Below are 51,214 nucleotides of genomic sequence, written 5' to 3' on the forward strand. Positions count from 1 at the left end.
GAGGGGAGGGGAAGTTTATCTCTTCTCTTCCCTGCATGGTGTGAATTCCTCCCTCACACCCTGCAGGGCTAAAAAGATAAAATGTCTCACTGGCAGGCTTAGGAGGCTGAATAAGACCCTCTTCACCATGAATCATGTACTGATTCCACCAGTTTCTTTCTCTTGGGCTCAAGCCCAACACAATACAATTAAAGCTGCACTGCCATGGCCAGCACCAGGCTGTTGGGCATCACTGGTGTAAGACGATTGGTACCTGATCCCACCCGGTCCAATATGTTTAAATTCATAAACAGTGTATTTTAGTTTAAATGACTTTGAAAACAGATACATACCTTGCTCATTCAAAGAAACAACATATAATATGGAAGATAATATAGTGAGTCTACTTAGGTGAGCAAATCCTAAAATTTTTTCCATATTGTTCTTATCTGTATAAATAGATGAGAATAAATCCTAAAATAAAAGAGAAGATTGATTTTATTTAATAACTTTGGTAACTTTTTTCTAGGGGCGGTAGGTTAAACTCCTTTTGTATTGATATTTTTTAAATAAGTTCTTTTTTGTTTTAATGCTTCCCTTAAGTTACTTAAATGCGTACAAATCATTGTCTTGTGCCAGGTAATACTCATGATTTGTTGTTGACTTTTCATTTCTACATAGTAACACTGGAACAGAGACAGCTGCCTAAACCTGAGCCAGACCCTTGGTCCATCCTGACATCCTCTTGGCACTGATGGGCTCTCCAGAATTTTGAGCAGGCGTTTTCCAGACCCATCTGGAAGTGTCTGGGATTGAACCAGCAGGACTCTGCTCTGAGCAGCCCCTGTAGACATAGCAAACACCTCAAACAAAACACATTATTTGCTTTGTGCAATAAAGATACCTGCATTCACTACCTCCATTTGTGCATGGTGCAGCTATTTTTGTGAGGACTCAGACAGGCTTTCAGACACAATCCCACAGATGATAGCTTCTTTCCATTGGCTTTTCAGCCAAGCTCATACTTCAAATGTCATGAGTCAGCCACACTTAGAACAGGGGTCAGCAACACAGTGCCCATGGACATCAATGCATCCCTTGACACCTTTAGGAATGCAATCAGAAGCTCATTTACCTGGGTGAATGTCCCACTGAACTCAGTGGAATATGCTCCTGTGTACAAACATACAAGATTGTAGCATGAGAACATAGAACAAAGAACACTGTGGAAGAGAAAAACTTCTGGAAACTCTCCTGCATTAATTGTGTACAAGCATTGCAGCTGATGAATTCAATTGTAAACTGCCCAGAGAGCTTTGGATACAGGGGTATAGAAATGGAAATAAATAAATATCAGATATTTTGATCAATAACATTACTACAGAGAATTTGATATTTCTTTGGTGTTATCTTATTCATGAACATGACTTATGAACATGACTTATTAAAGAGACTTCTAAACAACCACATAACACATATATATTCCCGACTTTCAACTTTAAAAAAATGTGACTATGGTGTTTGTTTATTTTTACAATAAAGTAGGAATAATGCTGCTACACTATCTTCTGAATCTGGAGCCATGCACAAATACAAAAATATGCAAAAAATATGCAAAACAATGTAATGATTCACATTCTTAAATGCTTTACAATCTTTGCCTCTACATTGAGGACCAAGGCAGACATTGTTAAAGCTGGCTGATAAGCAGAATAAACTGAGAACTGTACTTGTCTGAGCAACGTAGTATTAGGAAAGCTACTCAGGGAAGAACATATCAACTTTTATTTTCTTCTTTTATTTTCTTTTAGATTCAAGGCAAATCCACACATTACTTTTCCATCAATGAGCTGCTGAAATTGATAGGAATGTGGTATTTAAGCAGCTTTGCACCCAAGAGGGAAGGAAGGGGCACAGGGGATGGGTTGTTGGATATTGGCTGACAGAACTGGCAGAACGGCATGTTCTGGTCTATTAGAGGAATTTGGAAGGTAAGCAGGAAATGGCTGGGAATGGCAAGCTATTTCTTAGAGCTGTTGATAGTTACCATTCTACAAGATATGGAAGGGTGGCAGATTGCACTGGATGGTGGGGATAAGGTATGGGGGAATGAGGCCTCAGTAACCACCAGTCCTGCTGTTTTCCCTTCTCTCTCAAAATGGGTTATCTTGAGGAAACAGTCTGTGTGGTCCCTGGTCATCAGTTTGGTGGGGAGTTATTCTTACCTTATTCTCTTACAAGGCTGAAGGAGAGTAGAAATTTGAGCAGGGCTGTAGCAGTGTGGATGGTGAACTGGTTTTCCCCTGAGAAATCAATTTATGTGTGTGTTTCTCATAAGGCGTGTTACTAACGTCTTTCAGGGCTTGCTTCCTTCCTTCTGAGAACTTTCACTTCTAATTCCAGCTCATATGGAGAAATAAAGAAATGATGGTCTTCCTGATTCTTGATTTCATAATGCAGGAGGAATAATTCTTCATCACAAATGAGCCCACTGAAGAAATATATCGCATATTGATGTATTAGTCAGAAATATCGATGTATATGAAATATCCTGGTATATATGAAAACCTATTCAAAGAGAACAATATAGAGGAAGTTACAACAGTGGCCACAGTGCTTCTGTTTTTGTGATCTGCTTTCTCATGAACTACAGCTGTTGTCATAAGAACTGATGTTGTCCCTACAAATGTCTTGCTCAGGATCACTGAGATACAGAGAAGCCTAGTCTATGAATTCAAGGACAATCTCTTCCTTTCCCTTGCCTTGCCTTGCCTTGCCTTGCCTTGCCTTGCCTTGCCTTGCCTTGCCTTCCCTTCCCTTCCCTTCCCTTCCCTTCCCTTCCCTTCCCTTCCCTTCCCAGTGTACTCCAATGTGTTGCCATATATAGCTGGCTACATCTGAATTTGTGAAGTAACTTAGAAGCTCCCTCAGTTTTCTTTTCATTCTTTGTTTTCCTTATTTTGACCAAACCAAGGTCCAGACTTTGATTAATTAAATACTCCGTACTCCTTGTTTTAACTAGGGATATGAAAATTGATGAAACATGAGCTCATTGTAGTTCTCAGAATTTCATCTCAAAGATCCACCATATGAGATTGAGACCATTGGCTTTTTTTTCCTTTTTGCAGGACCATTCATGTTTCTTCTGTGTACCTATTTCCAAATTATGCACATTTCCAAATTTCTGCATTTTCTTCCATTATTTAACCATGCACACATGCATTTTTCAACAGTATGCTTTCTTTTCAAATGTATGCCATCTGAACACTTTCCTTTTTTTGTTCTGCAAAGCACACTGAAAGTTCAGAAATGTATACACTGTGACCACAAATTATGTTCAGGGATTCTCTTCAAGTTCTGGGAGGTGCTAAATAGATAAACTCTTGTCAACAATGAACTGAAATCAGTTTCTTATATATCCTACTGTGACTGCTTTGGGAGGGGGCTGCGGGCCAAAGCCTCACCTTCCCGGCTTCTCCATGCAGAACAACACAAGAAAGCTGTTGCACTCACCAGGTCTTTATTCTGCGCTTCCAGTTTCCACCACACGCTTCCCGCAGCGCCTTGCCCTTGCCTGCCCCAGCTCCCTTCCCTCTTGTCGCAATGGCAGTGAGCTGCACCGTCCCAGCAATACCGCTGCCCAGCCCTGCTTGCGCTTTGCCCCAGCCTCCCTGCCAGCAGCCGCCGCTGCAGCTCTTCCTCAAACGCACATGTGTTTCTCTGCTCTCCTGCCATCTCTCGCCGTCTCTCTCTCCTCTCCCCACTCCTTCTTCTGCCGCCGCTTTATGATCCCTCCTCGCACACCATTCCACCCAGCCCAGCTGTCCCTGCCCCGGTCCGCAATGCCGTACAGCTGCGTACTCCTTCGTATCCCCTGGCCGCTGCTTCCCAGCAAATTGCTCTCCCCACCTGGGCTGCCAGCCCCGCCCTGTTGTCTTCAGCCTGGCCCTGTGGAAGGCCCCAGGAAAAGGGGTGAGCCCCTCTGTCTCCTCACATATCCCCCCCTCCAAGAGGGGATCACCATCTTTGTGTAAGGGCCAGGGACCCTGGTGAGAAAAGAAATCAGCGTTAGCATGTTGGCGACCGTGCCTGTGCTGGACCATAAAGGCCTACGGCTGCAACGCTAGATACCAAAGAGTGAGGTGGGGGTTGTCATCTTTCATCCTACTTAGCCATTGTAATGGAGCGTGGTTGGTGACCAACATGAATGGGGCACCCCAGAGATAGTGTCTCAAAGCCAAAACAGCCCATTTGACAGCTAAAGTCTCCCTCTCTATTGTGGAGTACTGGTGCTCTCGTGGCTCCAGCTTATGGCTCAAGTAGAGTACCGGATGTTCAGCTTCCCCTTCTCCCTGTGTCAGAACTGCTCCCAAGCCCATGGTTGAGGCGTCGGTTTGGAGGATAAAAGGACAGGAGAAATCTGACAACCATAAAACAGGTTGGCTGAGGAGACAGGTCCTCAGTTCTTCAAAAGCTTGTTCCATCTCCTCAGTCCATACCAGGGCACGACTTTGCCTTTTCTTAAGTGCCTCTGTCAAGGGGGCCGCTTTGGAGGAGAAATGATGGATGAATCGCCGATAGTAGCTGGCCAGGTCCAGAAACTGTTGTACTTCCTTCTTGGTGTGCGGCCGTGGCCACCGGCTTAGCTTCTCCACTTTTTCTGCCATGGGCCATATCTGCCCATGACCTACAATATACCCCAAATACTGCACCTCCGGTCGCACTATTCTGCACTTGCCTGGATTAGCTGTCAACCCAGTCTGTCTTAGAGCCACCAAAACGTGCTGGAGGTGATCTAGATGTTCCCCCCAGGTACAACTAAAAATGACAATGTCATCAATATAAGCCGCAGCACAATGGACAAATGTCCCAAGACCTTGTCCATAAGCCGCTGGAAAGTTGCGACTGCCCCATGTAACCCACAGGGCATATATTTAAATTGGAATAGCCCTACTGGTGAGGCAAAGGCTGTCTTTTCTTTGGACTCTTCAGTCAGTGGGATTTGCCAATACCCCTTAGTGAGATCTAAGGTTGAAAGGAAATGGGCTTGCCTCAGAGCATCCAGCAACCCATCTATCCAGGGCATGGGGTAAGCATCAAACCTTGATACCTCATTGACCCTCCTAAAATCAACACAGAAACGGACACTCTGAGCCTGCTTGGGAACCAAGACCAGCTGACTCCTCCACGCACTCACTGATTCCTCAATGGCTCCTAATTGGAGCATTTGTCTTACTTCCTCTATTATCATTTGCCTCAATCGTGGTGGGTAGGGCCGTGTTGGCACCCTGACAAGGGCCCCTGGGACTGTTTGTATATGGTGGGCTACGACCGTCGTGTGCCCGGGTCGATCAGAGAAGACCTCCGTAAATTCTGCCTCCAAGGCCCTGACTTGTGCTACTTGAGTGAGTGTTAGTTGTGAATCAAGAGATAACTGCCCAGGGGCCAATGCCTGAGCCTTGGGTGACTCGGCTGTGCAGTCCACCTGATGACTGGTACTCTCCCTTTCTCTCCAGGCCTTGAGTAGATTTACATGGTAAATCTGGGTTGAACACCGCCTATCTGTGAGGCGTATCTCATAGTCCACTGGCCCCACCCTCCTAACAACCTCGTAAGGCCCCTGCCACCATGCAAACAACTTGCCCCCTCCCGTGGGCAGGAGCAGGAGAACACACTGGCTTGGTTGAAACATCCGGGGCTGGATGTGCTGATCGTAATAGTACTGCTGCTCTCCTTGGGCCTGCCTTAAATTACTCTCGGCCCGCTGAGCTAGGTCAGTGAGGTGTTTCCTCATATCCAGCACATACTGGAGGGTGGAAGTGGGCTCTGGGGCTGACGCCTCCCAAGGCTCCTTGACCAGGTCTAGAATTCCCCAGGGGTGCCGTCCGTACAGCAGTTCAAATGGCGAAAATCCTAAAGAGGCTTGAGGCACCTCCCGTATTGCAAACACCAGGGGCCCCAACAAAACATGCCATTGTCGTGGGTAGGTCGACACAAACTTTCTAAACATCTGCTTAAGGGTCTGGTTAAAACGTTCCACTAGACCATTGGTCTGAGGGTGATAGACTGTGGTGTGCAAGGGCTTTATTCTCAACAGGTCCCACATCTGCCTCAGCACCCGGCTCATGAAATTAGTGGCCTGATCTGTCAAAATTTCCTTGGGGAAGCCCACCCGGGCAAAGCTCCCCAATAGCTCTTGGCCGATCACCTGAGCTGAAGTACTCCTTAGAGGCACAGCCTCAGGATAGCGGGTTGCATAGTCGATCACCACTAGAATATATTGGTGCCCCTGGGCTGACCTTTCCAGGGGCCCTACCAAGTCCACCCCAATCCTTTCGAAGGGCTCCCCTATAACTGGCATGGGTATCAAGGGCCCTGCTGGGGCTCCTTTCCTCTGAGTCTTTCGGCATTCTGGACATGACAAGCAGTACTGCTTGGCCTGAGCGTACACCCTGGGCCAGTAGAACCTTTGGACAAGCCTGTTGGTGGTTTTCTCCACCTCCAGGTGGCCAGCAGTAGGCAAGTCATGGGCTAGTCATAAAACGGCTAGCCTCAGGGGTTCAGGAATCACTAACTGTCGCAATTCCCCGTGTCCCTCTTGCGCAGGTACAATCCTATGTAGCAATCCCCTCGCAATCTCAAAGTGGGGCCCACTCCTTGCACCCTCTCTTGCCCCTGAGGGGTCCTGGGCTTGTCTCAGGACATGGACAAGAGAGGCATCATTTTGCTGGAGGAAGACCAGCCACTTGCGGGAGGTACGCAGGGCTGTAAGACCTACGTCTTCCTCCTCCCCTGCCAAAGCAATCCTGAGCTCATCTCTCTCACCAGCTCTTCGAAATGGGGCCAATCACGTCCAATTATTGCTTCATACGCTAGACTGGGGACAACCCCCACCTTGCATAGGTGTGCCTTCCCCTTTACCTCCACCTTAGCCCATCGACTGACATAAGGCTTGACATCCCCATGTATGCATTTCACCTGTAGCACTTCCGCCAAGGGGCTGCCCCGGGTTTGCCTCACCAGGGTGCGACCACAGCCGGGGTCTACCAAGGCCTCAGCCTCCTTCCCATCCACCCTGGCCTGAACCTGCCAAGCTTGGTGAGGGGCGGCACTCACCGGCGCGGACCACCAGTCTTCCACGAAGTCACACTCCATCAATGGACAGTCCCTCTGGAAATGTCTCTCCTTGCCACAAGTAAAGCACACTGGCTTCTGCTGGGTTCCTCTTCCTTTCCCACTTGTAAGGCACTGCAAATCCAAGGGGGGGCCTGGTGCATGCACTTCCAGCTGGGAGACATTTTTAAGCCTCATGCCACTTCCAGTGGGTGTGGGCTCAGCAGGTCTTGCTCCCTCTGAGCCCCGGTGGCCCTGGCCCTCAGGGGCTTTCTGCCTCTGACCCTCCTGCCAGGGTGCCCCAGCCTGTCTCCTACATCTGGCTCTTCCGCAGCCCCAAAGGTTTCCATAAGTTCAATGGCCTCCTCTAGGGATTCAGGCCTTTGGCACCTAACCCAGCTTCTGGCTGGGGCAGGCAGGACAGTTATAAACTGCTCCAGCAGGACCAGCTCAGCCACCTGTTCCACGCTGCGGATGGCAGGCTTCATCCATCTCAGCCCATTAGCCCGAATCTTCTGTCCCAAGGCTCTGGGTGATTTGCCAGTCGCAAATATGACCCATCTCATCCGCCGCTGATAGGTCTCTTCAGAAACATTCAAAATCCCTAGAATGGCCGCCTTGACTAAATCATATTGGCCTGCCACTTCCGGGGTAAGGGTATCCACTGCTTCTTGGGCAGGACCTGTGAGGCAAGGTGTCAGGATGAGAGCCCACTGGTCTTTGGGCCACTTGGCCGTGAAGGCAACCCTTTCAAAGTTAATTAGAAAGGCTCCAGGGTCATCTTCTGCAGTCTTCTTAGAGATCTGCATAGGTCCTGGGCACTTTCCTCCCATCTGTCCTACCAAGGTCTCAGCTTGAGGGCTTTGTAGTCCCCCCAGCACTTGCTGAAGCAACGAGCTGTGGTTCTGGAGCTGGGCAGTGAAAACCTGCTCCATAAGCTGCATCTGTTGCGTTGCTAATTCCTGCAACAGGTGTTGCTGCTCCTGGGCCTGGAGCCTTTGCTGTTCAGCCCACCAAGCCATCCAGGAGTCAGCTGAGGCAGAGGGGAAAACAGCCTGTGCACCCCCCTGCCGCCCTGTGCCCACATTCTCCACCACTGTGACTGCTTTGGGAGGGTGCTGCGGGCCAAAGCCTCGCCTTCCCGGCTTCTCCATGCAGAACAACACAAGAAAGATGTTGCACTGACCAGGTCTTTATTCCGCGCTTCCAGTTTCCACCGCACGCTTCCCGCAGCGCCTTGCCCTTGCCTGCCCCAGCTCCCTTTGCTCTTGTCGCTATGGCAGTGAGCTACGCCGTCCCAGCAGTACCGCTGCCCAGTCCCTGCTTGCACTTTGCCCCGGCCTCCCTGCCAGCGGCCACCGCTGCAGCTCTTCCTCAAACGCACGTGTGTTTCTCTGCTCTCCTGCCATCTCTCGCCGTCTCTCTCTCCTCTCCCCACTCCTTCTTCTGCCACTTCTTTGTGATCCCTCCTCGCACACCATTCCACCCAGCCCAGCTGTCCCTGCCCTGGTCCGCAATGCCGTACAGCTGCGTACGCCTTCGTATCCCCTGGCTGCTGCTTCCCAGCAAATTGCTCTCCCCACCTGGGCTGCCAGCCCCGCCCTGTTGTCTTCAGCCTGGCCCTGTGGAAGGCCCCAGGAAAAGGGGTGAGCCCCTCTGTCTTCTCACACCTACCCATAACTGCCCTGAAATTCAGAGATCAGTTCTTAACTTTTTGGTTTGGCATCCTTATGCTTATGGATCTCTGCTCTAGAAATAATTCAGAGTTTAAATGCCTTTCAATATCATTCCTTATGATCATTTCTACACCCTTGATCTTAGCCAAAAGGCTGAGAAGTGATACTATGGTTTCTAAGTACATTCCTGAGCTTCCTTGGTCTTATAGCCCTTTCAACACCTTCCTTGCCATTTCCATAGCCACTGACAACTTTTCATTTGGCAAACATTATTTCCTCCAATATTTTCTATCTTTATATTAGGTCCATTAGAATTAGTATATTGGTCCTTGCCCTAGGAGGTTGACTAATCCAGTTTTCTATTTTGTAATGCATATCTTTTTTGCATTGATGAAGTCTACACTTTTGAATTTTAATGAGAGTTTGAGTTAATTCTTGATTTCAGAAGTAGCTATTCCCCTTTTGGTCAGAAAATAGTACTCAAGATGCAATGTGCACGCTGTACCTCTAGTGAATACACCCTTAAACACATGAACAACCGCAAGCCGAGATGGCCACATGGATGAGGATGTGTGGTAACATCCTCCAAAGGCCCAGTTCTGATGCAAATATAATTAAAAATGCTCTGTATCTCACCACACTTGTATTCCTTATGAAGAGATGAGGGTAGCTAAAGAATACCGATCAGTTCCTAATTGGATCAGAAATCAAATGCTTTGACCTGCCTGGAGGAAGAGAGATTACTTTCCTGAAGCCAAGGCAACGGAAAGGCAGGAGTCCAGCTACCCACTCATTTCCCGTTTCTCCAATAGGAGAGGCAGGTATAGGCAAAGAGAAGCAATGGCCACCAAAGGAACGGGAACTGAGGACCATCACCCTGAGACCTACTCATACATGAAGGGAACTGATGTATACTAACAGTAGTTGATAGTACATGTGTGTGAGAACTACACACACACACTTAAATGAGACAGTGATACATCCCAGTAATGCTATAATGACATGTATGTTTAAAACGTCAGCAAAGAAATGGTTGTTGTTAATTCATTCTGGTGGATGAAGAAGCAATGAGAGAAGAGATGGACACTGGAAGGAGCAGGGGCCAATTAATTGGGTTGGATCCAGGTTGGATCCAAAATTCCCCATGCCCTTCTCAGTAGTAAAATGACTTGGAGTCATTGCACTGAATATTCTCCAGGAGGATGAATTTCCTTTCTGGGGAAGTGGGAAAAAGGAAAATTCTCAGAAAATGTCAAACTGTGGAAAATCCAGGGAGTTCTCCTTGTGTTTCTGTTACCAGCACTGATCCACCATGAGCAGGCATTTCTGCTCTGCAGTGTTGAGCAAGTCAGGGCTTCCACTCTTCTCATGCTCCACGTCTCAGCTCAGCAGTGATGGAAGCTTGTGGGCTGAGAAGTACTCTTTGCTGGCAGACAGTTGCCACAATGAATTCAAATGAAGCTGAAACTGAACTTTTATTTCCTCTTTTCTGACTCCTTCAGGATGGTGAGCCTCAGAGTCAAGTTGCACTTTACTGTTGCTGCATAACATTAACTTCATTTCTTCCTCTTTTTTTAACTTAAAGAGGAGGCAACAAGGAGGCGATTGCAGAACATCATCCAACGCAACTAAAGGAAGACGCTCCACAGTGTTGCAAAGCAAGTTTGTCTTCCAGTGCTGCTGTGCTGCTGCTACCTTGCTGGAATTGGATCTCACCTGCACAACTTGAAGTAGATTTTGTAGACTCAGGTCCAGCCAAGTGCCACCTCACTCCCAGCTGTGACAACTTTGGGCATGGGTTCACTTCTAGTCTCAACGCTGAGCCTGGAAGCCCAGGTCTCAGCACACAGTGGCCACAGAGACACATGCCTTGGATACATCTGTCTGGGAGACTGAAATGCTCTCCGTGCTGTCTCTGAAGAGTGTTCAGAAACTCCTGCTGGTTCAGAGAGCTGCTGCCAGGCTGTTAACTAGGATGGGCTGTAGGGAGCATACATTACTGAAACAACACTAGTAGCTCCCAATCTATTTCTGGACACAATTCAAAGTGCTGGTGATGACCTATACAGTCCTAGAGTGCTTGACTGGGCAAGAAAAGTAGTCTGCTTCCAGGAACTGTCCTCCCACCAAAAAGAGAGAGAGAGAGAGAGAGAGAGAGAGAGAGAGAGAGAGAGAGAGAGTCTCTGCTCCCTATGCAGCACAATCCCCCTTTCATTTTAAAAATGAAAAGTATAAGATACAATTTGTTCCCCAGGTTTGCTCTATAGGCATCAATGATTTCTCTAACTTAGTATAACTCATCTAGAATATTTCTACTGGAATACTCTAAAAAATATAATAATGTCTCCCATCATAAAACCAAAACAAAATAAGGTTAAACACCTGAAACAAGCAAGGAAATCACCTTTCTCACTATGACATTAAAATAATTAGTAATTTAATGAAACTTAAGTTAACTTGTAACTAATTTGTACCATAGGTTTCAATGGGTTCCTAATACCAGCAATCTTAAATGGCATTACTTGGAACTAGGCACCACCAGACTCCATGGGACTTTTCTCTGAGTAAATCTGCATCACTTTGGACTTGTGCAGCATAATCATGGCCCACATGAGTCCTTTGTGTTACTTCATTTAACTTTGTCCTTTGTGTGGGCTATTCTTCTGCCATGCAATCTAGAAATAGGTGAGAGAGTTTCCAGTTCTTCTGTTGGGACTAAAACTGAATAAAAATAAACTGATGAGAACTATAACACATTCAAAAACCTTCCTGGATCTGTCTTTGGAGAGTTATCCATTCTTTATTACAGTTTTAATAATCACCATTAATGATTGCCATTCTAAAACCAATAAAAACTGTTACTAGAGAAAAAAGGCCTGTTCCTTACTGCTCTGCTGAGCAAGTCAGTCATTCTGCCACTAGTCATTTATGTTTCGATCATGCACCAACCATGTCATGCTTCTTAGGGCACATGTTACTCATCCTATTTCTTTTCTACAGTGCCTGTGCTTGAGAAATACCATTGCGCAATGAGACTTGGGATTGGTCTGGATGATCTTTTGGCAACTCCTGTCCCGTGATTCTGTGATTGTAATAAAGAAAGAGTTTTCTAATTAAAATGGTTCAAAGTTGCTGGACAGGCCTTGCCTGGGCTACATTGGCCTAATGTAGAGTACATTGAGCTCAGCTTGTGGTTTTGGTAGTTGACATTTGGGGCAAACATCAAGCTAAGGTGAGAATACTGCTGTTGAAGCCTGGAATGTACCAGCAGAGCCCTTAATGTGAGTGAAAAGGAACCGCCTGAAGTTCCTGAAGCGCCATTCTGTCTCGAATATATTGTGGATGTTCTCGCACTGCCAAAGTACAGTAACGAAACTATTGCAGTTATGTACTACACTAGATCGCTGACAGTGGCTGTGGATTGCAACCAACGGAGAGGGACCTGGACATACGTATTAAAGAGCAGGGCCAGTGTCCAGTAAGGGAGACCTTCATTATAAAATGAGCATAAGAAGGCTCAGTTGGTAAGATTACAGTCAGCTGGGGATGATAGGTATTGTACTCATATATCCAGAGGGCACCAGATTTAGGAAAGCTAACTTAGGGTGAGCAAATGGTAAAATATCACAGGGAAAGGTCTTTGTGGAGGTTTCCCCTGCTACTTTCACACACTGTAACTGACACACAAACAGAACAATCCTATATACTATTACTTGAAAAAACCCTCCACTGAATTCAGTGTGATTTATTCCCCAGTAAACATAGTTTAGGCAGGTTCATAGGCTCTGACATGTTGCTAAATGCCCTATAGTTGGCAAAGGGCAGGGAATTCAACTTGCATTCTTTCCAATTAAGTTGAATGACTCTGTTTCATGGAAATATGAGCTAAATATATCCACATACTCATGCTGACAATTTCGCAATAGACATCTTTTAGACGGGGCTTGTACAGCTTGTTTGCTCTGAGGGCTGCATGAGTGTAGCCACAAACACAGACACCCATCTGCACACACACATATGCTGATAAGGTACATGACTACGCTGAAGTAGCTGCAACCATGCAACAGTTTTTAGACATTTAAAGCACAGTTCAATTCTAAAATATACGGCATTAAAGCTGAAATACCCAACCTGGTGTTTAAAATTTAAATGTCTTCAAATTGCTATTTGATCACTGATTAGAGATAAGAATGGGGTTCCTATGCTTATTACTGAAGAAAACTGCTCCATCTTCTGGGGTCTTCCTTTTGGCAAATTCCAGCAGTAGGTTAACTACATCAGGTTGCTGCTACAAAACTGCAAATTTTCTTGTGGTACGTCCCAGAATAACACAGAGGAGCAAACTCCCTTGGCATTATTTCTGTACAGGCATTAGAGCAAGCAAACGTCCAAGCATTAAAGCTGCAGTCCCAATGGCTTTGAGAGTCAGGAGGACCACATCACCCCGTGTTGAATGCCCACCAGTCTGGTCCTTAAGCTAAACCTACTGATCTCATTGCCCAGGCATGTTTATCAAGGCATAATCAAGCTGTATGTCTGTATGATAGCTTGCATGTTTCACCTCAACCAAAACTAGAAGCTGGCGGCAAGAAGGGAAGAGGGTGATTTCAGTAGTGAAGATAGTATGTAGGAAGGATCAGTCTCTTCCTCTGGTGTCACTTTTGCAATCTCAGTTATCCTTCCTTTGTGGCTGCTGCTAACATCTTTTCACACTGTGGAAAATCCTGTTAATGGCTAGCTGGCTTCATGCCTAGCTGGGTCCCCAGTCTCATAAGATGCCACAAGACTCTGCTCTTTATCACACATCATGCACTGATTTTCATTATAAAGCAGTACCACCGAGACCAACTTCCTCTTCCCTTATGTCTTTCCCTTCTAAAGTTGTGTCAAAATACATGAACCATCAGAGGATGCAGTCATCACACAGTGTTACAAAACATACAAATAAATGCAACAACACCTCTTCCTCTTTCTGAGAAGTAGGAATGCTGATGAAAAGCAGATGTGATTTGAACAATAGAGAACATCTGGTTACTGCTGACTGATAGCTCTATTTTTTAAAACCATGATGCTCTTAAAATGGTTTCTAACAATTAATCTAATTAAAGACATACAGATTTGCAATAAAAGGGATCAATAATTGCATTATAGCAGCAAATTAAAATACTTAAGAAGGACTCAGCAACCAATTAAACCAATAGAGCTTGCTCAAATAGCTTTCCCCAAATGTACCATTCTCCTCCCCTTGAGGTCAAGAGGTATGTGCATTATTATGTTTTGTTTTAGATCACTTCCCACCTTTTTGGGATTATGGCCATAAGCCTTGCAACAGTCATTCTAATACTTGTACAGAAGTAACACTGAGCCAGGGCTTCAAAAAGGGCATGCATGGGTTTAAATCAGAAAAAAATCTTCACTATTGTTCTTGGTTCTGTGTAGAATTTTAAGTTAAGAGGCAGAACTTGAAAGTTGTCCTGGAAGCCAGTGCAGGAGACCTACAAACTTGCTTCAGTGTTTGGGTATTTCACCCCATTATACTTCCTGGGAAGTGTCAGAAAATCTTGATCAGCAGAACCAGGAGAATGTACATTTGGATTCACAGGAAGATGCTATGCTCAGTCGCAGCAGTTAATTGGAGGAAAACGTAGGTACAGAGGAAAAAAACAAAACCAGTGCTGTCAGGTAGCTAGAATACTGAGCTGAAGAGAATATCCTGCATCTTGTATCTAAGGGTCAAATTACATGTTATGCTAATTAGTTAATGTACAGTGCAAATGTATCATTCTTTTTACTCTAAACTAGGCTCATGCATCCTCACTACAAAGGGAGGATTTAACTGTCCCTTTGTTTCCTTCTCAAAATTCCCCACCTACACATATTGATAAAAAAGTGGCACTGGGTGAAGTCTTCTTTATTTTTGTGTGGGGTGGGCCACTTTTTTTTAATAAAGATTTTTATTAAAAATTTTAAACTAAAAACTAAAAACATCAACCATCAAATACATCGGACGTGCTGGGTCAGCCCCTTATAATGTATCTTTCTAACATTCTATAATCAAATTCAAATCAATTTATAAAAATTTAAAAACATCTTTAAATCTAAGCCAAGTCCCGTTTCTCCAGCCAATCATAAAAAAGGTCCCAAGTCTGATAGAAGTCAGTATCTTCTTTCTCCTTCAGTAATAGAGTCAATCTGTCCATTTCTGCACAGTCCAGAATCTTTTTTAAAATCAGTTCCTCAGTGGGTAATTCCTCACTCTTCCAGTATTGAGCAAGCGCAATCTTTGCCGCTGTGATTAAATGTAGCATCAAATACATTTCTTGTTTGCTAATATTTTCCGGTATAATGCCTAACAAGAAAATTTCAGGTTTAAAAGCTAAGGGTTTTTGTAGCATTCCTCAAGCCATTTATGTATTTTAATCCAATACTTTTTCACATATTCACAGGTCCACCACATATGGTAAAAAGTACCCACATCATGTTTACATTTCCAACATCCGTTTGACATATTTGGAAACATCTTAGCTAATCGACTTGGCAACAAATAGCATCTATATAACATTTTATATAAATTTTCTTTATACGAAGTTGCTAAAGTTACCTTAATGTTTCTCTCCCATAGCTTTTGCCACTTTTTTAATTCAATAGTATATCCAAAATTTTGTGCCCATGTTATCATAGTTTCCTTGACCTGTTCCCCTTCCATTTTCCTGTCAAGTAAGAACTCATAAATTCTCTTAATCATTTTCTCATCTGTTTTTAGCATCACTTGATCAAAGGCTGTTAGGTCTTTATAAAACCCCCATATTTTACAATCTTTAGCATATCTTGATTGCATCTGCACCTTATACCACCAGGGGTGGGCCACTTTTGAGAAGCAAACTTTTTAGAAGGAGAAGGGTTTAATCTTCCCATCACAACTTATGATAGTCCTGATCCATAGTGGGACCACACACCAACTGTAGACTAAACAAGAATGATCAGGCTTAAAGTTTGACCATAGGCTGAAAGTGATAGTTCAGACTTCAGTTATATGAATGGATCCATTTCCTCCATTTAAACTCTTTATTATTTACAAAATATATGGATTTTCAATATGAAATATGAAATATGAAGTGACATATACATAAAAATGAAAAAATTGCAAAATAACCTTCTAATTCTGTCAATTTCAGTGTCCTCTTGGGCTGCACCAAAGGTTCAATCCTATGCATGTTCACACAGAAACAAGTGTCCACATTGGCTGGGGAATTCCAGGAGTTGTAGGTAGGTGTGTGTGTGTATTTCTGGTGATGAAACAACAAGGGTCAGTTATTTAGGGTTCTATCAAAGAGATACAAGAGGGTTGAAAGTATATTTCAAAAAAACCCTTTGTCAAGAAGGTCAGAATTTGTAAAGATAAGTCTGGATGCAGTTGTTTTGACACCAGATAAGGAAGGAAGTGAAGAGCGAAATAATAATGTACAAAAGTAACTGAACAATTCTTGCTCTGTTGTTTTCTGTTCATTGCAAAAAGCTAGTCACATAAATTCACGGTGCATGATGACGTTGGCATCTGGTCCTGAATGGACTGGCTCACTCTATAGTGTTAGTGTGGATAAAAAGTTTGTTACTTTTTATCCACAGTAAAAAGTATTTTTACATAAAACTACTTGCTGGTGTTGCCTGTCTCTCCCATGGTCAGACAATGAACAAAAGGGACCTTTCTTTTGTCACAAAGGACATTTGTATCTAAATATGGATAGGGACATATTTTCCCACTAAAAAAGCCAATTTAGTCCACCAAACAGCAGGGCTGCCATTATTCTATTTTTCAATGCTCTTTTAGCCTTCTTCTTTATTATTTACTTATTTATTAAAAGCATTTTAACCTCATCCTTTGCCAACCTTTTCTTTATCTCCTTCCCAGCCACCTGCCTGAAGAAGGGAAACAGAACCCTTTAGTCTTCAAACAACAACTTCATTTCAGCTCTGTTTTACGAATATTCTCTTTGTTCTCAGGCAACAATTAACCACATATTGTGGGCTTGTTACGAGTATTTAATCATCTCCAGCCCTGAAAGAAGATGATGAAAAGGAAGGCAAAGCAAAGATTATCCTTAACGCATCATGGTGTGTCTGTCTTCTCCTTGTATGAACATGGCTTCCACACAAAGAGATTTAATCTTCATGTTACATAGTAAAATGCTTGGGAAAATATTCCACAAGGAATTGGTGGAGAACCCCTTAGAAGCCAGGTGCTTTACTCTGAGGGGTGGAGCAGGGAATGAGCTGGGAGACAGAGACATTCCTTCTATTAGAGGAACCAGACAGACATTACAGCAGTGTAACAAGAATCTCATGTCTTATTGACAAAGTTCTTTGAAAATGTAAAAAATGTATTGACATCTATATCACACATTGGCCTTAATTAAATGTGACAGTCTGCTAAGCTGGCTGAGGCTTTGTCTTAGTTTGAGAGCCCCAGAGATGTTTCCCCTGACAAACATCCCCTGACCAGTTTTTCTTGACTGGTCTTCCAGAAGTTTCAATTCATGTGATATGAGTGTTCTTCAAGGATTCTACAGTTCTTTAAAAGGTTGAGTGCTAATACAAGCAAACAGGAACAGCAAGACCCTAAAGAATTATGGGAATTATGACACAATAGAAACAGAGCGAGTCATAGGGGGTCTCCTGGGCCATCTAGTCTGATCCCCAGTTCTAGCTGGCTCTGCTCACGACATGCCTACCATGCGCATGTCTAGCCTATCCTTGAACACCCTCACCGATGGGGCCTCAACCACCTCCCTTGGAAGCCCATTCCATACCCTTTGGGTCCTAACTGTCAGGAAGTACTTCGTGGCATCCAAATTGAACCTTGGTTCCCTGAGCTTGGCTCTGTTAGAGTGCATCCTGCCCTCCTCTGCAAGGGAGAACAGGTCTCTACCCACCTCTGTGTGACACCCCCGCACATACCTGTATGTCGCCAACAGATTCCCTCTGAGTCTCCTCTTCTCCAGGCTAAAGAGACCCACTTCCCTCAGTCTTGCTTCATATGGCATCCCTTGCAAACCGGCCACCAACCTTGTGGCCCTACGCTGCACTGACTCTAACCTGGCTACATCCTTCCTGTAATGAGGGGCCCAGAAATGAACACAATACTCCAGTTTGAACCAGAGTCAATGAACCAGAGTCATATAGAGTGGTAGTAATACCTCTCTCAATCTAGAAGCCACATTTCTGGCTATGCAACCAAGGGTGGCGTTCGCCCTCTTGACCACCGCATCACACTGCTGACTCATGTTTAGCCTGCAGTCAACCAGCACCCCGAGGTCCCTTTCACAAGTGCTGCTCTCCAGCCACTTGTCCCCTAACCTGTAATTATGACACTCATTCCTATGCCCCAAATGCAAGACCTTGCACTTATCCACATTGAACGCCATCCTGTTGTCTCCTGCCCAATCCTGCCCACTCCCATAGTCTGTCCAGATCCTTCTGGATCCAGGGTACCTGCTCCTCAGTTGTGGCCACTGCCCCCACTTTAGTATCCTGTTCTGTAACTGCCGCTGTTGCTGGGGGAAGACAGAGGTGGAGTTGGAGGCTGGAGGAAGAGGATGAGGAGCCTAAGCAAAGAGCAGGAGATAGAACTGGCTTGTTCTGAGTTGAACTGTCTGCTGAACCATGTTACCCAGGTCTCATTCTGCTGAAGAGCTAAAAGGGAAGTTCAAGGGCTGCTGAGGAACTGTAGTTGCTGGGGACAGTATGTGGAGTGTCAGCATATCTGTCGTGAACTAGGTGTCCCCTCCCAAGCAAGACAGTCACTCCGGCATGTCTTGTAAGGGTCTTTTATCCTACACAGCAAATCTAAGCATTCACAAGCCTCTGAGCTTACACAAGAAGTGTTGACCCCTCTCTGCCCCACTTCACCCAAAGCTTTGCTTGTGAATCCTCTGGGGCTGGTCTCAGGAAGGTGGGGCACTGTGAAAATGCATGCACATGCATTCTGCACTCTGGACTCCTAGTTGGTCCAGCCTGTGACTATGGCGACAGGTCCTCATTTTGAGGAGGGTCATGTTCTCCATCCAAGAGACTATCTAGTTCCAAATCTCCACCCTCCCGTCCTTTGTCTGCCTCATTCCCACAGGCGGGAGGGAGACTGGGCCCCGTGGGAGTCCTTGAGCTACTTTCACCCAGAGCAGGCTCGAACTGGCACTGCGGCGGGAGGGGGTGAGCAGGTGGAGGCCTGTCAGTTGCAACAGCAATTCCGTTTTCAGAGTGTGAGCTCTGAGCCTGGTCTGCTTCAGCCATCCCCACATCATCCTTAGAGTCTGAGCGACCAGTCCCACCAAAAACAGCAGTCTGTCGTGCATGCCTGGGAATTTCATCCAACCGAGTGCGTACACGACAATTTCATTCACAACTAGGCTTTCATCTGTACCTACTGATGCTACCAACAGCACTTGCAAATGCCTTTCACTCTGCCAAAATCAGGAGATAATTGAGGATACGCATAATGCTGCTGAAAATGCTGAAAGGACTACATCTAAGTCAACCATTTCTGGTGGAGCATCAGATGTTGTAAAATCACCTTCCATGTTATTTAACCTCAGTCCAAAAGACACCTGTGAACATTTTCATCATAATGGCCAAATTTATGTTAGCATAGAGCAGGTTTCAAATTTCCATTATTTGAAGCAGCAGTGCCATCCTGCTGAGCTATTTTGAGTGGTCTGGGGCCTCCTACAATCTGGTCCTCTGAATAAGACCCTGGAGCCCTCAACAGCTCTGTGCAACAAATTTGCTTTGCACTTGGAAGGAAAAATCTCTCAGATCCACCTGAAGCTTGACTCTGCCATTTGTGTAGTGCAGTCTGGATGTATCTAGTACACTATCTAATGGTCCATTATTGGATGAGTTTCAGTTATTGAGACCCAAGGATGTGGACAAGGTGCTTGGCTCTGTCCGATTCACCGCATGCCTTCTTGACCCTTGCCCATCCTGGTTGATTGGGAGATCAGAAGGGGTTTGACTCTGGGTCCAGGAGGCTGTCAACGCCTCATTAAGAAGGAATTGGTTCCTGCCCCATTAAAGGAAGCAGTAATGAGACCACTTCTAAAAAGGCCAGGTCTGGATCCAGGGCTACTAGATAACTATGGGTCCATTGTTAATCTTCCCCTTTTTGGGCAAGGTGCTGGAGCAGGTGGTGGCCAGGTAACTGCGGGCACTCTTGTAGCATTTAGATTATCTGGATCCATTTCAGTTGGGCTTTAGGCCTGGGTTTGTAATGGAGACAGCCTTGGTCACCCTGAATGATGACCTGTAGAGGAAGAGCGACAGTGGCAATGTGACCCTGTTGGTTCTCTTTGATCTTTCGCTGGCCTTTGACACCATTGACCATGGTGTCCTTCTGGACAGGTTGGCCGGGGTTGGGGTTGGAGGCACTGCTTTACAGTTGTTCTACCTGGCTGGCCAAGTCCAGAAGGTAGTTCTGGGAGACTGTTGCTCTGCACCATGTCAGTTGTGTCATGGGGTACCACAGGGCTCAGTGATGTCCCCCATGCTGAGTCCTCAGGTTTGGGCTGAGGACTCAGCAATATGCTGATGATACTCAGCTCTACCTCTCTTTTACATCTCACCCAGGTGAGGCTGTCACCATCTTGAACCAGGGCCTGAGCTTGATAAGGGACCGAATGAGGGTCAATGAACTGAGGCTCAATGCTGACAAGATGGAGGTGCTGCTTGTAGGGGGCTCATCTGACAGGTTGGAGGGGCATTGCCCTGTCCTGATGGGGTTGCACTCCCACTGAGGGACAGGGTATGCAGTCTGAGGGTGCTCCTGCACCTGGGTTTGTCCCTGAAATATCAGGTGAGCTCAGTGTCCAGGGGTGCTTTCCTCTAGCTACGGAGGAAATACCAGCTTCGACCCTACCGGGACAGACAGAGCCTGAAAACAGTCACCCATACACTGGTAACTTCCAAAATAGATTGCCGCAATGCGCTGTACATGGGGCTGCCCTTGAAGATGGTTTGGCAATTACAATTGATCCAGAATACAGCTGCTTGGTTGGTGATGAGAGCCCCTAGAGCAGCCTACATAACACCTATACTGAAAGATCTTCATTGGTTACCAGCTGTGGCCTGGGCCCAATTCAAGGTGCTTGTGCTGACACATAAAGCCCCAAAGGGCTTAGGCCCTGGTTATCTTAGGGAGCTCCTGCACCCATATATGTGCCTACCTGGCCTTTGAGATTTATGCAGGGGCCCTCCTGTGTGAGCCATCCCTTAAGGAGGTGAGAGGGATGGCCACGAGGAGGGTCCTTCCTGCAGCTTCTCCCTGTATCTGGAATGCACTCCCCAAGGAGATTCGCCTGGTGCCTTCCTTACTTTCTTTTTTGGTGCCAGGTGGAAGACCTTCCTTTTTTAAAAAAATATTTTAATATTTATTTATTTTTCGATTTATATCCTGCCTTTTTCCTACAAAGGGCTCAAGGCAGCTTACATCATTCTCCTCCTCCATCTTATCCTGTGGGGTAGGTTGGGCTGAGAGTCTGTGACTGGCCCAAAGTCACCCAGTTGTTTCCATGGCTGAACGGAGACCAGAACCCAGGTCATCTGAGTCGCAGTCCCATGCTCTTAACCACTATACCACACTGGCTCTAAATTAATCCCACGTACCTTCAGTTTGTTTTTCTGCTTGCATTTTACTGTTTTCTGTTTTTAGTATGTTGCTATTAGTTTTTATTGCATCTTTATCGTGTAATTGTGAGCCACCCAGAGGTGCTGTGACACACTTGGGCAGCATATAAATAATTTAAATAAATAAATAACTATACTGTTTTCAAAGAGTACTCGAATCTCTCTCTTTCTCCCCCTCCCCCATTGCAAAATAATATGGGAGCAGTTATGGACAATCCAAAAGCATCTGGAACAATCTCATCATAGTGAAAGTATTAAATCACTGCAGCTGTCAACTGTGACATCTGTGGAAACCACACAAGTTTTCTTTATGTGAAAAGCAATATATAAACCCAATGAAAAACTAGCAGACAAAGTGGCTACCTTTCCTGCACACCAACACAGAGGCAAAAAACCTGACTCACTTTGACTGCACACTCATTTCCTGCAGAAGTTATTAGTATATCAGCATCTGGTTTGTCCTATAACAGAGTAGAATAGGTACATGGGTCTGAGATGGACCATCAATACCTTGTTCCAAATGTCCACAAAGAACTCTTGCAATGCAATGTAGAAAATGACAGAAATTGTCTGGCCAAAAAATTGACTGAAGATACTGTAGCAGTGTCCCTGAAATGTGATAATGTGGTAATGTGGCCCAAACCAGAAGTGACAAAATTTCACATACAAGTAGTCTCTGGGTTAAGAACAAATTCTGTTCTTGAGAACATCCTTAAGTTGAATTTGTATGTGAGTCAGATCACATGAGAAAGCAAAATGTTTGTCTTAGGATATGTATATATATTATCTTTTTATACATACAAAACACTTAAGAAACACTTCCATATTCACTAAAACATCTTAAACACAATACAGCCTTTTAATAATGTTGATAATAATACAGTAACAATAAAGTAAATACATGTACTAGAGAGAGAGGGGGAGAGAGGGAGAGAGAGGGAGAGAGAGAGAATCTGTATGTATGTATCTATGTGTGCAGGTATACAGAACAAAAGAAACAGTTCTTTAAACCATTTAGAACATTCTTAGGCCTAACATTAACTGATTATGATGGAGATGGACCTGGTGCTGAAGAGTCAGGGTTTGATTGTGCTGCTGGGGGACCACTGGAGTTGCTTTCTTGAAGTAGACATCAAGTTTTGTTTGCACAGCCATTTTTTTCCTCCTCATAAATGGCTTTTTAGCAGCCAAGGGTCTTGGTAACAACACAGTAAACCTTTGTGAACCTCTCTGTGTTAGCATCTTTCTCCTCAAACCTGGCTATGCCAAGGTTTTTAATGATTGCAAGGGCAAATGCTAAAGAAGAAGCAAAGGGGAAGTACACATCCTCCACACAACCCAAAACACACTTGTTTGGATATGCTCAAGTGAATGCCATGGCATGAAAAGCCACGGATATTTTTTCCCTTGGGAATTATGCAGCCATTAAGAGACATGTTGCCAAATGCATTGTATAGTTCCCTAAAGATAGCCATGACTACTGTATTTCCGGGGAACTACACAGCCACTAATGACACATCACCGAACACGTTGCTTAATTCCCTAGAAATATTCATAGCTTTTCTCTTGAGATATTCATACAGGGTTTATGGCAGTTCAGCACATTCGTAAGTATGGGCTGTTCATAACCCAGGCGTTTGTAACCTGTGGACTACCTGTAATGATGAAAGATGTTACAAAATCCGGGGCTGAACATAATGACTTTCTAGGTGCTGGTGAATCCTGCAGCTGTGGTGCAAGAGGAATGCTAGATGCAACTGAAGTGGTCTGTTGGACCTGCAGCAGCTAAGCACTTCTTCATGCAAGTATCCTCCTTGGTCACAGATAGAGCATCTGCAAGCCTAGGTGAGAAGTAGGGTTGGAATGAAGCCTTTGGAAATTTCTCCCTCTAGGATCTCTGGACTTCCTCTTGTGCTCAGTCTGGTCCCACAAAAGAAATGCTCACAGACCCCTGGACTGCACAACCCAGCAGCTTTCCCTGCCTGCTCCTACTGGTGGTGGTGGGAGCATGGAACAGCAGTGCTTTGAGTGTGCATAGCAGGTACCATTCAAGGTGATCAGCTTCTTCTGCCCCATTGCTGCCAGTGGGGATGGTGGAGTAGGACTCAACTTCTGGTAAGCACTCTGTGAATGCTGGGAATGCTCACCAGAAATTTAGACTGTGGGCTGCTGAGGAGACAAGCCCAGGGAATCTAACAGATTCCCACCTCCAAGCATATTCCATCTCAAGTATGGAAGACTGTAAGCAGATAGGACGAGATGGGGTGACAGAGCTGGTAAGATCAAAGCTATTGGCATTAAAGAACAGTATTTACTTGAAGGAAGAGTCAAGGGTTTCACTGATGATACCATTACACAGACAGATGTGACAGTGCTGCTGAAAGGAATTCAGCTGGTAACAAAGCAAAAGAGGAACTGTTTTAAGTCATTTATTTGGATGCTCAAGCAATTTGATATTTGGGAAATCTAACCTCCTGAACAGAGCAGAGCTAAGTAATTCACTCACTTTTGCATTTTTCACATATTCTGATACAGTTTTTGGCTGAAAGAAAATTCACAATGTATTTTAGGAGAGTGCATATTGAATTTGATAAATGTTGAAAATGCATATTAAAATATTTAAATGGAAATTCTCATGGAGATAGTTTTTTCAAATCATAGATCAATGCAAAACTTGAATAGAACATATATGAAGATGATACAGAGTGGAAATCGATTTTCCCATCTCTAGCTCTTTTTATTAAAGTAAAATGATTCCTGCAGAGTACTGGAAAAGTGATGAATGGAGTGAAAAAAAGCTTGTCAGCTGAGGCTGCAGTCCTAAAGACACTTACTAGGGAGTACCTCCACTAAATAAAGTGGGAAATTCTGAGTAAATAGTATCGTGTTGTACTGATAATGTTTAAGGCAAGGCCAGGGAATTATAAATCTATGATATGGTTTCTGAACAACTAGAAATGATTGACCGTATATTGTAACAATGAAATGAAATGACAATTTCAATGAAATAAACTTTCCCAATGAAACTTTATTCCAAATAGTATTGGTGTTATGTAAAACAACATCAAAAAGTTTTCTGGCGTCTTTAACACATTTATTCTGGCATAAGCTTTCATGAATATTGTCCACTTATATTGTCCTGATTACTGAAATACAGATATAGAAAGCAACTGCTTTACTTTGTTTTTTGTTCTTTTTCTACTATAATCACAGCGAGCTAAATGCACAATATGTACAAAGGTGTACGGAATAACACATTTCAATGATCTAAAACCACAAAGAAAAGCCTTCTTTTGGGGGGAGCGATTGAGAGGAAAGATGTGGCAGGAGATGCTTAACCCTTTACCAACCCACTGCAATCCTCCCCTTTCTCTATAAAGGCCTTTTCACTCCCAAGATGTCAAATTCTTATTTGTCTTCAAGTTTCAGTGCTTTCCCACACCCAGCCGATTTTCCATTCTTCTTTCCACAAATAACCTTTTAAAAAATTCATGATTTTGTTTGTGTTATGTAGGTAGTCCCACAGCTAACTCAGCTCTCATTAGTCTATGCATGGTTCAGTTCCAATTTGTATCACTTTGTATTGATTTCATAAGAAAACTTGGTCATTTTTTGTGCTGCTATATGCCAAACTCGAAAAACAGTTTCGTGATTTGATAATGCTAAATCTGTCATTGGTATATGAAAGTGGACAGTCATTCTGAGTGGGATGGTGTCAATTGATGACTTGCAAAAGCGGGTAGTTGGACGCAGTAGCCTTCATGGTCCCTTCCAACTCTGCTATTCTATGATTCTGTGATTCTATGAAACCACAGTTCAATATTGTATTAATATATTCATCATCCACCACTGGATGGCATAGCTGTTCAGTCTATAGTTGCTTTCTGCTATTGCAAGGCAAGTGCCAGAAGCTGAGGAAGTCAGTATGAAATAGATAAGACAACCAAAACAGCAGCAGTCACAATCTCCATTGTTAATAAAGAAACAAGCATAATGCCAGCAAAGGTGAAGCTGTAACCAGTTCAAAGTTTGCATATTCCCCATCTATTGGAAACACAGCATTTGAAGAGTTGTTATAGTAATTTGATAGCAACAAATTAGGTTTCTAACCAATCCCAACAAACTTGATTTTCAGTATGTAAATTGCTTGCTTACAGGGATGTTTAATTTGAACAAATGCAGTACAGTTGTTTGTTTGTTTGTTTATATGCTTTTATATACTTCTCAATAGCCATATGTGGCTCCCAGAATGGTTTACAGTTTATACTTATGTGCTAAATTTGTTCTAATTAGGTCTCTTGTTCAGATTTCAAGCTTGGTGCAAAATTAGAGATGCTGATACTCTCAATTCTGAACATTTGAATCTGTAGTCTATTTTGGAAACACAGACTGAAAAGCTGAAGAGTGGTATCTATCATCCCCCTTAATCTTTTGTCCTTCTGTTATCTGTTTCTGAACAATGACAGTAGGACTCTTCTTGGCACCTGTCATGGAAGGTTCATTGTATATAGACGTCAGTCAGAAAGACAAGATTCTGACGCCACTCAGAGTTAAGTAAGTCAGGTGGTGCTGAGTGACTAAACTATATACTGATAAAACAAGACCAAGCCTTGTGGCACTATAAATACTGCTACATGATGGCCTGAGCTTTTCTGGATAGAGTCTATTTACTTGGATGTTGGGTTAAAAGGAAATAAGATACGGGAACTATAGATAGCGACAATTACATTACTGTTGCAAAACAGAGAGCTTTGGCTAATAGTCAGAACAGAAATGAAACAAACAAATAACAAAACAGTGGATATTCTCAAAACAGTTGTTGCTGAAAACACAAACAACCTGGCATTCAGGAAGGTAATTAAGACATCCAGTATGATTTCAAAATATATTTCTAAAACAGTTCATCCAAAACCAAGCTTAAGGAAATAGAACTGAAATGAATTGGAACTTTCTCAATCTGACCTCCAACTCCTAAAGGTGATCATTTTAAGGTCCATGACCTTAAATCTGAACTATTGCATCACTGATTTTTGAGTATTGCTATTTCTGATGTCATATTTCTGTCCTTTTGTGTAGAGAATGTCCTGTCTGACCTATGTATAAGGACACTGCTGGGAAGAGATAACATATCAGGTTGGAAGATAAGAAAGTAAATGAACTTCTGGTGTGAATGACATTATTGGATCCTGCTGTAATGGAATCTGGAATCAATGAGTGGACAGAGGTGGAACCTGGGTTTGCTGGAGTAATCTTTTGCTACTATTGTGCAATTGCTACAGGTCAAGCTTTAGTGTCTAAGCTAGTAAAAACCTGCCACCCAAGGTCTGCAAGATAGAAATATTGTGCAGGGTGAGCTGTATCTCACTGGTTATGTCTGGTTTTATCAGGGAGCTATAAGCGGCAGCAAGTGGTGGTCCAGTGTTTCCTGTTCTAGATCTGTTGTGTGGTTAGTTGTTCTTGGGAACCAGTTATGGTCTTATTGATCTGTCTTCCTTTGCCCCACCTTGAAATTTAAATGTCTCATGTAAATCCTGAGGGTGTAAGTCTCTGTCCAGTAAGTCTCAAGAGGCACATATTGTAGTGTTTGGCTTGTATCCAATAGATTTTGTGGTGTGTCCTCAGCAGAACCTGGAAACATGGAAGTCTGTGTTGTAACTATTTGGTTTCCAAATACTTACTTATATGTCCATTATACAGATGTAGTATCCAGAAAGGGAACTTGTTGTGTGGTCTGATCTAGGCTCAAGCTGGTGTAGAACAAAATCTTTCGAAGTCCTGGTGGAACTTCTTTTCACACTAACCTCAGTGTCCATCACACATGTGGTGAGAGAGGCTAGTGCTAGCAGCCCAGTTCATGTAATCAAAGTCCATCTTTGTGTTACCTGCCTTTTTTCCCCAGCTGCAAGCAGAAGTGTGCATGGGAGTAACAGCATGTAAGGCATAGCTATTATATGGAAGGGTTTTCAGAAATTTTCAGTGGAATATCTCCTCAGGAGATTTGGAAGAGGTTCCACATGCCAAAATAGTCTCAGATGTATAACACAGGGTGGCAAATGCCCTACAGTATATTATTTAAAAGTTATTAACCAGAGTCCTTCATGAAGTAAAGCAATTATTTTGTGGTTATAGCCTCTGCCATATGACTAAAACATTACAGTTGTGCAGGGTTATCTGTACTGCCTCCATCTTGGCTGAAGTGTCCTGGAATCTTATTTTTTATCAGAAAAAAGAAAAGAAAGAAAAAGGAATGTAGTATCCTTAAGATATACCAAATTAGTCTGTGAATTTAACAATAATATCTAAGGCCTCAACTACACATTCTTTTAATGTATTTTAACTACTGCAGTTTTAAACAGCAATTGAGGGTTTAAAGCCACAAAATGGAGGTGGGGATGAGGCGTGGGAAACAGTGTGAATCAGGATGCAAAGGGACTGTTCTTCTTTAGCCTGAAGCAGCTCTGTAAAAAATCACACCCAGCCCTGATTAGAATTTAACTTAAAGGAGAACTCCTGTTGCCCTTGGTGTCAACATCTTTTCTGAGGAAAATTGCAGATATGGGTGAGTATGATTTTTATTTTATGCTCGTAAATACCACTGAGACTACAAAAGAATCTAGACTTATGGAGAATTATTTGCATCCTCACCAACCTCTTTAAGGAAACCATGAGAGTTAAATCATTAGAAACCCAAGATAGGTTTGTATAAGGAGTGAGCTGAAGTGCAGATCCTTGCTGCCACAGCCAGTTCATCACTGATGAGTGGAAAATGATGAGCCATGTTACAAGATGGGGGATTTTGGGATGATCTGCCTTCTGCAGCCAGTTTGCAGCGACCATCTTTCTCTCTCTCTAATAGCTCCATGTATCCTGTAGCATTCTTCCCTGCAGAATGTGTAGCAAGCGCATTCTACAGGCAAATGGTGCATCGGCTCTCCTCCATGGGGCTGGTGCCTGTATATGGCTTCCTTGCCAATGAGGGCAACCATTTCCCTTTTCTGGCATGCCTTTGGGAAGGACTCTCATCCTGAGGAAGTGTCATTCCCATGGGGACAGTTCAGAAGTAGAAAGGAATGCCACTGGGTGGCTTAGGCAGTGCCACTAGTCATTCCTGCCTGCATTCGTCTCAGTCTGTTTCAGCCTAGCAAATGCTGCGTTGTTGGCATCAGCCCTGGGGTTGGCTACCCCAGGCTCCCCTTTTGCCCTGCCAGTGTGCAGCTTTTGGATGCCCAGCCAGGGAAATGAGTGACTCGCTGGCCAAGCAGGGACTAGAACCCAGGTTTCCTGCATGGCCCAATGCTGTCACCTCTATATCCCATGGTTTTTCTTGATCTGAACTTCACTATTTACTTCACTTCAGATTAATTCTGATTATGGTTATAAGAAAATGCAGTTTCTTATCACCTGGTTATATGATGCCATATAGAATGCCATATGATCATAGAATAATCATCAGAATGGTTAGGGTGATGCTCCATGACCTAACTTGCACTTCTCAGACAGGACCGTGATATCAAAATATCTGAAAAGAATTTAACAAATGCAAGGACTTAAAAAATACTGCAGAATGATAAGAAACTTTTAAGCTACCAGAAAAGATTAAACTTGTTATAAAAATAGTCCAATGTAATCAAAATAATAGAAATGTCTGATAATGTGACATTTGTATATTGCTTCCGCAAAACGAGGGACATAAAATGTGCCTCAAAATAGTTAAAGTACTTCAACATTATGCAGAAAGTTGAAATGGTGTGTGTGTGTGTGTGTGTGTGTGTGTAGTGTAGTATAGTATAGTTACTGCAAAATCCTGAAACCAAGATACAACTAGAACTCATAACTATTTCAGATGCTGCTCTCATAAATTTGTCTAATTAAAAATAAAATAAAATGCATTTATTATTAATCAGCTTGTAGAGAAAGACAAACAGTTCACATTCTGTTCTCCTCCTCTTCATACATTTTAATGATTTAATACACTAGCAGGAACACAATGTTTTCAAACCCTTATCAAGCAAGATAAATTCATAAAAACAGCTGATTCACTGAGTCATTAAATTGCTCAGAATTACATAAATTCTGAATAAAGTGTAGAGTGCCATGGTGAATCACTGTTTTAAACAGAAGTTAAGATGGATCGCCTCCATATCTTAAGAAGCCCCTAGCCATTTCCAAGGTGAGGCTACCCATTTCAGACCCCTGCAAATGCACACCTCTATATTTGTGTAAAACAGACTATTTAAGAAACAACAAAATGAAGGAAACAATTGTGCAAATTTCTTGCATTTAGACAAAAATACTTTATAGGAGCAAAGAACTTGTTAAAGTCCCTGCAATGAGTTGATTTGGCACTTAAAAGGGGCTACCACTGACTTAGAGAAACAGTGAGTTTCAAAAAATAAAAGGGAAAAGCCTGCACTGAGCCAATATGGCTCCTAATCCCAGTGAGCCAATGGCAGTAGATCCACTGTCCACATGGGCATCAGTTGGACAGCTATCACTTGCAGTGGCCTGGGTGAGCTCAACAAAAGTGGCAAGAGGTTTTTACTGCTCTTGCTGAGTGGCTTTGTAGTTGCTTCCCTGTACACATGAAGTGGTTGGTTATCTGAATTTAGATAATGCAACAGCCCAGTTACGGGTTCAACAACCTTTAAAACAAGTCAAGTCTTCGGAAGATGGTCTGTTGTTCACAAGCATGCTTGCTTGTGAGAAGTGGTGCAGAACGGCCTTCCCTAACCGTGTGCCTTCCATACATGTTGGACTGCAACTCGCAGAATTCCCAGTCAATGGCCCTGCTGGATGGGAATTCTGGGAGTTGCAGTCCAAATGCCTCTGAAGTCACCAAGTTGGGAAGGCTGGTCTAGAGCAATGATGACCAAACTTGAGAAACTGCAGTTTATTTAAACTATGGTTAATGAGAACAAGTCAGGATAAAACCATGGTTTAAGTTTTCTGAGATCAGATGTTATGAGGAGCAATAGTGAGTTTAGAGCATAAACAGATTTTTCTAATCTCCTCCTCTGGAATCTAAAAGAGAAAAGGGAAGTGAGTGTGTGAGCTTGGAGGCTCTGTCTGTTTACTTAATGGGAAACTATGTTTTTGGATATGACACACTTGTTTATAATACCAAGATATCGTTACTGGTTTTTCGGCGCCAGGTAAAGACCTTTTTATTTAAACATCATTTTAATTGTTAAAACATATGATCTGGCCAGGGCAACTTCTTCTTCCTTCTCTTTTCTCCTCCTATATTATTTATTTACTTATTTTATACTGATAATTTTAATTTTATATTTGTAACTCAGTGTATTTTTTTGTATTTTTGTATTTAATGGTAATTTATTATGTTCTATTGTATTTCAATGTATTTTATTGTGTTGTAAGCCGCCCCGAGGTTTCGGCAAGGGGCGGCATAGAAATGTAATAATAATAATAATAATAATAATAATAATAATAATAATAATAATAATATGAACCACACTTAGATATCATGGCTGGCTTAACCATGGCTGTTGAATAACTCTTTATGTAGTTGCCCTCAAAGTGACATGTTAGGGGCTTGGTCCTTGCTGTTCATGATATTGATCAACAATACTGAGCCAAATGTGGCCAAATCCAGATGTGGCCAAAGCCTGCAGAACTTCAAAAAATTATTTTTAATTCCTTGCACTCTACAGATCAATGTTCCAAAACTAATGCTGGTACATTAACTTTTTCCCAAGAGAAAAAATCTTCACAAAAACTACTGTACTGACTTAAATTTCCCTGTATTTTATAGGCGTTCACAGAATCTTCTTTTGTAGCACTTAAAAAAAACCCCTATCCAGAAATATTTCAAGATCCCTTACATCAACATGAGGCACTGATCTAAAAAGCTACTTAATTGACCCTATTGTCACTTATTCACTACTGGGAAAGACTTGGAAGTGATGAAAAGGGAGTTGCAGGGAGTGATGTTGTGGATGGCACTGCAAGAGCAGATGCAGAGATGAAGAGGACTGGAAGCCCCAGTGGAAAAGATGAAAAGGCGTAGGAGTTCAGTGAAGCTCGCTGAAGCTGTAGCTTCTCTGTCAGTTTTTCCATTGAACTCTGGAAATAGTGGCAAGCAGTCTCATATCTCTAGGGGTTTCAGGGAGGGTATATTTGTGAATTGAGATAAGAGAGTCAGTCTGTCACTCACTGAAATTGTGTTGTTTATAGCCAATGGCCATTACAAATAGGCCATTACATTTTGGCATTTACAGAAAAAATACATTGTAGATCTTATGATCAGAGGCATCTTGAGATGGCTTTAAAAGATCAGACACATCTTGAGGACCTTAAAAGTTATTAGAGATATTGAATAACTCAATATCAAGCAGTTAAGGAATGCTACCCAGCCATGCAGGTCTAAAAATACAGTTTTGCTAAATTTTGGTCTCAAAATAATAGGAGTTATTTCCAGTATAGAATCATGCAGCTAGAAGGAACACAAATTTCAGTTCTTGGAATGTGACAGGTATATTATCTGGCAACTGTAAATAGTGCACACTTTTTTTGGATAATGTTATAGTCAAATCAAATTTGCTCACTAGAGCAATTCCAGATTCCTGCAGTATATTACAAGACACAATTTTAGGGACAAAACTTTTTCATATTCGTTCTAACAAATAATATTTATTAATATCATAAAACATCTTCATACCTTACAATGAATGGGCATTTGAAATTTTATTTGGTGTAGAATGAGTTTTATGAAATGAAGGCCTAAATACTTCAGGCTGCGATGCTATATACAATTACCCAGGAGTAAGTCCCATGGAAATCAATGGACCTTGCTTCTGAGTACACATTTGTAGGACTGCTGTAAATGAATCGACGTTGTGCCTGCTGCACAACAGGCAGTGGTGGCACATGGGAGCACTGGGTCCCAATGGGTCCACAGGCCTGGATCCTCGCTACCCAGCTCTGAACCTTTGGAACATGCTGCATTGCATTTTTCTTTTCAGCTGAAGCGGAAGGGGGAATGCGACAACAGTGAGTGCTTCTAGTGTTATGCATTGGCATAAAGGAGCAGATGGGTGGTTTAAAAGGGAAAGGAGAAAAGCAAAGGGGACAGAAAATGGGGGCCAGGAGGGAAATGCTTGAACTTCTACCCACCAATCTCCACCTCAAAAGTAGAACCCCCCCCCCCTTTTTAAAGGAAACTATGTTTTTGGATATGACACGCTTGTGTCATATCCAAAGGTGAGCAAGTGAAGATTTAAACTGTTATGTTCTGTGGGCTGTTGCATTTGCCTGCCAAAGAGCAGATAGCAAGGCATCCCACTTGTGGTTTCCTTTTGCAAGCAAGTCTATCTTGGCCATAGATGCCAATGAGGGTGGCAGCGTTCTTGAAAGTGGGGAAAGGAAACAGTGAAGATAATAGCAGCAAGGCTTGCTCTGAAATAAGCATGCATAGGATTGTTTCCACAGTCTGAGCCAGAGGTCTGTCTCCATCTCTGTTTTTAACTACCAGATTTACAGTGCAAAGCTATGCATACTTTTTCAGAGGAAAGTCTCATTGAATTCACACATAATTCTGTATCAGAACATGCATGCACATGTGTAGGTGTAAATCAGCATGGCATATGAATGGAGTCCAGGATCTTTTAGGTACCTAGGACCATCCTGACAACAGGCACTGCTTGGACCCGTTGAAGGGTACAATTAAACATAGTTCTCAGACTGTGATCCATTCTGAAATTGGAATGTGACCTTTCCTGATAAGTTTCACTTACCTTAATTTCATTTGTCAAAATTTAAGAACGTTGTTTCCCAAGACTGCTTCTATTAATTTATTTTGTGAAGTGTTTAATCTGCCAAAGATAATTTTTCTGATCTATGCAGAGAAGATTTCCTGGCTTGAACCCTATATGAACTGACAACTGTATCTCAGCATCTTCAATGGAGTAGAATGTTTAGATTCTCCAGAGTTTACTTGTAGTTTTCCATAGTCTGTTGGCTCTTTCACATGTATAGAAGCAATGTATTCCTGCTGTCATGTCTCCTTAAATTTCTGGAAAGGAATCCACCCTTAAAATATCTAAGGGAAAGTAATCTGACATATAAAAATAGTTTACGTTTCCTAAGAGCAAAAGCAGGATTTTTTGAGCTTCCAAAGGTAACCAATGCATTTTTATTTAGTCATGTATCATTCAGTATTTCGAAAGTTCTAATATCTCCCTGAGTTTAGCTCAAATTTAATAAGAAATCCAAATGTCTTAAAATTTATTTATTTATTTTATTTATTTATTAAAACATTTTTATGCCGCCCCATTCGCCGAAGCCTCGGGGCGGCTTACAACATAATGAGAGTTTGGTCTCCAGGAGGACAAATTCATGCTCCATGAAGGAATTTGTTTTAATTAGAGGATTAAATCATTATCTTATCTATGTTCCAGTTTAATGTTCAAGTTTCCATGATTACATGGATTGTTCCTATTCCTCTTAAATTTCCCCAGTCTTTTATCTAGCTTACATTTTCCCTTGCATTCTGTTTTATTTTTTCTCTTGTTGGATCTAATTAATTTACATTTTAGAAATGTTTTACAACAGTTGATAAATTAATAACAAAACTTTAGCAACTAGGGAACTGTATGCTGCAAAAAGTTCTTAGTACTTTTACCTCTTTTCTTCTCTCTACATTCTATAGATACATCTTCATCCAAGTGTAACTTCTATTTACATGTAATGATAGTGTTTGATCTAAGTTATATCAGACTCTCAAATCTGACTGCTTTGTCTTGGATTTGAAAGGGGAGTAAATGGAACTAGAGAAATATGTTGACTTATTTTGCTCTTATCCTATTTTATCAAGATTTCTATACACAGGCAAAAGAGAAAAGAGTAAACATCTTCAAGTACTGAAGTTATTTTCCTTAGTTACTCTGGAATGATTACTCAACTAATTAAAACTAAAATTCTGTAATATATAACCCAGGGAATGTGCATTATTAGGTGTTTTAAAAGTACAATAAATAAATAACAAAAATGAGTGAAACATAGAACCTGTACATGCAATAAGAAATGTAATCACAACTTTATTTGGCAAATCAATATGTATATTTCTTTCATCTTAATCCAAATAATTCAGTTCCAAAGGTTGACTTGTCCACATTTTGCTGGGTTTTCACCAGGTACTGAAATGGATGTAATTGATATTTTTATCAATTTATGTACACAAGATACTCATCACTGTGAAGGTACAAAATATTTTTATTGTAGCAAAAAAGTTAAGTCAACAAAAATTGGCACCTTTGACAGCAATTGCAGCTGCAAGTTTTCTTGCATAAATCTCTATCAGCTTTGCACATCTGGATCCTACAGTGTTTGCCCATTCTTACTGGCAAAACATCTCCAGCCCTGCCAGGTTGGATGGGAGTTGTGGTTGAGCCTTATTGTTTCCATTTTATAATCATGGATTCAGCATAGCTGTGGGAGATGTCCATAGTGTTATTTGGGATTTTTAAAGTTGGTGCTTCTGCACAACATTATCCCAGAGTTGTTTTGATAGCTCCTTGACTTTCATTATGCTGTTTGTTTAGTCATGCTGTCCAACAAGCTCTGGGCCTTCCAGAAAGAGGTGTGCTTAATCCGAGGTCATGTAACTCTGGAATTGCAAAAGGTGCAGTCCATTCAGCTACTTACTGGAGCTTATTCAGGCCTGTCAAAGCGAAAGGCATGAATGCTTATGCAACAAACATGTTCCAGTTTGGTTTTATTTTTCTTCCTTTTGTGCCACAATACAGAATATTTCATTGTGCAATACTGTACATGTTTAGACAGAAGAAAGTCCTGGAACATTTAGCATTCCCTAAACAGTATGGCTGGTTGGGAGATACTGGGACTTGTAGGATTTTTTTTTCTATCTAAACATTCATTACTATTGTTTCCATAGAACCACAACCCATTTTGCTGCTCCCAATATCATAATTTTCTTCTTTGAAAACCAAAGGATACTTTCCCACATATAGTGCCATAGGCCAATAACTTAAAAGCTACAGCACAAGATTGCTTTGGCCCTGCTTCTTTGGTCAAGCTGGAGGCTTTATATTATCTATAGAAGTTGGAAAAAGCACAGACTCAGGCTGGTACCCAGGTGGACCTGCTTTTAATTAAGGTTCCCAGACAAACACTGCCCCAAAGCTGTAGCTAAATGTGATGAGTCTTTCATTCTCAGAATTGTAGCTGATTTCTTTTTGATTCCTTTTTAAAACCCACATCATATAGTTGATAACCCATATTTGTGCATTTGATATCATAGGCAATCATGCCCTCAGCCACCATGTGGTCCTTGTCAATCTCAAAGGGATCCAGAGGAGTATAGATCTATATATGTAGGGTTTCCTTTACAGGGATGGGAACCTTGGTTGATCAGAATTCCTGTCCCCATGGAGGAATACACCTCTCTTTGGACTGCTACGAATCACATATTAGCCACTTTGTACACTAGTATCCACAGATACTAAGTTTTTTTGCAGGGCTGGTTTTACCTACATATGATTCTCTTACAAACACTTAGGAAAAAACCAACAAACAATACGATCCACACTGGATTTAACCTGAGGTGTTTTAGTTTGAGATAGCTTCCGATGCATATCTCCCCAGAATTAAGCCCCATGCATTTAGCTGGGCTTTCATCAGTAAAATGTGTATAGGACTTGTCAGATACAGTTTAGACAGTAGGTGTCAACAACTGGAGCACTAGAACTAGGAATAATGGAAGTCTTAGCAAAAGGGCCAGAGGCAAAAGCAAAGGCAAGAAGCAGCAAGGGTCAAATATCCAGCAGGGCATGGCAGGTCCAAGGACAAAGACCGAGCCAGAAGCAAGTGAGATTTGGTACTAGCAAGGCATGCAGGTTCAGAAAAAAGGCAAGGTGAGAACTAGACAAGGATCAGCTCAACCACAGGTTAGAGCTCATGATCAAGCCTACCTCGTGGCAATGAAGAAGGCAAAATGACCAGTACTTCATTGCATCTGCACAGTGCCATCTGACTGAGCTTTTCTCAATGGCTCAAGGGCTGTTACAATCTGGCCCATTGGTAGAAAGCACCAAACCCTTGGTAGCTCCTTGTGATGAATTTGCTTAGCACTTCACAGATGAAATTGCTCCATATACTCTTCAGCACCAGAGGAGATGCTGCGAGAAGGCAATCGTTTGGTACCTGAACAGCATCTAATTTCTTATTTTAAACAAAGTACCTATACTCCCTTTTCTTATTACATTCACAGTTCAAGGAGAGCAGCTGGAGGAGAAGAGGGAAGCCCAACAATTACCTGGGACTGTTGGTTCCTATCATAAAACGGAAGCCGCATGTGCATAACTCTAGATTGCTGAGAAAACATTATTGGGCTTTCACAATTGCAAAGGTTTCCTATACTCATTTCCTCTAGATGTTCTTGTTTGATGTAGAGATATCCAGTATGAAATTAGTTCCAGAGAAGTATTGCTGTTGCTTACATGGGTAATTTTTTTTTCACCTGCTATGTTTCAAGGTATGAGATGGGCCGTTCACAGTGGTGTTGCTATACTTTTCTGGATCATCGTGTTGGCACCCCAGTCACAGGCACAATGTAAGTTGAGTTTTGAAGTACTGCTGAAGTTTGCTCAGCAGAAGTGACATGATTAAAACCATGTGGTCATTTCTTGCTTGCAAGAAAAGTACAGAGGCTTGAATAAAAGTTAGTGCTGAGTCTACCTTCAGGCTCTTTCACAACTATAAGTTTAGACTGCCTGTAAAATAAAACTTATTTCAAACTGAGCAAGGTTTTTGTACCATTAAATATTAGAAGTAAAAGGAATAATTTTAAGCATAATACAGAGAAAGCAAGATTTAAGCTGCTTAATACAGTATATGACAACTTTCTATGTTAGTGTATTTTTAGATCTTTGCAGTACTGTTTGCTTTAATCTTAGATAGCACTATAGCTTTTTCTGTGTGGTTTTTATATTTAGTTTTACTATTACATTGTTTTTCATGCTTTTAAGCTTTGGCTTGTAAATTGCCCTAAGATTTTTGGGTAATGCTTGGTACAGAAAACAAAAAAAACCCAAACTTTTTGGAGAGAACTTGGTAGTAACACATCGTGGTGATTTGATTAAAATGGCACCTGTAACAAGTAATCAATATATTAAGAGACATTAAAGTGTATTCTTATTCACTTGCTCTGCTGCTGCTGTTCTTTAAACTCTAAATTACATTGAGAGTTTAAAGATTTCATCATATTTAAATTTGACACAACAGAAGCTCCACTTGATTTCATTGGGTCTACTCTAAATATGGCCAAGCCTGGATCAAATCAAATTGTTTATAACTGGAAGACACTGGTAAAATTTAAAAAAAAATTCTTATGGGAAGAAAACTTCTGTAAAGGCATGGATTATGACTGTAAAGTCATAATTTTTAATTCCTTATATATTTTAAAGGTTTATGCCCTGTCTCTCAATCACTTGATGATTTATGCATCTCAGAAGAAAACAGTAAGTAAAACCCAAACATTCACATATATGTAACCCTTTCTTTTCTACAGTCCAAGGAAACTGGCAGGTTTTTTTTCTGGCAAGGAGCAGGGAAGCAAATTCCCATCAACTACATCATTTCTGGATGAAGAATTTGCCATCACATTCTTCTTGGGAGGCAGAGAGGACCAATCAAATACAAAAAAAAGTTCATGGAAGGAAAGTTTCCCACCTTCCTTACTCTTCTGCCCAGCCCCACCTCCCTGGGGCTTCAGAGGCCCTTCTGAACAGTGTAGGATGTGGAGAGATAAAATGCTGGAGTAGGAAAGAATACCTAGCATTGGATCCTATATAAGTGAAGAAGAAAAGTTTTGCCTCCCAGCCAGCTCAAGAGGACCCTGACCCACCAGCCAGGGCAGAGTGTAGGGGATGCACATGGCTTCATTGGAGATGGGGCAATGGAAAACTGTCCTTCAGCAAACTAACCTTCACTCACATCAGGATCATTAGAACAATTGCCTTTGAAGTCAGATGAGGTGTTAGGAAACTTCTAATGATGATCTCTGGTTTGTGAGAGCTCCTTCGAATGCACGTCACTTGTCCACTCTGCTGTCATCAAGAGAGGAATATGAGTGTGTTATAGAATCCTTTTCACATGGCATTTAAATGAAAAGGAATCTTAGGTGTGTGCAAGCTTTCCTGTATATGAACTTGGGCTTCTTTGGCCATTTTTCAGACCCAGAACCTTATGCTACACTGACATCCTTGCCCAAAGTTACCCTGTCTTTGGAAGTGGCAGGTCAAATGGCATGACTGTGCAATTGGAAAGGAAGCCTCCAGAATTTTGCTGAATCCATGGGTAACACTCTAACGCCCCTAGAATTCAGTCCGAGAATTGGGTCTTGTTGTGTACTTCCATGCACTGAACTTTAGATTTTGAAAATGCCTGACATTTTAGTAGTGAGGCATGTCACAGGAATGTAGAGTATTAGAAAATCTGAATGGGATGAGACAGATAATATTTTGTTTTTCATTTGCAATGTTTTCTTTTTCATGGCAAAGATTCAGATTCTTGCATAAATTACACAATTAAATATTTCGAAGATGAAAGTATGGAGATCTTCTGGGATGTTAGAGAAAAATTTCCTGACATGAATGTGACAATGTTTTATAAGTAAGTACTGGTAACTGGATTTTCTCTGAGGTCCTAAATTTACATGCTGATGATTCCTTAAAATGGCAGGGGAATACTATTCCGAACAAATGTGGTCTTAGCATTTGCTCCTTCCTTCCCCATTGCTCTGTTTATCAAGAAGTAATTAAACTCTGAGATAGAAAAGTGTTCTTTTACTTTCTGATCTGCAACTCAAAACTGTTGAATGCAGGCTTAGGTAATATACAGCTTTTGAATATGTACACATTCACTGTCAGTTCCACATTATATATGGGATACACATACGATTTTTATATTTGTCTTAAATTCAAGAATGGAGAAATTAAGACTATAACTTTAAACTATAAAAATCAGAAATGAGAAACTCAAATTCACATATTCATCAAACCCTAAGCAAGGATGCCCTGAGCAGCAACAGTTGGTATGGATTTTAGCTTGTTCTATCTTGTTAATGCTGCCTTTGCTTGTACTTACGTATTTAGTCTTAATTATTTCATTGTACTGCATTAATACTAAGCTTACTGAATTGTTTATTTCAGTTTTATTTGAACTTTTTAATAAAGTGGAGTTTTTCCCCAAATCTGATGTATTTTGATAAGTTGATGCTTATTTTGCTATAGATGTAGTCAGTATAAACCACCAACTAGACGACACTAAAAATTAAAGTTACACTTAACTAAGAGCAGTACTGAGTTGGAACAGTACTACTTGGAAACTTGGAAATTTACACATCTTCATTTGGCTTAATAAATTCTTGCAAAGCAAGAAAAATAGCATTCAGTAAGAAAGAAAAGATTGTATGGAGATGAAGAATACACATTGGAACTTGGGAGGAAGAGCAGTTTGCAGTACTTTCCTACATAATAATATAGATAGGGACATAATACAATGAACTGCTAAAAGGTATACATTGCTGTAGATGTCAAAGGGCATGAAGAGGCCCCAGCAGGAGAGAAATTCCATTTATTGTGTACAGGGATGGACATGGATTATCCCTAATCCTTCCCAAATGCCTAAGGTTGGTTCTAGATTTAATTATACTCAAAGTAAAACCATTGCAATCAAGTGATGTTAATCATGGCCAACTTAAGTCTCATTGTTTTCAATGGGTCTGTTTTCAGTATAGCTCAGCCTGGGTTCAGGTACCTGCTTTTAACAGAAGACAATTTTGTTACATTAATTACTATCACCATTTCAATTGCAGATTTGATGAAGAGGAATGGAAGCAGTGCCCCCAATATACGCTTCACCAAGGATACAACAGTGTGTGTCTCCTTCACACTGAAGGAGACAGGATTTTAATTTCCATCAGGGATACAAATGGAACAAAAGAGCTTTATTTCTCTGACCAAGAAAAATTTATGTTCTGTAAGTCATTATATAGTATCAGCCTAGTGTGGCTAATGGGGCAGGTTAGAAATCCAATAAATAAATAAACAAATAAATAAACATCTTTCTGAGAACTTAGTGTTCTCTTGCTAAGTAAAATGCAATGGGACTATTCAAAGCTTTTGAATCAAGTGAACCTCCCACATGTACAAGTGCCTGATCTTTTTTAGTACTTTCAGAAGCTGCTTCTTTCACTTGCTGCTGAATATTGGAAAATATTTATTTATTTTTTCTGATTTTATTGTTACTTTATTGATAGATTTTATATTGTGACTGTTTGAATGACTCATATTGTTTTATTTGTTGTTAAAATGTTATTTATTTGTGCTGTGTGCTGCCCAGAGAGCTTATGGCTAATGGGGCTGCATACAGGTCAAATAAATTTAATTAATCAATTAATTAATTGTATTTGGCTGTTGACAGTTTCCTCAGCTGAGGCCTTCACTTCCCCACGAGAAATCCTCATGTCATTGCATATGTGAAGCTTGCAAAAATACAATCAAGATGTCAACAGGTCTAAAATATTTTACAGCAAAATGTTGACACTGAATTATCTTCAACCAGTTACTTCTGACAGGGAGCAGACCTCTATGGAGAAAGCAGAATCCAGTGTATATTTGCTTGCACTGATGTGCTGAAATAATAGACGTTGTGGCCTGTTTGAGGCAGGAACTCCAGACACAAGACTCTGGATTGGGCTGAATATCTTCAAATGCATCCTTTAGTGTTTGTCTAGAAGTTGCTTCATTGTGGATGAGTGTGGTCCTTCCTCGGGTATCACCATTATATCTATCTATATATCTATTGATAGATAGATGCTATGCTGATTCAGGAGTATGGAATGCTGTATTGTACAAGATAAGTGAGTCTTGGACACTTGGACTAACAAGCAAGTGCATTGGTAGAATGAAGGAAGGGTTCTGACGAATTGTAACAAAATTGCCTACAATTATTAAGAGTGTAATCTTCTATATGATTTTATTTTCACCAGTCCAGCCCAACCCACCTGAACATGTATCCTTTCAGTGGACAGATGATGAAGTCACTGCAAAGTACAATCCACCTAAATTTGGGCAATGTTTGAAACTGGAGCTTCAATACAAAAGCAAATTTGATAAAGATTGGCAGGTGGGTACGTGGCAGATATTTCTTTTCCTTCTTACATATGGGAAGTGAAGATAGAAACTTGAAAAGGGTCTTTTTCATCTGTAGTGAAGTATTAAAAGGATTCTCTTCTGAGGAATTTTCCAAGATTTTACATTCATGTACATTTGATGAACCGCCTATTCGTATGCATATTCTTTTGATGTCAGCAGCACCCAAATAAGTTTTGTCATTCAAAATATTGTCCAAATGAAGGGTTCTATATGGCAAATGCCCAGCTCAAGCACAACTGTACCAATTTTATAGACTTATGTTGCTGACAAGACAAAAAATTTGGGGGGAGCAAGGAATCTCAGTTTGACCTCTATTGTATTATTGCACTATGATTGGCTTCATCTTTGTCCTCTTTAGATGGGATTCAGCCTGGGAATTGATTAGATGAGGCATAGGATGTGGGCTGTGCAGCATTTACCCCTGACTTGCATGTCTGTGAAGGGAGGAAGTGGGTTGCCTAAACTCCTATAAAGGGGATCAAACAATCATGAAGACTGGATGTCGCTTCTCCATATGTCTCTCTCAGCTTGAACCAGGGGATGCAGGCCTTACTGGATACTCCTGCAGCTTAGAAATGGGAGATGAATTTCTACATGGAAGTTATCTTAGGCCCCAGACTTTAAATTTTAGTCACAGCAATTCATCAAGAAGACTTTGGTTTAGTACTAAGGCTCAGAAGTTGGAGATGAAGTTTATTTATATAGGGGAAGAGAGGGGAAGTGATTAATGAAATAAAAATGTATACAGAATTGTATAACCTTTGGAAACAATACTTTTGGCAAAAAATACTTTTGAATTGCAGAGCAAGTAATGAAGTTACGAATAAGATACAAAAGTGTGGAAAAACATTTTCAATACTGGCAAAAGACATAAGCAATAAATACCCACCATAGACATGGACATTTTAAAGGCCTCTGGTGAATTAACTTGGCTACTACCATGTCCTATTAGGATAGCCTAGAAGAGAGGAAAATATGCATTCAGCAAAAGGATTAAAAACTAACTTTCTTGCCATTCAGCACAGGAAATGCTCAGGCTGGGAGATTAAAACTCAAGGGTTTGATCCAGCAATATGCTACTCCTTTCGATTCAGGCTGGAATTCATTTGTGGTGTTGCCTCTACTAGTGAATGGGGAGCAGAATCATTCTGGAAAAATGCCACTGCTCTAGGTAAACTATGTTATGATCAATCTTCTTGGTAACACCTTCTATTTCTAGATCATGTAAACATGCAGTAGTGTTCATGGTATACTACCTGCTGCTGATAATGTAGAAGAGTTGGCAAAGAGTCCCTGGTTTATGATCTATAATCACACAGTGAAGCGATGTGTGTGGGTGATTCTTCTATCTGAAATTCTCTAGCTATCTGAAATTCTGAGAAATGAATGAATCTCTTGTATGTATGAGTATGTTGAAGACTCAGACAAGGAAAGAGGGGTCCAGGAGATCAGTGTACCATTTGGTTGAACGTCTGCTTTCAGAGATAAAAGGAGAGAGGGCAGATTTAGAAAAGATGACTGGAAAAGGAGATGTAGAAATGATCAGCATTCCTGCTGGAGTTAGGAAGATCCTTTTAGCCCTGGTTTTGGCAGCAGCTTGTGGAGAAGTGGGGACATACATGGGAAATGATTCATTACAGAATGTTCTTCCTGGGGCTGCCAATAAGAGGTTAGTTTCTGTCAACTGCAGGCCGTTAACATGTGGACCACATTAGAAGTGTAACCTAGGAATGAGTTGGATTGCACACCTTCTTCACCCTAAGCCTACAACAAAGAATTCTATGATCCTTTCCTTGAAAGTAGGACAGCTCACACCTCAGTTGGGGAAACCCCTCCCTACTACAGTAAGGATGGAGACATGCAGGAGGCGATTAAAGGCTGGAGCATGCTTTATGTTTCTAAGGAGGTGCTGCCAAGAATGGCTTTCCATAGCACATGATTTCCCTCCCTCCCACAGCCTTTGAAAATATTACGCCATTTAAACCATTATCTTACAGGACTCCATGCCTTCCTCCTGGCTGCAAGGAGTAAGGAGCAATAGTTTAGGATCCCATAATGTGATGGCTGTGAAGTAGTAATGGGGATGAACTTGGAAATGGGGGAATAGGAAATATGAACTCCTGTATCAACTGAACTCAGACCTTTCTGGGTTCAGATCTGGCTTGCATTGGTTTTCTTCCTCTCCCATCTCCCTAACACTCAATACAATGCGATAGCAGTCTCCCAGATGCTAGGGAGCATAGGAAATATTTATTTATTTATTTTAAACTTTTATATGCTGTTACCACATGCTCGGCATCTATCTTCAGTGGCACATGGAAAGCTGCAACTACAGCCTTCTTAGGACCAGGAGGGTGGGACACGAGGACTGGAAAGAATTGTTGCCCATATCCTACCACAGCTGCCACTCTGACATTTCCAGATGCATCTAGATGATGGGAAGGGGCAGTGGGGCAGAGTTTGGAGGACTGTAGGTGGGTTGGAAAGTGAAGCTGCTTGTATCCCATTGTTTTTCCAATGACACAAGAAGCATCATGGTGTTTTCAAATTCAGAACTGGGCTTCGGGGTGGGATGTCCTATTGTCCTACTTTTTCAATTTAAAAAAAACATCCATTTCCTGTCCTCTCTCTGTCTCTCTGTCTCTCTGTCTCTCTTTGTCTTATTGATTTTTTTTTTGAGGGGGTGGGGGAAGTTGAGCTTCCAACTGAGTGGAAGAGAACGTTTCCATCAAGACCCTAAGCCATGTCATGTTATTTGAAAAGTTATAGCAATGAGGGGAAATATTTATTTATTTATTTATTAAAACATTTCCATGCCGCCCCATTCGCCGAAGCCTCGGGGTGGCTCACAACATAAAATTAAAATATAATACATACAACAAATTAACAATATAAAATAAGGCGCCCTGGCCAGATAAAATAAGCAAATAATATTAACAATTAAAATGACGTTTAAATAAACAGGTCTTCGCCTGGCGCCGAAAAACAAATAACGACGGCGCCAGGCGGACCTCTCTGGGGAGCGCATTCCATAGATTGGGCGCCACCGCAGAGAAAGCCCTCCTCTGAGTACCTACACTCCTAATTTCCTTCACGGAGGGTTCTCGGAGAAGGGCGTCTCCCGCAGATCTCAGGGGGCAGGCGGGCTTATATGGATGTAAGCGCTCCTTCAGGTAACCAGGACCCAAGCCGTTTAGGGCTTTATAGGTCATCACTAACACCTTGAATTGGGCCCGGACTTCAATGGGAAGCCAGTGAAGCTGACGGAGGACTGGAGTCATGTGAACATAACGCCCAGTCCCCGTCAGCAGCCTGGCAGCTCTATTTTGAACCAATTGAAGTATCCGGACCGTCTTCAAGGGTAGCCCCACATAGAGCGCGTTACAGAAGTCAAGACGGGAAGTCACCAACGCATGTGTCACTGTCGCAAGGCACTTGTTCTCCAGATAGGGGCGCATCTGATGAATCAGCCGAAGCTGAAGGAAAGTGCTCCTCGCCACTGCTGTCACCTGAGCTTCCAATGAAAGCTCCGGGTCGAGGAGCACTCCCAGGCTGCTTCAACACAGCTTACCTGTTTTCCATGGTTCAGTCTAGAGCAATGCTGTTTTGCCTTGGAAAAATGTTTCTGTCCTTACCCAACATTTTGCTATAATTTATTCCATTCAAAAAAACCACTATCAAGAAGTTCATGTGCTTTGAACACAAGTACGAGACCTGTTTTTCCTATCCTAGGATAGAGAAACTCTGTTACAATGGTGGACATTATAAAGGGGATGTAAGATAATTTTTAATCGGATGGACAAGAAAATATAATAACAAGGTGTGTGAAAGCAAAAATAAATTCTTCTGTTTCACCCAATCACAACATTTCCATTGAGCAACACAAAATTCTGCATGACTGAGAAGATTAAAAGAATAGTGGTGTAAAGAGAGATACTAATACAGCTTAGCCATGTATCTCTATAATAGCTTTTCAAATAAAAAGCTGGCAAAAGAATATTTTAAAGAATTAGATGTTTCTGCATTTCAACACACTAGAAAACAACATTTCCTTTTTGTGGTTCCTCTAAGATTCCTGTGCTATGGATGAGTCCAAATCTAACTCGAGCACTGTTTTAATTTTGGTGATGACTGGACTTCTGATAATATTTATTATTCTGCTGTGTGTTTGCAGCTTGCAAAGGTAAGTGCTGTGTTTTTTTTTAAACTGCTCCTTGTCAACTATTGATGAAGTGCTCATTATGATGATTGATAGGATATTGTGGAAATGAGTCCAATATGCACTCTGATGCTGGTGCATTGTAATTCTCCTGTTAGATCCTCACTGGTGTAGATGAGGCTACTCAGAAATCGCCCAAGGGTTGGACGGTATTGTTGGGATTGATCAGTTTACTTTGGGTTAATGCCAGTTTCCCATGTCTTCAATCATTTCTTGGTTTTAGAGTATTTATGTACTGTTTCTCCTTTTGAAAATCCCAAAATAACTTGCAACAAATTAATTATATTTTACCAATATTTTATCAGTTAATTGGTTTTATCTTTAATTTTATCATTATTTATAGAATGCAGTGTGTTGTGTGTCATTTGTTGAATGTGGTTGTTTTGTTTTTTGTTGCTTTTGTAAGCCATCCAGAGACTTTTAGCATCGGATGGCATATAAAAACTTTAAATAAATAAATAATAAAGCTATACGCCATTGTAAAAACACAGCATTTAGGTAAGATTTAGCTATTCTGTAAATTATAAAACCCTAACAGTACAGAATATATTAATTTAACTGTATATAATTTGTACACATTTTAAGCCAAGAACTGTGTCACATAGTCTGGAGAAGTACATAGTCTGAAGAAAAACTGCATTCTCATCTACTTATTCATCTTCAGAGTACAAGTTAGGTTGCTGATGAACTAAACTCCTTTCACATCTCTAGTGGAGGGCAAGTACTCAGATACAACAGTTTACTTTTCTCCACGACAGACATTCTGTATAAACTAATAAAAAACACCCAGGGGCTCCAAAAGTGTCCCAGATTACAGCAAGTTTGTGGTGAAATGCAGTATCCTCTGATTTGGCCTCCAATCAGAGCAGGTTGAAATCTGCATCAGATAATCCAATCCACCATGGTATTATCCAGATCTGAACAAACATCATGTTGCAATAGGCTGAGAAGGTGCCCATAGTTTCCATACAGGACAGAAAGCAGGCCTTTGGGTGCAGTGCTGAAGAAGACCCAAAGGAAGCCTTACAGCAATGACAGGCAACTTGCAGTGCTGCAGATGTTTTCACTTACAACTCCTGTTAGCCCTCAACATTAACTGTTTTGGCTAGAGTTGATGGGAGTTGTTGACCAACACATTTGAAGGACCACAAGTTGCCTGCCTCTGCCTTATGCCAATGGCAATCAGGCCTCAGTTAGAATGTTCACAGTCTATGTATTGCTGAGAACCAAAATGCTTATAAAAAGCCTTCTAGCCAATCAGTCAGTGGGGTGGCTTTCATTTGTTCACATGGGATAAAATCAAGGCACTGGATAGGAAATCATTTCAGACACTGCCCAGCTTTCATGGATAAAGACTCCAAAGGGGTGGGATGCAGTTGTCTGTACTTTGGAGAAATTCTGCTATTCTGCTTCTTTTAGGGCACAATCTCATGCACATTTAGACAGGGAAAAACCTACAGGTATCAGTATATTCCAGCCAGTGTGTCTGGTTGGAAAATTTTGGGAGCTGGAAGACATTTTTTCTGTCTAAGCATGCAGAGGATTGCACCATTAATTATGAAAATTTCATTAGTACAAAACATATTCCTACAGAAAAGCAGGGTCATGTGGTCAATTTGTGACAGGGATTCAAATATGTAGAGGAAAATTCCTCTTTCATAGCTGGCTGCTCAGGTCATGATAAGAGTGAGTACAACGATGCTGACTATAACAGCCTAGGTGCTCTCTAACCTGACTTTATACATAAGGAACCTGAATGGTTGCTTAACTGAAATCACTTAAAAATGACTAGTATCTTACATTAATCCCCCGCCCTTATGTGATTATGTTCTCTCTTATAAGCTGAAGGATGCCATTTCCTTCTTTATTTGCTACACATCATTCATTTTTTTGAAAATGTTCTCCTTTTTAATAAGAAAAATATTGTTGGAGAATGTATCTACTTCTGCTAGTAAAGGATAGATATTTCTGAAAATAGGCTACTTCCTTTTTATCATAGATGTTTATCCAAACATCATTATCATTATTATTTTTACAGAATTAGGAAGACCCTAATGCCTGTTATACCAGACCCCCAAAATATTTATTCTGTATTATTCAGTGATCACAATGGAAATTTCCAGGTAAGACATTAAAGATTTTCTTGAGATTTCTTTCAGAAAGGTTCTGATTTCTTTTCTTTTCTCCTGCATGCCCAAACCTATTTGATAAGCTGATTTCTCTGAAATATACATGCCTTATATGCTCAGCAACACATTTCCCATGATGTATATTAAACATAAGATTTTGATGTTGATGGGAAATCAAGAACAATGAATTCATCTTGTTGGGAAAAGAAACCATCAGTTTTCTAATAGTTTGATCTCTGTATTAGATAGGCCTTTTGTTTGCCATGCAGGATTGGGAGGATTCATTTCAACTGTTGCACCTAATTGAGCTATGAATCAGGAAGCCTGCTGATTCTGATCTTCTGCTTGCCATGGACTCACTAGATGGCCTTAGATACTCCAAGCTACCTGAGCCAACAGTGACAAATATAAATCTAGGAGTCCTCCCACTTCTTTCAAGGAAGTACAGCTGGATACAGAACAATCCACAGAGCCATTTTATTTATTTATTTATTTATTTAGAAAATTTCTATGCCGCCCCATTTGCCGAAGCCTCGGGGCAGCTCACAAAACATCAATTAAAATATAATACACTAAAAATATAAAATGAATTAACAATACAAAATAAGTCGCCCTGGCCAAAGAATAAAATAAGCAAATAATATTAGCAATTAAAATGATGTTTGAATAAAAAGGTCTTCCCCTGGCGCTGAAAAACAAATAACCATGGTGCCAGGCAGACCTCTCTTGCTGGGATTCAGTATGTAGCCTGCCTTAATAGAGATAGGACTGAAAAAAGCCACCTGACCCTCCAGGTAGCAGTGGAGCCACTGTAATGTTGTCTCAAACTTACATGCATGAACTTTAAACTGGTTTCTCACTTGTTCTGCCTTTCCTTACCCTGGGTCTGCAGACAGCATGGCCAATGGTCAGGGATGATGGGTACTGTAGCTCAACAACATATGAGGACCCAGCACTGCTAAAGCTGCACTAGCTGAACAAACCTAGTTGACAGAGCTACTGTTTTGAAATGCTAGTATCTACATTTTGACTTTCTGAAGGAATGGATTAACACAACAGGGAATTTGTTGGCTCACAAAATGCTGGAATGTGTAGAAGAATGTGTCGTTGAAGAGGGAGATGGCCTCCAAGTAATCAAGGCATAAGTCAAAGGTAATGTATCTTGAAGGCCAAGATGGATTGAAATGGGATTGGGCTAAGGAAACTATGATGTCTGCTTTCCAATTCCAAGCAATGTGTTTTCTTTGATGGCCTAAGCTAGTGAACAGTGCTCATATGCCATGCTTTAAAATTTCTTGATGTCAGTAAATCATGGGTGTTCTAACACTCAAAAAGGTGCAGAAAATGACAACCCACAAGTTCAAGAAGCTGGAATAGCTCTTCTTTGAGGAATGGTAAAATACTTGGGGTGTTTTACCTTAGAAAAAAGGATGGTAAAAAGACATAATCTATATAGAATTATGCATAACTTGAAAGAAAAACAATACAAATATATTTTCTTCATAATGCAAGTACCTTATTGTAAGGTATTGTAATATTTATTGTAAACCGTCCCAAGATGCTAGTGGAGGACGGGGTAGAAAAGCTTTTAATAAATACCTGGCGGGAGCCAAATGGAGGGGATTCGGAAAAGATAAAAGGTAGTACTTCTTCAGACAGTTAAACTATGGCATTTTCTACAACAAGATAGAGTGATAGCCACTGATTTGATCAGCTTCAAATGGGAATTAGACAAATTAATGGAGGAAAATGGCTACTAGTCTTGATAGATACCTTTTTTCTTTTGGTGTCAGAGGCAGGGTGCTTATGTATGCCAGTGGCTGCAGCACATGAGTGGGAAGGTGATACTGCATTTATGCTGTGTTCGTGGGTTCCCCGAAGTTACCTGGTGGCCCCTATCTGGATTAGATAAGGCCTTTTGTCTGATTCACCATGGCTCATTTAATGAGAACCAGATTAGTCATAAAACTGAAGTTGTCGGGCTTAATGAAAGAGTTTGAACCATGCAGTAAGTATTAAGAAAATATGCACATTGTTGGCATTAACCGGGGTCCTGCCAACAGCACCTGGCATTCTTAGGCAATTGCTAGATGCCCTGGCAGAGCACAGAGGGTTCTGCTTACTTCCCACTACCATCAGTCCCCAGCCAGCCTTGCAACTATCAGCTGGGCTCTTCACTGGTGCTGCAGCCACCAATACCACTTATAGGCCCTGGTGGCAGCATGTTTGGACAGGAGCCAACCTGCTGCTGAGCTTCAGTGCTCACCAGTCATCATCACCTTCTCACCCAAAATGCAATGTCCAATGAGGATGCCAAGGATTTCATTTCTGGAAATATGCAATGGCAGCAGTCTGGTACTAACTGGAGCTCAGTGTCCCTGGCTTCCATCAGCTGGGCAAGCATGTGCAGGGTGAGCGGGTAAATAGCCAGTAAGTGAAACACTCCTGGGGAGCCAAAGTGACAGTGGTACTTGATGGCAGACTTGATGGCAAGTCTGTACAGGGTTCCCATTGCAGCATTGTACTGAGGGTTCACTTAAGCTTGGTGCTGGCCCAGCAGTAAACATGAGATGGTAACAGTTGATGGAGGCTGTCTCCTGAACTTTCAATAAGTTATACTGGAAACATAGTCATGGTTCATACATATATCCAGATACAACACTGGAATAACATGATGAAGGAGCTGTGTGTACCTTCTTCCTCCACCAAGGCAGGCAGGCAGGCAGGCAGGCAATTGGTGAAATCAAATGTTCACATGGAAAGCTCAGCTAATATGTATAGTATTAGCACAAGAAGGAGAGGGTTTTTTGTTTTGTTTTTACAGTTCTTTATTATTATTATTATTATTATTATTATTATTATTATTTATTATTATTATTATAACATTTCTATGCCGCCCCTTGCCGAAGCCTCGGGGCGGGTTACAACACAATAAAATACATTGAAATACAATAGAACATAATAAATTGCCATTAAATACAAAAATACAAAAAATACATTGAGTTACAAACATAATAATATAAAATTAAATTTATCAGTATAAAATAAATAAATAAATAATATAGGAGGAGAGAAGAGAAGGAAGAAGAAGTTGCCCTGGCCAGATCATATATTTTAACAATTAAAATGATGTTTAAATAAAAAGGTCTTTACCTGGCGCCGAAACACCAGTAACGACGGTGCCAGGCGGACCTCTTTGGGGAGTGAATTCCATAGGTTGGGCGCCAC

At 41.6% G+C, this 51,214-nt stretch overlaps 2 protein-coding genes across 7 annotated transcripts in view; one reads left to right on the forward strand and one right to left on the reverse strand.

Moving 5' to 3' along the window:
* Positions 1 to 2,482, reverse strand: part of LOC123024742 (interleukin-5 receptor subunit alpha-like) — an 18,403-nt gene extending 15,921 nt beyond the window's left edge. The window contains exons 1-3 of one of the 6 annotated variants that reach the window (XM_044432875.1): positions 2,205 to 2,477; positions 884 to 1,152; positions 333 to 453 (exon numbers count right to left, since the gene is read on the reverse strand). In XM_044432875.1, the coding sequence (XP_044288810.1) occupies positions 333 to 453; positions 884 to 889 (127 nt within the window). In that variant the 5' untranslated portion in view covers positions 890 to 1,152; positions 2,205 to 2,477. Of the gene's footprint in view, positions 1 to 332; positions 454 to 883 lie in introns of all 6 variants that reach the window. The other 5 variants (XR_006414982.1, XM_044432882.1, XM_044432851.1 and 2 more) reach the window with 5 other exon arrangements.
* Positions 2,483 to 8,608: 6,126 nt separating this feature from the next.
* CRLF2 (cytokine receptor like factor 2) lies at positions 8,609 to 49,132 on the forward strand. Its single transcript, XM_044431054.1, has 8 exons — positions 8,609 to 8,738; positions 38,981 to 39,092; positions 40,297 to 40,460; positions 41,473 to 41,609; positions 42,659 to 42,809; positions 45,710 to 45,821; positions 47,896 to 47,980; positions 49,027 to 49,132. Exons 1-8 carry the CDS (start codon positions 8,609 to 8,611, stop codon positions 49,129 to 49,131), a joined length of 996 nt encoding a protein of 331 aa, XP_044286989.1. The 3' UTR covers position 49,132.
* The last annotated feature ends 2,082 nt before the right edge of the window (positions 49,133 to 51,214 follow it).

Source organism: Varanus komodoensis, unplaced genomic scaffold (genome assembly GCF_004798865.1).
Source record: "Varanus komodoensis strain SLA01 unplaced genomic scaffold, ASM479886v1 scaffold1, whole genome shotgun sequence".
Classification (NCBI taxonomy): Eukaryota; Metazoa; Chordata; class Lepidosauria; order Squamata; family Varanidae; genus Varanus; species Varanus komodoensis.

What these genes read in the sequence shown, in the direction of transcription:
- CRLF2 (XM_044431054.1), top strand. Translation starts at nt 8,609, where the DNA reads ATGCCGTACAGCTGCGTACGCCTTCGTATCCCCTGGCTGCTGCTTCCC. An exon ending in GAAAAATGCCACTGCTCTAG is followed by an intron (nt 42,810 to 45,709) that starts GTAAACTATGTT and finishes GGTTCCTCTAAG; the next exon opens with ATTCCTGTGCTATGGATGAG. An exon ending in ATCACAATGGAAATTTCCAG is followed by an intron (nt 47,981 to 49,026) that starts GTAAGACATTAA and finishes GACTTTCTGAAG; the next exon opens with GAATGGATTAACACAACAGG.